The sequence below is a fragment of the Dermacentor andersoni genome, chromosome 8 (genome assembly GCF_023375885.2).
Source record: "Dermacentor andersoni chromosome 8, qqDerAnde1_hic_scaffold, whole genome shotgun sequence".
Lineage (NCBI taxonomy): Eukaryota > Metazoa > Arthropoda > Arachnida > Ixodida > Ixodidae > Dermacentor > Dermacentor andersoni.
The window spans coordinates 71,084,092-71,156,180 of record NC_092821.1 but is presented as its reverse complement, the minus strand read 5'-3'; the positions used below and the strand labels follow the sequence as shown (position 1 = coordinate 71,156,180).

Genomic DNA, 72,089 nt, shown 5'->3' with positions numbered 1-72,089 from the left:
GCACAGAGACGCGCGTTACCCTAAGATATCGACGCTCATCTGCTGTATGCATTAAATAATATAGAGAACTCCACCGCTTTTCCTAAATGAACTAGGATATATTAGATGCGACTATTCGCTCTGCAATCCATAACATCGTCCTCCAGTTCTTTTTATTTTAGTTGAGCCTAATAAATTGTTGTCATCATGGTCACGATCAGGTTACCGGTAATGGCTTGCGAACTGCTGGCAGATTCTACTCCAACAAAATTTTGTTCACTTCGAAATTCTCTTTTAGTCAATCTTGCTTTGATCACTAGACTTAAATCTACTGTTAAGCAGCTTTGAAAGGGTGATGACTTATCACGAGCTCTTGTTTCCGTGGCATTCTGTTCACCGTATTTCTGCTGTCGCGAAAGGCGACATAGGAAGGTTAGTTATGTTTCCAAGAATTGTCTATAGCCTGACTAAAGTCATGAATGTGATCAAACGCCGAACGTACTTTTCGAAGGCCAATCTGCTCGATGAACTCAGAGATGCCTACTGCGCTCCCTGGTCGACTTTTTACGATTTTAGTTAAAGCTAACGTAAGCTAAAGTTGTCTTCCTCACCATCTAAATGAAACGCGAAAGACAGTTTCGGAAACCTATTTCTATACTTTTATTTTGAGGCAAGGGGGCCGGGGGTGCTGTTTATGCAAAAACTTCGCCGAGTGACGACGGGTTTCACCCGGATGATCATCTGGAATATCAGCTGAGTACACCGCTCTGTGTTAGAGACTGTGGTGAAGAAAGCGGCAACAGTCTGAACGTGAGTTATGCGTAAAGGATAATGACACTTCATAATTTTCGTATATTCTTTCTTTCCAAGCGACCCGAGTTCACTTCGCTACATTCGCTATACACAAAACCAAATAGTGATATAACATCTGCTGCTTAGTAGCGCTGTGGCTATGAATCGGAAATTTGAGGGGAGTACTTCGCGTTTCAGATTTGTGTAGTTTGCATACTGCGTTTGTTGGAGGCCTTGCGCAATTAAGAAGCCTGACTGATTTCGGCTAGTTATTCTACGATTGGCTTTCTAACACTCTATTCTAATGTCTCACACTGGTGTTTGTAGGTGACAAATAAACCTTCGCTTTGATAAAAAAAAATTATGAAAGAAAAGTAGATGGCTGGTAGTGACGCCTTCCTAGGAGTCCTGTTGGCAAATTAGCCCGGTGAGCAGCTGCGTACGTTGGCCTGTCGCGCAGCTTGAACACTCCAGCGCAGCCTCTAGGGCAGGGACCTCTCTAAAGCATTACTTCCCTCTGTGTAAGCACACTGCCTGTGCCATTGAATACGATACACTGACGTCATCGTAGACACCTTAGTTGTGAATCATCACTGCGAGATGTGAGTCCCTGACGTCATGTGCCAGCTTGGCAGTTTCGCGTGAAGGGCAAAACAGTGACAGCGACAGCAATGTTTAGCTTTGCGCTTTAACTCCGCAAACAGCGCTCTAACCACAGTTTTAGCCATGCGCGGGGCCGACATGGCGACCAGGTGTCTCAGAACGCTGGCGTCAAGAGCGCCACCTGTGGCGTTGCAGAAGTCGCACCTCGTGGAATGGAAACAAACAGGAAGGGGAAGCGGTATTTTATTTATTTATTTATTTATTTATTTATTTATTTATTTATTTATTTATTTGAGTACCCTAAGGGCCCGTTAGGGCATTATATAGGGGGGGACGAAAAAGTTCAAGCATGAGTGAAATCTGTAGAATGTAAATATATGAAGGCATTAGGAACCATGAAAGAAAGAAAGAAAGAAAGAAAAGGGTAACGAAATTTATACAATGTTTAGTAGCGTGAAACACGCATAAGAACCTAAAATGTGATGCAAACAATCAGTACCCATCAGAACATGAGTTTAAGGATATAATCAAATAAACATTTAGGTAAACAGCCTACACAGATACACATCAGATGAAACGGGATGAATTTTACACAATGCCAAGCACTTGAAAACACTGTTTAAGTAAATATTCAAGAAAATGTGGGTTCTGACAGGTTGACAAACTCTAAAAAGGTTAGCAGTGCTGCATGAAATGATGACGATTCCGTAAGCGAGACAATGTTTGCAGGTAGCGAGTTCCATTCGGCAATAGATAAAACTAGAGGCGAATTTCGATAAGCGTTAGTCCTGGCAAATATAGGTTTTACTTTATGAACATGGTCTGTGCGGGTAGAGATGTGGGGAGCGGGAAGAATATGGGCTCGAGCGAATGCAATGTTGCTGTGGTAAAGGCTATGGAAGAAGGCCAACCGTGATAATTTCCTGCGCATGTCAAGTGAAGCGAGATTAAGTAATTTCTTTAAGGCGGACACACTTTGATATCGAGAGTATGAAGTTAAGATGAACCGCGCAGCTTTATTTTGAACTGATCCGCGTAGGTTCGTGAGATTAGAGTGATGGGGGTGCCAAATTATTGACGCATATTCTAAACAAGGCCTGATAAGAGAACGCGCGAAGTCTGGTATCTGTGTTAGCAAGGTGTAAGTGACGTTTCAGGTAACCAAGTTTTTTGCATGCTTTTGTGGTGATGTGTTCAATGTGAGCATTCCAGCTTAAATTGGAGGTAAACAGGACACCCAAGTTCTTGATTGAAGATACTGAGTCAACAGTAATACCGCGTATTGTATATTGGTCAGAGGTAGGTTGAGTTATCGAAGCAAATTTTATGTGTTTAGTTTTGGCTATGTTAATTTCCATCTGCCATGTGTCACACCAGTCAGTTAGTTTTGTTAAATCAGACTGCAACACAGAGATGTCGGCAGGGCAGCTTATTTCATTCTACAAGACGCAGTCATCTGCGAAGAGACGTATGTGTGAGGTAATATTAGTTGCGATGTCATTTATGTATATTAAAAATAGCAGTGGCCCAAGGACGGATCCTTGAGGAACTCCCGAAGTGACGTGAGTGCGGTTAGAAAAGCAGTTGTTGAGACTGATTACTTGAAATCGGTTCGTTAGGAACTCCTCAATCCATCGCGTCGTGTTGTATTCAAGCTGTAGGTTTCTAACTTTCAGTTTTAGTCGATTATGAGGTACTCGGTCGAAAGCTTTAGAAAAGTCAATAAAAATGGCGTCTGTACTAATCAATCTGTGCAAAGAAATGTGAATATCTGTTACAAGTTCATAAAGTTGCGCCTGACAAAAAATTACATCCGACAAACAACAGCTGAATCATTCCAAGGCAATGACGAAGTTCTATTTAAAGAAAGAAATCAACACGAAAGAGAACCAGGTGGAAGAGGAGCTGGTGCTGACACATTTCAACTGGAAGAAAGGCGAAGAGAAAATTCCTAAGCGCACAGCCACAGGGCGAGACGACGTTCCCGTTAGGCTGATTAGTGAACTAAAACCAAAAAGTAAGGAAGCTCTGGTGAAAACAATGGAAAAAACTTTAAAAGATAGACGAATACCAGACGATTGGCGACAAAGTAAAATGAATTTTATTCATAAAGGTAACGGGGAGAAAGACAGAATTCACTGTTTTCACCTAGGTAGGACTTTAGGCAGTATAATAGCAAGAGCTTGGTGACGCAACCCACCGCCCCATTCCAAAGGGGACGCTCATAACATCCATCCTCGTAGTATTCAATGCAATTGTACATGGTATTCAACGAATACAATGAACAGACAGTGTCAATACAGGGGCACGAAATACCTCGAGTAAAATAAAACAAACACCTTAGTGTGTGGATAAAGGCAATAAATAGATATATGGAAACAGATGAAGAAACAATAGTAGCAAAAGGGAATGGAAATGCGGTCATAATGAAACACAGAGCGCTGTTGGGATACAACAGCTAGTAGGTGGTCCGGGGTATTTGGAAAGCTGTAATTGTTATACGACTTACAATTGGAAAGTCGATTGTTTGCTTCAAGTCAGGACACAATCATGACACGGTGGCACCCACAGGTCACTGTAGCGCGTCGCATTGGTAATACACATCGGTAATATACGGGCTAGCAATGCAGGCAATCAAATTGAAGTTGCAAGCACGGGCAGAGAGTAATGGCATTTTGGAAGAACTTCAGAATGGCTTTAGAATAAGTAGGCGATTGGACGATAACTGATTTGTTCTTACAAAGTGTATTGAAATATCAAGAGTAGAAAGCAGAGCGTTATATGTGGCTTTTTTAGACATTAAAGGAGCGTATGACAACGTAGACCGCAACATTTTGCGGGATATTATGGAAGGGGAAGGCTTAGGTGAGGATTGTCTCCAGCTTTTGAGAGAGATTTCCCTAGAAAATACCGTTTGCGTTGAATGGGAAAGGATGAGGACCGAGGAGAAAGTTGATATCAACAAAGGACCGGGGCAGCGGTGCCCTTTATCCACATTGCTGTTTATGATGTAGATGGTGAGGATGGAGAGGGCGCTAGAAGGAAGTAATATCGAGTTTAATCTATCATACAGACAGGCGGCTAGAGTAGTAAAACAGCAGCTTCCAGGTTTATTTTATGCGGACAACATTGTGTTGCTAGCTAACAAGCAAAGGATTTAGGTTTGAAATCTAGTGTTAGAAAATCGGGTGTTGTGGTATTCAATGAAAACAGTGAACAGAGAGCGGCAACAGAGGGCCAGGAAATACCTTGAGTAGGAGAATATAGATACCTTGGTATATAGATAAACGAAGGCAATAGATATATAGAAACTCAGAAGAGAAGCAATAACAGTAAAAGGGAAGAGAAATACAGCCATAAGGAAACGCAGAGCGCTATGTGGATACAATTAGTGCGAGGTGCTCCGGGGTATGTTGAAAGGTGCAATGGTTCCAGCACTTACTTTTGGAAATGCGGTTGTTTGCTTTAAATCAGGGGTAAAATCAGGACTCGATGTGAACCAAAGGTCAGTGGGTCGCCTCGCATAGGCGCTCACGGGAAGACTACAAATGAAGCTGTGCAGGGTGATATGGGCTGGACTAGTTTTGAAGGGAGGGAAGCTCGCAGTAAAATTGAGTATGAAGAACGGCTGAGGAATATGGAAGAAAGTTAATGGGCTGGGAGAATGTTGAGGTACCTGTACAGGAAAAACATTGATTCACAGTGGAGAAAAGAACTAGGAAGCTTACCAGCAAGTATGCAGCCTGTATGGTGAGCAACACAGCAAAGAAGAACGTCAAGCGGAAAGTCAGAGAGGCTGAAATAATCTGATGGGTGGCGGCAATGGAAAAGAAACCTGCCATGAGTAATTACTTAAGACGAAAAAGCGAAATCAGGAAAGAAATAATTTATGATAACTCAAAGGCAAGCCCGTTACTTTCCAAGCGAGATCGGGATGCCTTAGAACATGCACCTATAAAGCGAGATATAAGAGGGAAGAAGAAGCATGTGCTTGCTGCGGTAATGCTAGAGAAACGATGGAGCATGTTTTATTATAATGTGAAAGCGTCTGCCCAGCGGTCGATTTAGGTAACACTGGCCTTGTTGAAGCCCTTGGGTTCAGCGAGAGCAGGGTAAAAGTAAACACGTCCGCAATAGAAATTAGTAAGAGGCGATTAGAATATTGTCACGTAGTGGTGACGGCAGTCGCAGGGACGATGAGAACGGACAAAAGTTCGTCGAAAGAAGACTGTATATTGGGCTGACTTGCGCCCACAATGCCCTGAGTTACCCGGCGGCGGCGAGGCGACCAGCGTGCTCGGCGGTCGTCGAACAGAATGCCCGCCGCTGTCGTCTGCGCTCAATTTAAAGCGCGTCTTGGCGCGTCTCAACTGGGAGCGTCTTGCGTCGCATGGCGGCAGCGCGTCTTGCGTTGCGTCGCGTGGCGGCAGACTTGAAGAGTGAGCAAGTACTGCATAGATTCGCGGCATTACTCCCCCCTCAAAGAGGCATCGACCCGATGCATAAAAAGAAATAATGCCACTAGCAACAAATAAAACGAACCGTGCGAAAATAAACGCAGAGTGTAAAAATGCAGCGTCCTTTAGCGCGTATAATAGGGCTTCAGGCGGACGACATGAACAACTTCTTGTCGTACGCGGCGTCGCTGGGATGCAGTCATGGCGTCAGGGATGACTTCATAATCCAGTTCACCTAGCCGACGAAGAACCTTGTATGGGCCGAAATAGCGGCTCAAAAGCTTTTCACTCAATCCACGGCGCCGAATGGGCGTCCAAACCCAGACTTGGTCTCCTGGCTTGTATTCCGCGTTGCGTCTTCGTAGGTTGTAGCGTCTGGTGTCGGTTCGTTGCTGGTCTTTGATTCGTAATCGGGTAAGCCTTCGAGCTTCTTCTGCGCGTTGAAGGTAGGCGGCGACATCGACGTTCTCTTCTTCTGTAACATTGGGCAGCATGGCGTCTAGCGTGGTCGTGGCCTCCCTTCCGTGGACGAGCCTAAAAGGCGTCATCTGGGTGGGCTCCTGCACTGCGGTGTTGTAGGCGAAGACGACGAATGGCAGGATGACGTCCCAGGTCTTGTGTTCGGCATCGACATACATGGCGAGCATATCGGCGATGGTTTTGTTCAGGCGCTCGGTCAGTCCGTTGGTCTGCGGATGGATGCAGTTGTCCTCCGTTGGGTGGTTTGGCTGTAACGCAGGATGGCTTGCGTTAGTTCCGCCGTGAATGCTGTTCCTCTGTCCGTGATGAACACATTGGGGGCGCCGTGTCGCAGAAGAATGCATTCGACGAAAAGTTTGGCGACTTCTGCTGCTGTTCCGTTCGGTAGGGCTTTTGCCTCGGCGTAGCGAGTCAGGTAGACCTTGAACGGTCGTCCGTACAGGTAGGGGCGGAATTTCGACGTAGCCCAGATGATGGCAAGGCACTCCCTCTCAGTCGTGGAATAGTTAGCCTCGGCCTTGGAAAGGGAGCGGCTAGCGTATGCGATGACGTTCTGCAGCCCATCGCTTTTTTGAACGAGGACGGCGCCTAGGCCCACACTGCTTGCGTCGGTATGCACCTCAGTATCAGCGTTTTCATCAAAATGCGCGAGGATCGGTGAAGACTGTAAACGGCGCTGGAGTTCTTTGAAGGCTTCTGCTTGCGGCGCTTCCCATTTAAATGGCACATTTGCCTTCGTTAGTTGGGTCAGTGGCTCGGCGATGCGCGAAAAGTTTTTCACAAATCGTCGGTAATAAGCGCACAGTCAGAGGAATCTGCGCACAGCTTTCTTATCGGCCGGCGGTGGGAACTGTTCAATAGCGGCTGTTTTCTGCGGGTCTGGGCGTACTCCCTCCCTGCTAACGATGTGGCCTAGAAACAGCAGCTCTGCATAAGCAAAGTGGCACTTCTCGGCTTTCAAGGTTAGGCCAGACGACTTGATGGCATCGAGCACTGTCCGAAGTGTTTTGAGGTGTTCTTGAAAGTTCGAGGCGAAGACAACGACGTCATCTAAATATACCAGACAAATTTGCCACTTTAGGCCTGCGAGCACTGTATCCATCACCCGCTGAAGCGTCGCTGTTGCGGAACAGAGACCAAATGGCATCACCTTGAACTCAAAGAGCCCATCAGGAGTGATGAATGCTGTCTTCTCGCGATCTCTTTCGTCGACCTCAATCTGCCAGTAGCCGGTCTTCAGATCGATCGATGAGAAATACTTGGCGTTCCAAAGCCGGTCCAGTGTGTCGTCGATGCGGGGGAGGGGATAAGACGTCCTTCTTTGTTATGTTGTTTAAGCGGCGGTAATCAACGCAAAATCGAAGTGCGCCGTCTTTCTCACTAGAACAACCGGTGCAACCCATGGGCTGTTTGATGGCTGGATGACGTCGTCGCGAAGCATTTCTCCACTTGGTTCCGGATGGCTTGTCGTTCTCGCGGCGACACACGGTAGGGCCTTTGACGGAGAGGTCGGGCGTGCTGGTCGGTTATGATGCGATGCTTGGCAATTGGCATTTGTCGGACCGTTGGCGATGACGAAAAACACTGGCTGTAACATTGAAGGAGATTGCGGATCTGGTCTTGTCTGTTCCGGGGCAGGGCTGGGTTGATGTCGAAAGTGGGCGAGTTCTCATGGTCAGACGAATCTTCTGCGGATGGGTCGGAGAGGGCGAAGGAATCCCGTACGTCGGATATTTCGTCGAAGAAAGCAATCGCCGTTCCTTTGTTAATGTGCCGGTATTCTTCGCTGAAGTTAGTCAGCAGTACTTCGGTCTGGCCGTTGCGGAAATGTTCGATGCCTCTTGCAATACCGATTCCTCGGTCGAGAAGCAACTGCCTGTTCCCCTCGATGATGCCTTCAGAGTTAATGGCTTTCATGGCACCTAAGGTCACAATAACGCTTGAACGGCGTGGGACGCTCACTTCTTCTTTCAGGATGCTCAGGGCAAAGTGATTTCCCAGAGTTCTCATCGAAGGGATGGCCTCGTTCGTCGAAAGCGTAATCAGCTTGGATCGCAGGTCGATGATCGCCTGATGCTCACTAAGGAAATCCAAGCTCAAGATCACTTCGCGGGAGCATTGCGGTAGCACAACAAAGGACGCAGGATATGTGTGTCCTTTGACAGTCACTCGCGCTGTGCATCGTCCTGATGGCGTAATGAGGTGGCCACCTGCGGTGCGAATTTGTGGGCCATCCCAAGCGGTCGTGACTTTCCTCAGCTGCGCAGCGAATGTTCCATTCATCAGAGTAATCGGCTCCTGTATCAACTAGAGCAGCGACTTTCCTACCGTCGATAGCCACTTCTAAGTCGGATGTCTTGGCTCTTGCATTGCACGTCACCCTCGGCGTCGGGATACGGCTTCGTCGCGTATTCGAGTCGCGGGTGGGGCGTATCGTCGAAGCGTTTCTGGGTGGAGGCGTCGTTTCGAAGGCAGTTCGTGCCGTGGTCGGGGTTGTCATTTTCTGCCGCGTCGGTGCAGCGAGCGGGGCTTCTTCATGCTGCGTAGCGGGTGTAGCGTCTTCATGGAGCGTTGTCGGTGGAGGATCTTCGGCGTTTAATTCGTGAGCAATCTCACCTCCAGAGGTTGCCGTCTTTAGTTTCCCCTATGGGGGCTCGGAGACCTTCCCCGTACCGCGGCTGCGTAGCTGCGGCGTGGCGACGCAAAGCGCGACGTTGACGGCGATGGTGAGCGCGAAAGGCGGTTCGGCGTGTACTCCTGTCGACGCAGGTACTCGTCGATTTCCTGCGGACGTTGGCCGAAGCGTGGTCGTGGGACGTCAACGGCAAATCCTCGAAGACTGATACGTCGGTACGGGCAGTGACGAAGAATATGGCCGGCCTCACCGCAATGGAAGCACAACGGCCGGTTGTCGGAAGTCCTCCAGGCGTCGCATTTCCTGGGGCTTGAGCGTTGCTCCTAGGCTGGGTGGGCGGGGGCAGGGAGGCGGTGTCCGAGAACAAGTTGTTCATGTCGGACAGGATGTAGTGGTTGTCGTTGGGGCTGAGGAGTGCGTACTATAGCGGCGTACGTCATGGCCTGGGGTTCTGTGGCCGTCGGGGTGCCAAGTGCCTGTTGCACTTCTTCCCGTACCACATCCATGAGAGTTGCTGCTTGCGGCTGTGCGGAAGATGGCAGGAATCGGCGTAGCTCCTCGCGAACAATTTCGCGGATCACTTCCCGCAAGTTGTCGCTGGTGGTGGTTGTCGTGTCCGGACGGATTGCACAAACAGAGAAAGGGCGGTTGTACTGCCGAGCCCGGAGGTCGAGGGTCTTCTCAATCGTGCTGGCTTCTTGCATGAATTCCTCGACTGTTTTTGGCGGCTGGAGGACGAGGCTGCCAAAGAGTTGTTCTTTTACGCCGCGCAATAAAAACTGAACTTTCTTTTCCTCGGTCATCTCGGGGTCGGCACGGCGAAATAGGCGCTTCATTTCTTCGACGTAACCACGGACGGGCTCATTTGGCAGCTGGATCCTGGACTCGAGGAGTCGTTCGGCTCTTTCTTTCCTCATGACACTGCCGAATACCTTCAATAGTTCCCTCTAGAATAGCTCCCATGTCGTTAGGGACGACTCCTGGTTTTCGTACCACGTGCGCGCGGAGCCATCCAATGAGAAAAATACCTGTCCAATTTTTGCCGCATCATCCCACTTGTTAGACGATGCCACGCGCTCAAATTGGTCCAACCATTCTTCGGGGTCTTCACCTAGGGATCCATTGAAGGTTGGCGGCCCCCGCGGCTGCTGCAGTATGATCGGTGTCGACATCTTCGGCGAGGTTGCGGTACTCGTAGCGGCGTCTTTTCGGTTTCTGGTGTGGTCCGGCAAGGTCCTGAACTCAGGATCCTCTCCCTGGAGACGTCGGCTGGCTCGCTGAACTGCTGGCTCGTCCTCGGGTGCAAAGCGCTGAGGGCTGGCTTCACGACTTGAAGGACGCGTCCGGAACATGGAAGGCTACCCCGCACCTCCACCAGATGTCACGTTGTGGTGACGGCAGTCGCAGGGACGATGAGAACGGACAAAAGTTCGTCGAAAGAAGACTGTATATTGGGCTGACTTGCGCCCACAATGCCCTGAGTTACCCGGCGGCGGCGAGGCGACCAGCGTGCTCGGCGGTCGTCGAACAGAATGCCCGCCGCTGTCGTCTGCGCTCAATTTAAAGCGCGTCTTGGCGCGTCTCAACTGGGCGCGTCTTGCGTCGCATGGCGGCAGCGCGTCTTGCGTTGCGTCGCGTGGCGGCAGACTTGAAGAGTGAGCAAGCACTGCATATATTCGCGGCAATATTATGGAAGAAAAGCACGGAAACGAGAAAAAACGGAGAAACACAATAGCAAAGTTCGCATTAGGGGGTCAGAATATTTGGTTGTGGGAGTTCGTAGTGTTTTTTTTTTCTTTCTTCTTTTTGAGCCTTGGTAGGGCTTTAGGCACTACAATAGCAACAGCTTGGTGACGCAACCCATCGCCCCATGCCAAAGGGGGACGCTCATAACATCCATCCATCCATCCATCCTCGTAGTATTCAATGCAATTATACATGGCATTCAACGAAAACAATGAACAGATAGTGTCAATAGAGGGCCACGAAATACCTCGGGTAAAAGAAAACAAACACCTTAATGTGTGGGGAAACGGAAGAAATAGATATAGAAACACGCGAAGAAACAATAATAGCAAAAGGGAAAGGAAATGCGGTCATAATGAAACACTGATGGCTATGGAGATACAACAGCTAGGAGGTAGTCCGGGGTATTCGGAAAGCTGTAATTGTTACAGGACTTACAATTGGGAAGTAGATTGTTTGCTTCAAGTCAGGGCACAATCATGACACGGTGGCGCCCAAAGGTCACTGTAACGCGTCGCATTGGGCGCTCACGGGAAGTCTACAAATGAATCTGTACAGGGTGACATAGGTGGAAACATTTCGAAGTGAGGGAAGCTCATACAGAATTGATCCCCAGTAACGACTGAGGAATATGAAAGAAAATAAGCGGGCTGAGAGAGCCTTCAAAGATTTATACAGGAAAGATATTCACTCACAGAGAAGGAAAAGAACTGCGAACCTTACCAGCAGGTATGCGACTGGTATAATAAGCAATATGGCAAGAAAGAACGTCAAACGCAGTCAGATGGGCCGCGAAGATCTCCTGGGTGGCGACGACTTAAAGCAAACCTGCTATGAGTGGCTACATGAGAGGCAAAAACCAAATCAGGATAGGAACAACTTATCAAAAATCAGTGGAAAGCTCTTTACTTTTCAAAGCTACCAGGATACCTTTAAACGCCTTTAAACGCGTAATTAAAAGCGAGGCAGCCTTGGTTTAATTTGTTGTTTTCCGTAATAGCGAGGGCAAAGTAAGGAAGTCCTCTGTAGAGCATTGTAAAAGACGATTAGACGTTTGGTGGCATTTAAGCACAGAGTCTGGAAACAGCAGAAGCGTACGAAAGCAATGTTTCTAATGGTGGTTAAGAAAGTTTAATGCTGGGAATTCGTTGCGCTCGTTTTTATAACAAAAAAGATATGCAAATCTTACGCGCCGTGGGAACCGATGTAAGAGAAGCTTTCCGTGCTGTATGCTTTCATTGACCATAATTAGCGGTGATGTTGAGCTCTAAAGCTTAATTTCTTCAATCTTTAGTCTAACACGAGGGTGGTGAGTTGATGTTAAACATTACCTTGCGTGCACCACTGCTGTTTGTCTGCGTAGTACACAGAACACACATGGAGAGGTGTTTGCTTGAGGTGGTGTTGTGCGCCATATTTTGTAACCCCTGAGAGGGTTGAACGATGTCATTTCCTCACATGGCACATCGCATTGTGGCAGAAGTGTTAAGCTTCAATGGGATTATGGGGCAGCACGTGTAAAAACCACACTCGGACTATGAAGCAAGCCGTAGTGGCGGACTCCGGATCAATTTTCATATCAATATGTTTTTTATGTGGCATCTAAGTGCACGTGCATTTTCTATTTCGCCCCCGTCGAAATGAGGCTGCCGCGATTGGGATCAAAGTCACGACCTCTAGCAATGCCATAGCCGGAAAGCTAACACGACGGGCACAGAAGTCTTAATTTGATAGTCGACCGCCTCCGTAGTGTCTTCTGGACTCTGCGGTGCGCTTTAATAATGCAGCTCTGCTTCTACACGCCATGCGTAAGTTGCACGCCAGGCATATTTGCATGGCGTTTATTTTTCAGAAATAGCAGCAACGTATTGCGCCGTATCCTGAAATTAAGCTTATCCAGTTTCCCCGCTACTGATGTCGTATAGTAGTGGGGTTTCCTTGCCTACTCACGTCAGCTCCTCCACCTCTCTTATATGGAACTGCCTCTTCTCCTCCCTCTCCTTCTCCTCTTCTTCTCTCTACAGTTCTATATGCTGTACGTGTTGAATTCTTAGTGCTTGCCGTTCATTCTTTTCCAGAGTCTTGTTAACACCCATCTGAATTGCATTGTGATGCACCTAGCCGAAATCTGTACGTGACGGCCTTATTTGAAGAACATATTTTGTTGAGTTTTGACAGTTCTGGCTCGGTCTTGGGACCACAACTGGCGTTCCCTGGCGCATTAGGAGGCCTCTTATTATTCGCCCGTGCTTTCGTGGGGCTGTTTTTAGAGGCTAAGTCGGCTTTGGAATTTGGCTCGCCGTTGGGGCCTGGTTCACGGGGTCTGTGACAATTAAGTAAACGCCAAAATGGATCTGGCCAAGTTTTATACCCTTAAAGAAATTCTTCACTTACTATAATTGACATATGCTGTGAACGAAGTGTTTAATTAGTGTTCTTTTTGCGGCGTTCTTGTTCTCCTATCAAAGAAGGAGAACAAGAACGCCGCAAAGCAGAAAGTGCAGAGACTTATACACAACCACCCGCGGAAAGAGGAAGACATCATCAAAGAAGTGAAGGAGAAGTTCCTCGGTACAGAGCGGAACATAACTGTAGATTCGCACTTTGACGAGTATCGCGGCAAACCAAATATAGAACTGGATCGGCCCTTCACAGAAGCAAAATAGAGAGGGCCTTGAGTAAGCTCACCCGCAACACGGCGCCGGGGTACGACAGAATAAACAACAAGACACTCCGGAACCTTGACGGACGCTCTATAAACGCCCTCTTAAAATACATCGAGTGCTGGGAACACGGTAAAGTACCACCGGAATGGAAACATGCCGAGGTAACCATGATACCTAAACCCAACAAGCCCATCAGCGTGCAGAACCTTCGACCTATATCCCTCCCCTCCTGTGCTGGTAAACTCTATGAGCGCATGGTGCACAACCGCATGATCGAACATCTCGAAGACAACGGACACGTCCTAAACACCATGTTCGGATTTAGAGCTCACCTGTCCGCGCAAGACGTGTTACTGCAGATCAAATAATAGTCATGCACAAACTGGACACGCACAGCAAAAGAGCTATCCTCGCACTTGAGGTGAAAGGGGCTTTCGACAACGCGTCACACGAAGCCATATTGCAACACCTCAACATATATAACTACGGTAAAAATATATATAATTACATCAAAGCTTTTCTGAAGAACGGACAGCGACAGTGGGGATAGGCAACTTGCGCTCTGAGAAATTCAACATACCGCGAAAGGGAACGCCACAAGGCTCTGTCATTTCGCCGATGCTATTCAATCTAGCGATGAGCTCGCTACCCAAACAACTGAAGCAAGAAGGGATTGGTCAAGCAATATGTGCTGACGACCTCAACATCTGGACTACGGGAGGGTCGACAGGCAAACAGCAAGACGCTCTGCAAGAACCGGTTGACACAACGGAGAGGTACCGGGAAGCTTGTGGACTGACGTGCGCACCAGAAAAGTCAGAGCTCTTGGTGCTAAGAAAGCGCACAAGAGGCCGACAACCGCAGCATATACCAGACCCGGAAGTAAAGGTGGGAGGCATCATGATTCCGCAGGTAACGAGGCTCCGCATCCTCGGACTCCTGATTGAAAAAGACGGGGCCGGGGGAGCAGAGTTGGAAAAAATTCAGAGAACAATGCAACAAATAAAACACCTTATCAAAAGAGTGACGAGCAAAAGGCACGGACTCAAGGACGAAGGCTGCACGAGAATAATACAAGCGCTGCTCACGAGCATCGTCACCTACGGGACCCCATACGTTGACATGAAGAACAGTCAACGAGACAAAGTAAACGCCCTCATCAGAAAATCCTACAAAATTGTGTTGGGCCTGTCCCCTTCCACATCCACAGTAAAACTACTCAAAATGGGAGTTCACAACACGTGGGTAGAGCTCGTGGAAGCTGACAACGTCAACCAACTGGAGCGACTAAAGCTAACAAAAACGGGAAGAGCTCTGCTCCAAGATCTGGGCTACCAAGTCGAGGATGAGAGGCACCTACCTCAGCGTATTCCCCACGAGATCAGAGACAAGCTACCCATAAGTTCCATTCCCAGAGACATGCATCCCGAGTACGACAAGGAAAGAAGACAGGCGAGAATACAGGCGCTCAAGCACATACTTGAACGCACCAACAGCAAAGAAGAAAATGTGAGATAGACGGACGCAGCTGCGTACAGAACAAACGACCGATTTGCAATCAGCGTGGTCGACGAGAAGGGCGAACAACTTACAGGCACATCCATACGTGCCAAGGACGCGAGTACAGCGGAGGAGCTGGGCATAGCCCTGGCCATCGCAACGTGCAAGAAGACCCTGGTTGCCGTGCTGACGGACTCGCAAGAAGCATGCAGGAGGTATGTGAACGGAAGGATCGGAAAGGCAGCACTTCAGGTCTTGACCAACACCGAGATAGAAACAGCACAAATCCTCTGGACGCCGGGACACGAGTCTCTCGCGGGGAACCAGGCGGCGCACGCCGCGGCTCGAGATCATGCACCCCGAGCCATCTCCGACGCGCAGAGAACACGGACCAACGACTGCGACGAGGAAGATGAACGGATATTCAAGAAGTACTCGGACATCCTGGCGCACTACAGGAAGCAGAGGCGTCGCTACCCACCCGCGCCTAAGACGATGAGTAGGGACCAAGCGGTAACCTGGAGAAGACTCCAGGCTGGAACCTACCCGCATGGAACACTGCTGCACGCCATGTATCCTGGCACCTACGGGCGAGACTGCAAGTTCTGCCCGTCGGACACGCCCAACACCTTGCGCTATATGGTGCTGGAGGGCAGAAATAACCGCGAGGTACCATCGTCATCATCACCACCAGGCCATTACATGCAGGAAGAAGCGGATATAGAGGATGAATCGGAAGACCAGTGGGAGGCTCTGCTGGTGACGCAAGGCCCTCACAGCCAGCTACGGTTGGTGAACAGGGCTCGGGCGGCGGCAGCGAGCCATGGCTACTTGGACTGAGGAGGCCACCCAACTTTAGGCTCAAGAAGCCTGGTCTAAGAATAAAGTTTATTTCTCTCTCTCTCTTGCTGGCAGTAATTATCAGAAGATCTCATAGAAAATTCATCTAAAACCATAAAACTTCGTCAGAAGCACATTTTGATTTCAAAAAATGGTAGGCGACCGCATTCTTTTACTTAGGTGTCTCTTAATGGCACACGCACCTCGGCGTGGGGTTCTTTAGGTTAATTTTAGGCGAACGCAACGCACGAACCGAACCCGGAGGAGCAATTCAGCGACTCCGAGTTCCTAAAGTCTACGATTCTATGCATTGGGGTGCGGTAGTCAGTGATCGAATGATTGGTGTCTTGATTAATGGGTTTCGTGCTTGAAACCCATACATTTCCAGCTGTACTATTTTTTTATTTTTTATGGTTTATTTTGAATTTCACCTTCGGTCGTCTGAGCAGGTAGTAATTTCTAATTAATTCTAATTATTGCAGACACTTCAGTAATTCAACTGGTAACTAAAGTTATGCTCTGATGTTGTATCTATAATGGATCTCATGAACTTTGTACAGTGCTCTTTTTATATTTTTTATGATTTATTTTGAATTTTGTCCTCGGTCGCCTCACGAGGTGGTGCTTTCTGTTAAATTGTAATTATTCCAGATATTTATTTTGCTCTGATGTCGTATCTATAATGAAGCCCATGAATATCTTAGCAAGGCGAAGGTGTAGGCCAGTTGTGAGACATTGTGAATAAAAGCCGTACAGACACAGGATGGAGGGAGACCGCCCTGTGTGGTCATCTCCCTGCGTCCTGTGTTTGTAGCGGTTTCATTCACAAGGCGTGTGAATATGTACTGTCTTGTATTTTCCTATTTATTTATTTATTTTTAATTTAGTCCCTGGTCACCTCAGTGATCTCTGATTAATTCTAATTTTTGCAACACTTCAGTAACTTAACTTGTAACTAAACTTATGCTCAGACATCATATCTATAATGAAACCCGGGAATTTGTCCTGCGCTATTTTTTTTTTTCTACTTTTGCTGACTTATTTGGAATTTCGGCCACGGTCGTCTCTGGAGGTGAACCGGAAGTGCTGCGCAAGAAACAAGAGTGTCGCTTGGTGCTCGTTCCATTAATAATGCAGCATCTTGCATAGCATATCGAAGCACCCACACGGGCCATAACTCCGATGCCGACACCGATAGTGGTGACGACTAGTGGAGGCCGGCATACTCCGAGAAGCAGTATTTATTCTACGTGTTAGCTAGAGATGGCCATAGTAAATATATGTGCTTGTTTTCCCACATACTGTTCATAGCTTTCGTGCATTGGATGACCTCAGGTAATAGCCTCGCCATTGCCAAAGGGACAATGATATCTCGACTGGGCCGCAGGTATATTAGAATGGGCGACTTTTTATTTATTATTTATTAACATACCTAGATTCGCCCTGAGGCATTGTTGTAGGGGGGTGTTATATATGAGTAAACGCAAAAAGTTACAAGCACTGCTAAAAAAAAAAACGTTGCATTCCTTGCGCGTGAGCTGCAGAGGGACGTTAATTTTCTACTCAACGATGCTGAATCGCCTGTGCTACGCCTTGTATTTTCGAAGACATGCACCTGCCCATCGCACAACCAAGTGCATTACAGAAAGGTATACGATATAAATTTCAGTCATAATACTCTAGATTTATGGAGGGAGAAAGAAGTGCTACGCCTTGTCAATCACAAAAGCACGGCATGTGACGTATAGCTTCACCAAGTAATGAGAAACACAATAGGTCGGTGCTCCGCCATAACATTTGTTCTGTAGGAAGTGGATGCAGCTGGATTCCCTGATCGATCCACTTATTTCCCGAGCAAGAATGCAGCTGTATCACTGGGGCCTCTGTGGTAGCTCACAAAGGTATAAATCGTAGAACGTGGCGAATATTTTCTGTGTGCAAGCTAAGCCCAGCCAGTGCCTGTAACACATAACTGTGTAACACGCCATCACTTTAGATAGTCGGGACGGTATCCTTAGGGTAAACGACGGAAGAAGCGCTAAAAGGCTACAGTAGCAGTCATCGTCTTCGCGGGTAAGTTGCATCTGAGCCTTTTTTTTATACCTCGTGCCATTTATTGTTCAAGTAAAATCTGACAGTGGCTTTACTTAGTTGTATGTTCACAATATGACAAAGGAGTGCCTTCCCACTGTTCATCGAAGAAACGCATTGATAGCAATATGATGAAATCTTCAGTGTTCTATAGAGTAGACACAGAGGGAAATTTACCATAGCGACAGGCCTCCCGCGGTATCGGGACAGTATTCGGCACGCCTCGACTTCAACTGACACATAGGACGGCGGATCAGAAAGTCTTTGCCCCTATTTTTGGTTGTACGAGCATCGAGTGACGCTCTCCTTTCTTGCACAGCATTTCCGGTTTACTTTCTGAGACGACGGGGGACTAAATTATAAACAAATCGGAAAACATTAAAATAAAAATAGTACAGCACAAAATTTGTGGATTTTGTTATAGATATCATATCAGAGCATTCCTTTAGATACAAGTTGAGTTGCTGAAGTACCCGGAATAATTATAATTAATTAGAAATCACAGATTACCGCACACCAAAGCACAGAATTGTGGACTCTAGAGACCCAGCACGTGAGCACGACTTTGGCGAAATTTCTGAAAACCCGGAAATAGAAAGCGGAAATAGTGATGTCACTAATAACGTCACACACAAGAAGGTGACATGCTATTTAATTGGCTAAATAAAGGAATTGCCTGGTATGGACTGAACATGTCAATGAGAGAGAGAGAGATTATTTAGTCGGATAGTTATGTAGGACTGGGGTACATGGCCCTACTAGATGGCCAGCAGGTCAAGCCTACTGGCGAACTCATAGGCGCACTTCAGGGTCCGGTCTTGGATGCCCGGGTCCGAGCTGCGCAGAAGGGTCTCCGAGCCATCTGGAAGCAGGATTTCCCCTAATTCTGGAGGTGGGGGATCATCTTTGCATCCCCAAAGTATATGGTTGGGCGTAGCTCTCTCATCGCACAGTATGCAATCAGGAGAAAATGGTGATGGTAACATATGGGAGAGAACAACCGAGTTAGGGAAGGAGTGTGTTTTCAGTCTCCTCCTGGTGATTTCATGCTCTTTATTGAGCTTACTATATGGGGGCGGGAACCTCCTTCGTTCAAGTCAGAGAAGGTGGGTTAGATCCTTAAATGAAATTAGGCTATCCTATCCTTGCTCTCCCCACTGCGGAGGTGGCGACCGCCCAGCCGACTAAAGCTCGGGAGGTCTGATAAGCTGCCTCGTTTCCAGGGTTGCCAGAAGGCGCCGCTACCCTAATTAATTCAATATCCCTATCTGGTGAGGTGATCTTACTAAGAATATTAAGTGTGGATTCAGCAATTCTGCCCCGGGCAAAATTGTGTATGGCCGTCTTGGAATCACTGAAGATAATGTCTGCCTGTGAATTTGTAACGCCAGAAGCGATGGCCACCTGCTCAACCATTGCGGATGTGCGTACACGGTTGGAGGCGGCAAGGACTGTGGCATGTGTACCCGTAATCGCTACCGCTGTGACTGATCTATTCAGAGCTAGATATTCAGCCGCATAGACGTAGATGACACCCGGTTGCTATTTTACATTCCTTATGGATTGCCAGAGCACTGGCAATCCTCCTACCCTTGTGGTGCACGGGATGCATATATTTGGGAAAATGTTTAATGGGGAGCCGTTTCCTGATTGGTGTGGGTAGGTCTCTTGGTTTATCCGTTTGTGGTTCTACGTTTCCGTCTAGTTTGGCGAGGATACTTCTGCCTGTTTAAGTTTTCGTAAGCCTCGCCATCTGTGTGGTGATGTGAGCGGCGCAGAGTTCTTTGAGTGTGTTATCAATGCCGAGTTGGAGAAATTTTTCTGTAGATGTAAAGCTCTACGCTGCAGAAAAGGCGAAGCTTCAGTGCCTTATCAGACAAGCTTTCAAAACGGCATGTGAGGGAAAAGCGGATGTGCCGTCTATCCCCTCTCTCTCGCTTCTCTCCCCGCGCGCACCTGCTTGCTCACCACAGCTGCGCGAGCGCGCTCGTTATATGCGCTCACGTCAGCACCGGAGATGGCACGTAAAGTGTTCTTCATGCGCCGCACACTAAGGGGCTACGCACCTCCATGTGTCTCGCGCTGCGCTTCCTCATCGCCCTCGCTCGCTTCTCGCCCGCATGTAGTGCCAGCGAAAAGACGCTCGCTCGGTTGATCCTCCGAGTTTGGTTCGTGCGTTGCGTCTGCCTCAGGTTAAGATAAAGAACACCAACGCCGAGGTGCGAGTGCCGCCAAGAGAGATCTAAGTCAAAGATTAGGGTAACCTAGAGTTTGTTATTAGCCAGAACAAGGCGCATACAGGTAATCACGAACATACTACTCTACGTACCTTACGATATTCTGCCACATAGTTCCCACACTGGTTCCGACATTTGTCCCATCGCAGCACTAAATTTGAGAGGCCCCTGTGGTAGAATTCGTCCAGCTGACTCTCAAACCACCGTCGGACCATCATCCTGGCTTCATCTTTGCACGTGAATCTGTGCCCTGCCAGGAACGTCTTCAGTGGAGCGAAAACGTGAAAATTACTAGAGGCGAGGTCTGGCATGTGTAGTGGGTGGTCTACACTCTCCCAGTGAAATGACCAGAGGAGGTCGGCGGTTAGAACTGCCCCATGTGCCCTCGCATTGTCGTGGAGGATAACCGCGTTGTGCGTATCGAGAATCCCTTGGCGTATTCGCCTGATGGCAGCCAGCAGACATGGCAGTGTGGAACAATAATTTCGGCATTGATGGTTGCACCTTGTGGCATGAAATGCAGCAGGAACAGTCCTCGGCGAGCCCCAGAAGACCGCTAATATCGCTTTCCCAATTGATGGCACTGAACGTAATTTGCTTGTCACAGGTGAACCAGGATGTTCCCACAGCGTATTCTGCTGCTTCGATTCTGGCGTGAAATGCAGTATGCAGGTTTCATCCCCAGTAAGAACGCTGTCCAGTTAACATTAACCCTCCTAGGCATATTGCTGCAGATAATTCACTGATGCAATCATTCGCTGGTCTTTCATCTAGTCATCTAACTGGTTAACGACCCAGCGACATGGAATATTCCGGTACCCTAAGGAACCGTCAACGATGTCATAAGCAATCCCATATGAAATGCCCAGCTCCATAGAATTGTCCTTGAGGTGCGTATGACGATCCGCTTTCATCATTGCATCCACGCAGGAAATGTCGTCAGTCAGCGAAATGCCCGGCCTACCTGAACAATCATTGTCATGCAAGTCTTCACGGCGCTTTCGCGAACTTGCAACATCACCACCTCACACTTCTTACCTTACAGCGAGACACCTTTTCCCATATGGGGGCTGCATTTCCATGTAAATTTCAATAGACGTTCGTCCCTTGCTCCATACAAAATGAATCACATTTTGTTGCTCGTACGCTGTGGACACGTGAAGCAGAACCGCCATCTTCAACAACTGACAGCAGCGCTGTGCCGAGTAGCTACCGGCAGATAAGGCCGGGCCAGTCCAAGAAAGGTCCACCGCTGGAAATGAGCATGCTGACTTCGTATTTACAGGCATAATTTCGCTTAAATATAGGTGCAATGACTCTGATTCGCCCTCGAACAAATATTTTTCTGCAGGATATACGGAGTATGCCGCTTAACTTCTAAGTGATTCAATGGCCATCAAATCGAGGTCGTTTATATCACATCCTTCTTGCGATTCTAAGTTGAAGAAAGAAGAATATTGACAATAAACTACGAATACTAGACAAGGTCCCTTTTACAATGCAAAAATTCCTTAGGCCCTATTCAGCGCGTCACCCGCAGCAAGAAGCAAACATATTCTAAAATACTTCTTAGTTGGGACGTGGTAAGATCAGTGTTTGCGATCAGTGGTCATGGCCAGTTATCAATGCAGTGGCGTATCTGTGATATGTAGTTTGGAGCGAACTTCAGCTGCTCTAGTGCTTGGACATACCATAGCACGTGAAGGACCGTTGCAGCAACAGATGATGGCTGAAAAGTGTATGAGGCATTGAGGTAGCGGCGCTGACAGGCAACACGTCGATTGACCTCTCCGTTGTTGCATCTTTCTCTTTCATATGATTATCAGCTTTGTCTTTCTTTCATTTCTTTACAGATTTGTATTATTATTAATTTACATATTGTTCTTGAGTAGTCGAGGCGATCTCACCTTCAAACTTTCTACAGGAGCCTAATGCATAAACCAACAAAGATTAGGTATCATTTGAGAAAAAGCGCATTGTCGAGGTACTCCACCTTAAAATAATATATGGACGCAAAATAAATAATAATGGTAGTTTCTTGACTGTGCTGTAATAACAAAAATTAATAGAGCCAGATGCTATAAAATCTTTAATTAAGCTTGCTTTCATTTCATGAGAAGTGTTCACATTAAAGGAAAGCTTATTTATCCGCAACAGCGCAAACAGAGTAGGAAGACAATGTGTAGCATGACGATTAACTGTCCAAATCATGAAGCACGCTGGTCGATTGGTATTCAAAATTTGGGCAGAAATTAAGTCCTAGTAGCCCTTGGTACACTTTGCGGGGAAAAAAGAAGGCTCTGCAACAGTGTTGCAAATGGTGAATTCCACCTTACATGGAACAGTCAGCCACAATAAAAGGCAAGAGATTACAATCACGAAATAGGAAATTGCCATTCATCTAAGTGCCATTGACCCATTTTCACCCACAGTCGGGTGAAGGAAATTTTTTTTTCCTTCACGAGCCTTCTTCCATTTCGCGGGCTGCCGCAGAACTGATTTGCGAATACATATTGCACTTTCCACATAGATTGAAATAAGAACCGAATGAAACAGTATTCTAGCGTACACAGACAATCAATGTTAAAAAACAACAAAACCAGGAATACATTTGGTTCCACAGTTTTGTGGTATCGCATGCTAGCAAAGCCAAAAGAACATCGCAAAACACCAAAGGGCACTTGTATAGATGCAAAAAAGATCTCTTGTCTGCAAAGCACAACTATAACAAAATAATTACAAAAACCAAAAAGTACATGCATCAGAACGTTGTTTTTCCATACACGCCTTAGAGACTCTAGTGCATAGCTCACCTCCTTTCTGTGGATTCAGGCTCAAGATTTCCTATTTCCCGCAATGATGGCTTACCGTGCTGCAATCTTTTCCATTTGTCGGCACTCTGGAAATTCCCCTATTGAACTGTCTGGCGCATCAAGTTTCACTAGTATTCTTTTGGGCAACTTTTTGGGTATTCCTAATTCTCGCTGAAAAAGCGCTGGGAAAATTTTAAGGGCTCTTGTGGGAAGCATTTGCGTTCCTTGTATTCAAATACCGCACTCCAGGTTTAAGCATTCTGCGTTTTTAGCTTGCAACGTAAGTGCGTACCAATATTCAATGCTGAGCCTACGCCTAGTTTACAGAACTTCTTTCACAACCCTGAGAAATGTAGTCTGTTTAATGGAACCTAAATGAACACCTATTATCCAGCGACTCACCCTTAGGATAGGCCGGTCAGCCACTGAAACCCTTACAAGGGCACCTAGCGCAAACTGCTATCAAGATTAGCCCACACACCCCCTAGAATACGTTATTTCCGGGACTATCCTGGCGTCGTAAACTGCAATAACATCCTTGCAAGAGATATGGTGCGTATGTATCACGATATATTCACGCACACCATTGATTACTCGGCCTCACAGGACCATGATTTGCGACTTCGCCTGCCACCTGGGCTCTCCCATAGTGAAATAGCTTTCGTGTGCTACCTGCAGTTGGGCGTCGCGTTCAGGAAAGCTTATGCATTCCTCATCGGAATGGCCAACGTCGCCGCATGCCCCTCATGCGGACGTGATCCAGCTATACAGCAAACTCCGTGACACTGTCCAACCTCCCATTCGCAACGGCAAGCTCTGCATACTAGATTTAGCCACTTGCACGACAGGCCCCTCTCGCTGACTGAGATCCTGGGACCTTGGCTGCAGACATAAAGTGTGTAGAAGGCCGTCAAAGTGCTTATGCACTTCTTGATTTAGGGGAGCGCTTGTGGCCGTATACGTGAATGGATCTTCATCTGATGGTTCGAGCACAATAAGTATTTTTCTTTCTTAGCTTTCTTTCCATTTTCTCATGCGCAGCGTAGCCAACCGCGCGCAACCTGAGTTAACATACCTACCTTTTATCTCACTTATCTCGCCTGCATTCGCGTTCCTAATTCTGCGTCCGCAAAAACAATAAAGGCTGGTGGCTTTCTTCCAAAATGCTACTGTATTGGGTTTCCTTCTAAGTATGTAAACTGCATCACGTGCAATTACTACGTAACGCCTACTACATCAGCTTTAGCCATCAGGCGCGAAGAGGCCGATGAGGCAGATGGCAACACTTCTGTCATCGCCTGTTGGCATCTCCTGCCTGAAGTTGCACAACCTTGCCCAAGTTATCACCGGAATATTCTACTTCATGGTATAACCAACTTCGGTGTGACGCGACCTGCACTAGAAACAACTACAGTCGAACCTCGATGTAACGAAGTGGTACTTGCAGCGAAAAACTGTGTTAAGTCACCAATTTCGGTAATTGGAGGTTTTAAAGTTTTCGCGTTAAAGGCAACTTCACAAATTCCCAGAGCATTCCGGATGGATAATATCTGCGTTGTCAGCATTTACAAAATATAGCAAGAACGTTGGGCCATAATAGAGCGGTTATGAGCACCAGTGTGCACGGTGCACATCGCACTGAGAGCAACGCATTAACGTGGATCACGGTGTCCGAGATTTGCATCGGTCGCGTCGCGCGGCGCTGCGAATCTAGGACGCCATAGCTGTCCGTGCTTAGCGCCAGCTGCCGGCACTCACAAATTAAAAAGGAAAAGTGTAAAAAAACACGGACCGATCATTCGCCAAAAGAAAAAAAGCCAGTTTCGGCTGAAAGGTGGAGACTGCACGAAGTAAGTTCGCGGTTTTATCGGTGTCACAGACCTCACTCCATGACAGATCATGTCATCTTCACAAATCTCACTCGATGACGACGAACTGGCAGTCCCAACGCGAGTGAGCGCTGCACACCGTGACTCGGAAAATTGAGCTTACGCGACCGCCAACACTGATCGCGCGAAAACAACGAAATGCGCGTGAAGGCACCATTCATTTCGACATGCCACGCATACATTACCTCCAAGATCGGTACCGCGCGTGGCGCGCGCACGGACGCACGCGCGGAGGAGAAGGCAGAGAGGCGCGCGTTCCTGCCCTCTCCTTGCCCCACCCGAACGACGTGCTTGATCATGTTATTGCGCGTCCCATTCCTCCCCATTCCTCTTCCCCAGAAGGGATCGCCAGCGCTGGTGTTTCTGCGAGTTGCTTAACAACGCCATGAATGGCGCCGCGGTGTTTCCTGCCGACTGCGTACCGATACGCGCGGTTTGACAGCGGTTTTGCCGCTCAAAAATTTCATGCAGCAAGACGCTTGTAATAGCTTTTACCTTGCTCGACATAGTCTTTTTTTTTATTTACGAGTCATACAGTCTCCAAGTACAGGATTGAAATGACCGAAAATTTCGTTAAGTTAAAACTGTGTTACATCGCGCATTTCGTTAAATTCATGTTCGTTATAGCGAGGTTTGACGGATTTCATTCCAACAAAATTTAAATTTATTGCGCGGCGTAACAGTTCGCATATTGATTAAGTTCATATTTATTCTTTGCTAAACGTTCACATAATCCAATCCCCTTTTAGGGATAAACGCACAACTTGCTATTTCAGCAGGTGTCCCTCTCAGCTGTATGGAGACGCCTTCCACGAACATGAGCGTTTGACGGCCATCACAAGACAGATATATTTATTATTATGGTGCTGAGAAATAGCGGGATGTTTGGATCGTACAAACAAGCATAGAATACTGAGCATTCTCACCTGCAAAACGCCGTAAGCTACTAAGGATAAATCTTTTGGAAGGCTATAATGCTGGCCAACGACAACCGCCCCTTCATGACCGCACCTCGAAGAAATCACTAGCGCGAAGCACGTAGAGAGATATATAAAAATGTTTTACATGTCCTTGGTTGGGTGAAGGTGGGCGGGGGTCGGGAGACTAGCCGCACCGGAGCTCCCCTTCCTCAGACGGTGGCCATACCTTGAGTCCAGCTGTCCGGCCACACCGCCAAGGACGTAGGTGCTCTGCCATGGCCTCCATCTAGGGAAGATAGTGTGTGTTATTAATAAAGGGGAAATGAGACATCCACCCAATCATGGCAATTGCTACAAAGGGTGGATACAGATCAACACGGAAGCATCGCACTTTACATCTGTGCCAATACACCCAGATTGACGTGAGTGCATAGCACTTATTCGCGGCAACATTACCGCCGTATTTCCAACGGAAGATTATTGGTCTGTCCATAAAAATATAAAAGCGAATTCATTTTTCCATAGGAACGTTGAACTTATCTTCAGATTTAAGAGGCGATATTTCTGGTTGTGAAACCGTATCAAGCCCAATGTGAAGGTAGACCTGGTGTCTGCGAGAACGCAAAGGCAAGGTGTGTGTCCACAGTGATCATGTTTAATAAAATCTCGATACGCACATAGTGAGAGCAGCTTAGCACCTGTACATCATGCACTGTTGACATCACAGCGCCTGACATCATGCAGTTCGTGATGTTTAGCTGTATGCTCAGTGACGCATGGTTCGTGCGGTTCTAAAATTCTTGTCCGAACTTCTCAGTATATTCCAGGCTCAAGTTGCCGACACCTTCCGGTAAAGGCGTTCAAAGGGTTTCCACGCGCGTGATGCTCCTGCAAGCAGCGCTTATTCTAGCTGTGTGCGGCGCTTTCGTTTGGGTGACACGGCGACGTCACCGGCATGGTCTATTTGAAAGGCATGGTGTACCGGGGCCGAAACCGGATCTCCTATGGGGCAACTGGAAACAACTCAAGAAAGATCGTATTCAGGTGAGCTCCTTTATGTCTTGCATGGGCGAGAAAGAGTCTAGACTACTTTCTCACTTTGCGCAGCCAATGTCTGAGAGCTATGGCCCCTCGGCGCGAGAAAACCGCAAGTTAGAGGGAGGGCGCCGTCACCATGACCATTTGCGGGTCATATAAATCCACCAATACTGGTTATGGGAGGAGTCAGTCTTAAGGACTTATGAATTGTGCGACCGACTTTGAAAGTTGTAGCGCGTAGCATGGTGTTATTGTTTGAATTTCTCACTTCATTTTTTTTTTGTTTCTTCTATCACGCTTCATTCCCTCTAAACCTTTCCCCAGCACCGGGTAGCCAGCCGGTACTTACACTGGCTAACTTCCCTGTCTTTACTTCCCTTTATACTCTCTCCCTCTCTTGTGTTTAAATAAAAGTTGCATTCTTATTGTGACGTGAACCAAACCCCTCGATATTTCCAACTGCAGGTAATGGATCAGTGGATTCAATACTATGGCAAGGTGTTTGGTATATATTTAGGCGACAAGCCCTTCATGGTTGTCACTGATGTCGGCCTCATCAAAGAATGCTTCATCAAGGCTACCAAGGTATTCCAGGACCGGCCAATGTATGCTGTCGAAGTGGAACCGCTTAAAACTGGATTGCTTTTATTACGAGGTTAGTACTGTCACTAGACACCCTCGTCTTATAGTAGCCTGTTCTTGTTCGTTTTTCGTCCTTTCCCAGACATTGTTTTGCCTTCAGATTGATAGCTCTTATGCTGGCGACGAGACACGAAACATTTGTTCTAACGGAGTGCTGTATTTGACCACTTGTAGAATCATTGTGTGCATCACTGGAGTTATTACGATATACCATAGGGTTCAGGGGGCGTCTCATCTTCTTATTGTTATTGCTGCCATAATAGTTTTGTTTTGTTCTGATGCCCCAAGGTGTTCCTAAAATACGCGAAATGTCCTTTGCTACGCAACCACCACTACCTCAATGTTGTGGATGTTTCATTCCAGAAATCACAGGTGACAACAAATTATTTCTGGGAGTTTATATATATATATATATATATATATATATATATATATATATATATATATAGCGAGAGAGAGAACATATTTTTCTGGTCCGGCCCACGTGCCAGCAACCTCATCTTCTTCTTCATCCCTCTGCCAAACCTCACGTTCATCCGTGTATTGATCGCTCCGTTAACATCGCCCTCTGGTGGCGGAGGCGCCGTCCTGGGGCTAGCTGCGAAGGTGAGGAGCTATCCGCCGTGGTTGCTCAGTGGCTATGGCGTTGGGCTCCTAAGCAAGAGGTTGCGGGATCGAATCCCGGCCATGGCGGCCGCATTTCGATGGGGGATGGAGGCGAAATGCGAAAACACCCGTGTACTTAGATTTAGGTGCACGTTAAAGATCCCCAGGTGGTCGAAATTTCCGGAGTCCTCCACTACGGCATGCCTCATAATCAGAAAGTGGTTTTGGCACGTAAAACCCCATAATTTATTTTTTAAGGTGAGGACTCAGAAGGGCAATAGGGCTTCAGCCAGAAAACGTGAACAACATCAATTGGTAGCGAAGAGGTCGAAGAAGCAAGGCTCATGAGTTTGTTCTCGTAATTGAGGTCACCGAGTTGTTGCAGCAGCTTGTAGGGTCCGGTGTAAGGTGGGAGGAGCTTCCCTGATAGGCTAACGCGGCAGCATGGCGACCATAGGCAGGACCAGAGAGCCATGCATTATGTCTACACTTCTGTGTCGTCTGTCGGAACTTTCGGGAATCCTGCCAAGCACACAGTCGGTCGCGGGCAAGTTGACGAGCTGCATGGGCACGTCCAAGGACGTCACTGGCGTATTCAGTAGGCGAGTGGAGCGCAGAAGGAAAGAGATTCTCGAATCGCAATGCAGCATCTCAGCCAAACAGTAAATAAAACGGAGAATATCCAGCGGTGTCATGCCGTGATTAATTGTACGCGAAGGTAACAAATAGTAACGTGCTGGCCCAGTCACAGTGATCCGGTGAAACATTTAAGGCCAGCATCTCAGTTAGCATTCGGTTCAGGAGCTCAGTGAGTCCATTCTTCTGTGGATGATAAGCGGTGACGAGCTTATGTTCTGTGGAACAAGCACGATGGAGGACATCTACCACTGATGAGAGGAAGTACCCGCGATCGTTGAGGAGCTGCTGAGGGGCGCTATGATATAGAATTAGGTGGCGAAGGAGAAACTCAGCGACGTCTGTGGAACAGCTTGGCGGCAATGCCCGGGTGATTGCGAAGCGCGTGGCGTAATCTGTCGCGACCGCAATCCATTTATTTCGGTAAGAGGACTTGAGGAAATTGTCTAGAAGGTCAAGGCCGGCGCGGTAGAATGGCTCTGCAGGGATATCAATTGGTCGTAGCTGGCCTGCAGGCAGCGCTTAAGGGCGTTTGCGCCGCTGGCAGCGTTCACAAGCAGTGACGTAACGGCACGCAGAACGGTACATGCCAGGCCAGAAAAACCGACGCCAGATGCGGGCGAGACACCTAGGTGACTGGCAGTTGGTACGTCGTGAAGCTGGGGAAGAACGCCAGGGCGTAGATGGCGAGGTAGGACAAGCAGGACCTCCAAGCCATCTGAGTTGAGATTACGACGACACAGAGCGCTGTGGTCTAGCACAAACAGGCGAACAGAATGGTCTGTTGATGGAGCAGTTAAACGGTCGATGAGGAGCCACAGAGGCGCGTTTCGTCACTGTTTGGTAGGGATATCATCAGAAGCAAGGACCAGAACGTTGGCGTCTGAGTCATCAGTACGCAGGCGTCTGAGTCAGGGTTAGTGAGGTCGGTAGCATCGACAGGGTGACGTGACAAGCAATCTGAGTCTTGGTGAAATCATCAAGATTTGTAGTGCACAACACCGAATGTTCCTGGAGCTTTAGTGCCCAGCGGCCAAGACGTCCGGACGGATCCTTCAGCGAAGAGCGCCGCCAAAGGGCATGATGGTCTCTAATCACAGAAAAAGTTAGGCCAATCAAGTAGAGTCTAAATTTGGGGACGGCACACACTAAAGCCAGGCACTAGCGTTCGCTGATGGAAAAGTTCCGCTCGGACGATAAAAGGCGTCTGGCGTACGCAATGACACGTTCCTTGCCATCCTGTTTTTGTAATAACTGTGTTGACGTCATTCTGGCTGACTTGGCGTTCATGATGGGATACGCGATATGGATGCAGGCGTATGGGGTTGGCGTCACCAGCGTTGATTCGATGAATCACGAAAGACATTTGGCCTTGAAGGCGACCGTCAAAATCAGCGATGGCACGATAGGACGCCAGAACGAGGTAGATATTTGAAGATTGCGCTTAGGTCAGATCGGGAGCGATTACCTTGTTAATGCCGAGAGAGGAAAGAGCGAAGGTAGCCGACCAAGAAGGTGGCAGAACGTCTGCACTCAAAGAGGCAATCTTGCAGGGATCAAGTGCAGAAATGGTGGCCAATGACATGCCTTGCGGGATAACCTTAGTAGTCACGCTGTCGTTGAGACGGGGAGTGATCACTGTATTATCAGCAATCGAAACAATGGTGTGAGTAAGGGCGACATCGCGGGCTAACAGAACGTCGGTAATCGGAGACAAGGCGTAGTCGTCATCGGGAATATCATGTGAAGACATCAAAATAACGTATGTAGCAGCTTAAAGCGACAAGCGAGTGTGATGGCGAGAGCATGATCGTGGTGGTATGTCGGCTGGAATATCGGGAAGATGGAGCAGTTCAAGCTGAACAACCCCGATCGCGCAGTAAATCAGGGTAGAATGACTGGACAAAAAAAAACTAAGCCAAATATGATGTCATAGGGGCACTTCTCAGTGACGCCAAATTGGAGCGAAGTGGGATGACCAGCAGTGCAGACGCGGGCGGTGCACACCTTAAGAACGGCAATGAGTGCCTCCATCAGCGACCCGGAAGATGCGGGAGGCGGCAGGCGTGAGCACTTTATGAAGGCGACGCCGAAGTTCTGCACTCATCACAGAGATGTGCGCCCCAGTGTCGGTGAGCGCAGAAATAGTGACACCATCAACATCAACGTCTAACAGGATTCGCCTCGTCGGCAGTGTCAGAAAATGATTTTTTGGGATAGTCGTTAATGTAGCGTCACCTCTGGACGCTGCACTGCTTAGTTTTTCTGATAGGGACGTGTAGGGCTAAATGAGAATGACCGGCGGTGACTCTTCTGTGAGCGAGACGACGGGCGACGACTTGGAGGCTACTGTGACTGGTGACCACGCAGCGACCGTGAGCGACTTTTACCCTTGTGGGAACATCGGCGTTGGGAAAGTACGACTGGGGTACGTCTAAGGTGGGAAGTGGTTTCTGTCCGAACGGCGGCAAGGGCTAGACTGAGTTCGAGGCGGCGTGGACCAGCGGGTGGCGCAGTAATGAGCGACGTGGCCGTTACGGTGACAAGTAAAGCATATCGATCGATCGTCAGGTGTTCTCCGCGCAGCAGGGTCGCGACATCGCGTAGCGAATCACTGCTTTCGATAGTATGATGGAGCACTCTACAACGCTTGTGTTTCGCAGGCCACGGTGCTCACCGAGTGAATGCCTATGTTGGCGAGCTCCTGCTGGACAATGGCTTGGACGAATGAAGTCGTAATCTAGCGCGAGTCACACGCGTGAACTGGGGCAGGGGTCATGACCTCAAGATCGCGGCGTACAATCCGTGTCACCTGATCTGGTGGAACTGATGGCTCTGCTGCCGTGTGGTCTTCGCAAGAGGACGTTGCCGCTGTGTTGGGAAGACAGGAAACGCGTGGCTAATGCGCCGGCTTGAAAGCACCGGCACTCCTTAGTAATAGCGTCGATTGTATATAAATTTGTGCACATTAAAATGTTGAAGGGGGAGACGTAGGTTCCCAAATCAATTTTGTTAATTTCGGTGTTGGCGATACCTTTCAAGATATGCCCAACCATGTCGTCCTCCCGCATCTCGGCATCGGCCTTTCAACATACACATAACACGACTTCAATGTACGAGACGTAAGATTCTGCAGACGTTTCCATACGTGACGGGAGCACCTTTTTCGCTGTGATCTGGCCAACCGGCTTCCAAAACAAGTCTCGTAGCTTTTCTTTGCAGGTGTCTGTGCTCCCTTCTCACCTTCGTTGTTATCGAACCATATTTTGCAGTGCCTTTGAGGCAGAAAATTATAGTTGCCAACATCAGGGTAGGGTCCCATCCTCACGCATCGACTATGGAGGTGACTGGGCGGGGATTCCGCGGCTCGAGCCCCCTCTGAGGTTTTCGGAAGGAGGCAGACCACCCCTCCCACCCCCCGGCAATGACGAAGCTTACTTCCCCCCTTCGCCCACACGCCTAAAATGTCATGACCACTTTTGTCACCCACATCATTTCAGGTTTTTTTTATGTGCATCAAACTTCTCACCTAAAATTTTATTGTGGCTTACCGCATCACTGTTGGCGAGGACGTACACAGCTTTTAATTCATGCATTCGCTTCACTTCTGCAAATCTTGACAATATGAGGGAAAGCGCATCAGATACACTATCGGCGGCTACCTCTTCCGTATTACTTCCGTATACAACTTCTACAATGTTTTAAATTTCCACTGTAAACACCATGCAGATATACAATATATATAAATGTACACACAGGACAAACTTTACTATATTTTTGAAAGAGAAGGCGGTAGCCAATTAAAAACTATTTCTAAAGGTATGGACAGCCTATTCCTAGAGTCTGAATACGTTTCTGTATGTTAGCCTCGCTTCAAATTGCTTTGTATGCTTTTTTGACCCTGAAAAAAACCTGCAGGCTTTATTGACCCTTTCGGCAGTCTTTTATCAACGGCGTGTCAAATGCACGTGAATGATGTGTCCCAGCGTTGCTTCCCTTTCTAGTGAGCAATGCTAACGACTTCTAAGAAATCATTTCTAATAATTTACTACATTTATAACGGATGGAAACATCGTCGCCTGCACGCAGACGTCATAAATATATACAGGGTGGCCCAATTACCAGCCATGCATCCAGGTTTAAAAAGAAAGAGCAATAGCCTTACTCAAAAAAAACCTACTGCGTATTGTCTCCGATGCAGTGGAGAAGATGCCAGTAATTTTTTCATTACTGAGAGTTAAGTAGGTAATTGTGAATAATTATCTAAGTCGAGACGTACTATCCTAATTGCCAAATGTCAATGGGACATTTATAGGCACAGCGAAGGGACATCTAATTGCGATATCTTCAGCGACATACTAATTGCGTACTAATTTTTTCCCGTCTGATAAATAAACCCCGCGTTATACGCAACATACCACGTGACTGCGCAACCACCCGGGTGAAAAAGCAGCGCCCTCGAACAAGCTCCCTCAGTTAGCCAGCAAAAAATATGGGAAATAAAGAAAGAAATCGGAATCGATTTGGTTCCCTATCTGCCGCGCTCCAGCTGAAGTAACACGCGCGCTTGACGTTAGTTGGTAACAAGCTGTGATAGCTCTTCGCTTAGCGTAACGTGCACGGATGGTTTTCGTCCTTCTTTTTTTTTTTTTTTTTGCCACGAAACCTATGACCACAAACGCGAATTGACAACATCAAAGCAAAAGTTGAAAGGCGCGTTTTGTTTTGTCCAAGTCGCCATGCCTCTATAATGAACAGAAGGTAAACATGATCATTGCCTTGAGAGCTGCAAATGGAAAACAAGAGGAAGGCCGGAAATAAATATCAGTCATGGAAGTGTGGTGGTAGACCCAACGCATCAACTACAATCAGAAATTATGAGAACCTGATACAAACCGCCAGCTTCCAGAAACAGTGACGGAGGACTCCATGTTTCAGTGCTAGCCTAAGCACGGATGTTCCAGCATTTATGGCCTCAAACCCTCATGCTAGCGTGCGGGACGTGGCTGCCCAGGTACGAATTTGCAATTCATCAGTTTGGAAGATTCTAAATGACTCGGCCTTTCATCCGTACCACCTTAATTTGCACCAATGCTTGAAAGATAGGAATCTGCGGAATCGTGTAGATTTGTCAAATTGTGTCCTCACAATAGCCGATGAGCCACTAGATTGTTTGAGCAACATTATGTGCACAGCTGAAACCAATTTTTGTAGAAACAGCCAGGTAAATTTGCATATTGCACACTATTGAAAGGACTCCAATCTACACTGGGTAAAGCGCAATCAGTCGAAGTAGTCGTTCAATGTGAGCTTCGGAATTTACGCCGGTGCTATAATCGGTCCCACCTTCTTCGATCACACACTAACTAGACAGCGTTACGTGGACGAAATCCTTGAAGGAGTGGTGGATAAGTTTCTCATCGAAGTCCCCCCTCTCGCGTCTTCCACTTCTGTGGCATCAGCAAGATTGGGTGCCAACAGCAGCAGCCGAGCACGACACTGGCAGGATGCGACTTTTTATGCGCAATAGATTGGAAGGCACGGGCCTCTAAATTGGCCGACTAGGGCACCTGACTTCTCTCCCCTCAATTTCTTTCGTTGGGATTATCTGAAATATCCTGTTCACATTATCAAGACGAACGTCAGGTAAGCTAAAGGCAAAGATAACGGATGTCTGCCGTAGAATTCCAGCATCGCCAATCAAGCAAGCCACAGAAGATGTGATAAAACGGACTAAGTACTGCGAAGCTGCAGAAGGAGACCTCTTCGAACGCGTCCTTTACGCAGCAGCTGGTGTTCAGCGGAGCTTACGAATGCATAGACAACAAGAGCACACTGATATCTGACGGTTTAAAAGGCGTGAGCATTTCTGTCCTTACCCAACGGAAAAACGGTCCCTCCGTCCGTCGCGTAAGACGATCGACTTCAACATAGCGCCCGCAGCAGCGAATGAATTCACCTCCGTGCTGCCTCTCGGTTCAACGCCAACAAAGCGGCGAGAACGCAGTGCTCGCGGAGCTCTCAGCACATGTCGCAATTTGCCGCTTTCGCAGATCGATATCGAGATACGCGCCACGCCGGCGTCGGAGCACGGTTGATCGCGGTTCATAATGGTTTCGCGTAGCTAGTTAATGTTGCATATATTTCCTTCATTTGCTACATCTCCCCGGTCATTCCATCCCAATTTTACATCCGCTACGGCGTGTTTATAACACCAGCGAACATTGCTTCTACTCACCTCTTCTACGTCGTCTCGTGCAGATATCAGTTAACCATTCGGTGTTGCAACCTTGCTTCTCTGTTTCACGGTTCTTTCGCAGTCGTTCTCGCAATTATACGAAACACTGCAGCATACTACCACGAAACACCACGTCAGTACTATGAAATGCTTGCGCTTCATTCAGATAAACCCCAGAGCAGATTCTGAGCGCATTCCTTTTCTTTTTTTTTTTTGGAGACGTGTTGATTGTAATTCGGCACATTTAGAGGTGGTACATTTACTTGCTTCAACGCATGGTTTTGCCTTTTCTCTATCCGTGGGTCTCTTTCTGGTCTGTTTATTTCGCTTTCATTTTTTGCCACAAAGGTGATTTTGCAGCACCTATACACTTTTATGAAAAATAAAACCGTCACGTTAGTTTGCCTTTTGTCCGAAGCAAGTTTCTGACGCGAAGTACGGATGCGCACACACTCTTTCGATGCAGTTCTAGCAGAGCCGGGATTTTGAAACATTCTATGCGTATTGCACTGTTTTCGCCCTTCGTGCGTGGTCAGAGCGGCGCTTCGGCCACTTTATCAAGAGGCTTTTGTTGTCAATGTGATCAGTCTGCCTTGAGAGAGATAATAAGGATGACGTAGAATCAGAGGAAGGTATAGCTGCGAAGCCGCAAAACCAGGTTTTGGTACTACTTCCCTACCAGTATAAAAGATGGGCTTTCTCTTCGGGTTTGCGACAGGCAACTGAGTGGCTTTCAATCAGCTTTTAAGGCGAAAGTTTTACTGGCCGCGAACTTGCGGTTTCGCCGTGGCGGTGCTCCGAGGAGGCAAATAACGTTACAACGCGCGCCTCGCCACGGATATTTCTCTCTCTCTCTCTCTCTCGCTCCCTAGTCACTACTGCGCATGTGCCACTAGTAGCACCGAGCGACAGGTGTTCTGCCGCTGCGCAGCGCCGCGCCTTTCCGCCGGCGCTGTTTGGTATGACGTCACATCACGTTCCTCGTCGTTGCGTTCGCCTCCGCTGGCTACCCTAGCTGCGTCGCATGCCTGATAACATGTCGCAGGATTGAAAAGGAGAGCTCGCGTGCGCCGCAACCGCAGTTGAGGCGGCAGTATGGATGGCGACAATCTGATAAGCAGGAGGAGGCCTGGAATCGACATCGGAACGAGATGAAGAGGGAACGAAACGCCCAGAAAACAGATGAACAGCGCGCCGAGCGACTGGCTAAACGCCCCAACATAGCTAGACAACCAGACTAACATGGATTTGCAATCAAGATTAACCAGTGCTAACCATGCTATGCCTTAGCTTTCGCTACGTATATCCTGGAATAGCCGAGCAAAGCCACTGTCAATTTTTTTGAGGGCGCTGCTTTGTGAAGCGGGTGGGAGTGCTGCCACGGCGTATTTTTCATTTCCCGTGGGGTTTCTTACCAGGTGGAAAAAAATTTTACGCAATTAGTACGTCGCTCAAAACGCCGCAGTTAGATCTCATTTGGGGGTGCCTACAAATGCCTGATTGACACTTTGATCATCACAACAGCACTTCTCGAGTTAGACAACTATTTATAATCACCGAGTTAAATCTCAGTAGCGAAATAATTAATGGTGGCTACTCCACTGTACTGCAAACAATGCGCGCTAGTTTTTCTTAAGTAACGTAATTGCTCTCTTTTTTAAGTCTTGGTGCATGATAGCTGGACACCCTGTTTAATTCACTCAGAAACCGAAATGATGCCAAGCCGGATTCACTCGAAACCAGAATCAACAGTAGTAATTCGTAGCAGACAAAAAAAATTGACCACTCTTCCATTAATGTGAAGAGGAATGCAAGCGAAGTTCAGGATCCGCCGCTCTTCTTTGTCGTAACGCCTCGGCTTCGCGCTCTCTCAAGGTCAGGTCAGCCCGTCGGCTACAAGCCCTTTCTCGAGCGAGTTCCCAGTGGCGTTCATCAAACGCCACCTGTTCTTCGACCGAATGCGCGGCGCGCTCCCGCTGCCATACCCTCAACGGAGCCTGCTCATCGGCAGAACGAACAAAACGCTGCCTCCCACCCCTGAGTGCCGGGCCGCGACATTACAATTGCTAGTAAGTACAGCGAAGCGTGGCACTTGCGGAGGTGCCGGACGTTTGCGCGCATGGGAGAGTAAAAGCGGGTGCGAGAGAGAAAATGTGGGGGCTTTTGCTTTTTGTATATATGGCTCTGCCTAGGCACTACGGAGTTTTTTATCGCGTGTTCTATGCGTTTGTCCTTAGGCGTGCCGGTATTGCGGAGTGGGGTCGAGTTTCTTTCCGCTCTGACGCTGGCACTTGCGGAGACGACGAACATTTACGCTCATGGGCGAGTAAGAGCGGGTGCGAGAGAGGAGATGAGAAGGCTTTTGTTCCTTCAGAATACGACTCTGCCTAGGTACTACGGAGGAGTTCCTTGGTGCGCGTTGTATGCGCTTGTCCCGAGGTGTGCCGGCAGAAGTCGCGGGCGCAGTGGTGCTGAACTTAGCATCGCAAGTTGGTGGTTCGACGCAATTATATTTATTCAATCATGTTTTACTAATGAAAACAACGTGTCAGTATTTCTCATTATTGGCGGCGCCTCCGGGACACCAAAGCGGCAACGGGGACATCAACATCAAAGCTAGAAGCCGGACTGGTCCGTGGGTTGGGGCTCGCAGAGGCTTGGGCGTTCCAGAGGAGTATAAGATCGGCTGTCCGCTATCGCGGGCAGTAAATTTTTTAAGCGAACACCCCCTGGCACGCTTCGACCTCCGCGGCCCCAACTCATGGGCCGCCCGGCTTCCAGCTTTGATCCCCTCACTACCGCTTGGGTGGCCCGGAGTTCCTGCGCCGCCTGCTTTTATATAACCTCAGGAGCTCTCCCGAGGCCTCCGTTTACCGGTTACATGTGCTGTCCTGGAGCAGTGCTTGTAAAAAATCCGATCTATGAAAAAAGCGACCCGCGACTTATACAACACCACTCAGAAAATTGCCCCTTCAGACACAACGATTACCAAGCGGCGTCCGCGCCCCCTGCCTCACCGCCTGGGCAACCAGCCGCGGAGCGTATAAACTAACCCGACCGTACTCCGCAATGCCAGTATGTCTAGAGGACAAACGAATACAACGCGCGCCATGAAACCTCCTCCGTAGTGCCTAGGCTGAGTCATATATTCAAGGAGCAAAATCCCCCAGATTTTCTCTCTCGCGCCCGCCCTTACTCGCGCCTGCGCAGAAACGTCGAGCGCTGTCAAAAGCGCAACGCCCCGCTGTACCTACTAGCAATTGTAAAAACGCGACCCGGCCTTTACTGCGGCCGCTTTTGCGCGCCCTGGAAAATCAGTGCTCTTTTTTTAGATACAGTGCCGTAAGAACAGCGACGGGAAGAGACATATTGCAAAGATCGCGGGCGTCGTGAGCGCCTTAAGCGACTAACGGCACGGGTGACCTGATACGTGGTGACGCGCAACTCCACCAGGGGAAAGAGTGGCGCTGGTATCTGTAAGCCAACTTAACGTTGGTGTCCTTTTCGGATTAAAAGAATTTGGCCATGCAAATACGAGCATACACTCTCAGCCAAAAATTGACAGAATGAGAGTAACTGCCGCTTTCATTGCTCGCCACGAACATTTAGTGCCTAGAGAGACTAACTAGAACAAGAAGGCTGCCATGTCCAAAATGAAAGGACTGAGTGTTTAATCACCGGTTTGAAAGGGAAACGAAAGGACGAACGGAAACGCTTTTTCTCGTCACACAACCGTTGCTCTCCCGCAAAACGCCGCAGCCAAATGTGCAAGCGCCCACGTGTGTATTCCCGCGCCAGATTTTCTGCTTGGCTGGCATAAGGCGAGTGCGTGTTGCAAAGTGGACAGCACACAAGTATGCATGCACACAAATGAAAGGACACGGTTGCACCAGTACGCCAGCGCCTGAATCTGCATTCACTATGAGTCAGATAGCGCATCTGCGAACAACCTGGGACAAAAATGCCCCGTGAACATCGGAATCAAATGAGAAGCTAAATGGGACCCCGTACAACGTCGCCAGAAACATACGATAGCGAAAACTATGGTTCGGACTATGTGTACAACCAGTGCTTAAAGTAAAGTTTGCGTATAGTATATATACCATACGCATCCTGAATGCAACCTATACACAATCTATATGCCAGCAGCAACCTATACATTGCTGCGGGGCTCACGCTAACCTACCACAAGAACAACCGATGTGATAGCGAGTTCACGCCGCTGTATTAGCGCACTCGCGTCCAGGGGTTTGCCTTTCTGCTCAACCTTACGCATTCAGGGACACTATAAATTAAAACTATTCCAAACTTTTCTATTCCAATTCTGCAACCAGCCCTCCGGGATTGGTGTAAAACTTTTTTGGACCACCCCCACTTAACCTGTCTGTCACGCGACGTCACTAAAACCGTGATACCTACCCATCTGATACGACGTATACACGCTCGTTATGCGTGATTTGATCGAACAAAAGAAAAATAGTTATTTCTGATTCGAACCCTTTTCGCCATTAGCCCTCGACTATTGGTGAAAAGTTTTCGGGCTGCACCCACTTCCCCTGCCTGTCACGCGACGTAACAAAACCGCAAAACCTCACCGCCTCAAACTGACGTGTATGTGATAAAGATGCATTAATATGCCGAACAAATCTGATTTTTTTCGGAATAGCTGCAGGCTGCCCCTTTCCGAAAGAAATAAAAGATGGCTATGTTACTCACTCAGGCACTGGTGACTCGCACCTACCGGAGAGCATGGGTTTAATTGCGTATAACAAGACTTTCTGCGTGGCCGTGTGACGTTTTCGAGCACTTTTGGCATGTTTAGCACCTCGTTCTGCCAACTCTTCTTTGCTGAGCATCCGTTTCAGCGTCATTCTTAAGCTTCCGTCGCATGCCGCCGCGATTTTCGACGAGCCACCGCAAGCTAAGTAAGGAAAATCGGACGAACCGTAGACGCCGGCACCATCCTCTTGATCCGCTTATCCATTTTCAGTGCAGTGGTTCGGCCCCATCGAATCCTTGTCCACTTGAGCGTGCTCCTCGCCTCTTGCAAGCCAATTAGATATGACAAGCCGCTCAGCGTAGGCAATGTTATTCGCTTTTCAAGCAAACAAAAGTGACCTCCTATAAACGATGAGAGCCTTTGATTGGCCTATTCAGACGACCCTGCGGCTGATCGCCCGATCCTTGCTACGGCGGTTGCCCAAATTTACGTCAGGAGATTGGAATAAAAACATATTGGAATAGTTTTACGTTATCTGGCCCCAGGCAAGTTTTCCGCGAAGAACCACACCTCATGCAAGAAAAGAAAATAATATAAAACAACCGTGTTTCGCACCTATGTGCGTAGATAGGTCTCTCGATCGCGTGCGGCATTGTAGCGCTTCGCCATGTCATTTATCCCCTTCGTGAGCATCCGCTGATCACAAACTCAGCGGTGGCTGACCACATACTATGCAGCGACCCCGAAAGCATTTTTACAATTGCCAGTAGGTACAGCGGGGCGGGGCGCTTTTTGAGGCGCTCGATGTTTCTGCGCAGACGCGAGTATGAGCGGGTATGAGAGGGCAAATCTGGGGGCCTTCGCTCCTTGTATATGTGACTTTGCCTACGCACTACGGAGGAGGTCTCTTAGCGCGCGTTGTATTCGTTTGTCCCCTAGACATGCCGGCTTTGCGGAGTACGGTCGAGTTAGTTTATAAGCTCCACCTCTGGTTGCCCGGCGGTGAGGCAGTGGGCGCGGACGCCACTTGGTAATCGTTATGTCTCAATGGGCAATATTCTGACTGGTGTTGTGTAAGTCGCGGGTCGCTTTTTTCGTCGTGACGATAGATCGGATTTTTTACAAGCACTGCTCCAGGAGGGCACATGCAACCGGCATACGGAGGCCTCAGGAGAGCACATGAGGTTATATTAAAGCAGGCGGCGCAGGATCTCCGGGGCACCCAAGCGGTAGCGGGGTGATCAAAGCTGGAAGCCGGGCGGCCCGTGAGTTCGGGCCGCGGAGGCCGAAGCCTGGAATTCTCTAGGAGCGAGCGTAAGAAGCCTCTCCAAACTCTGGTGGTGGTGGTGGTGGTGGTGGTGGTGGTGGTGGTGGTGGTGGTGGTGGTGGTTGTGGTGGTGGTGGTGGTGGTGATGTTGAAGCAGGCGGGGTTAGCCTGGCATACATAGCCGGCAATTGTTCCGCCTTATCCTCCTTCGAGTTGAGATCAGGGGAGTGTCGCCAGGTGTCGATGAGCCCCGTGTCTCGCAGGAAGGCTATCAGCAGTCGTTGCGCTCTCTTCCTCAATGCCGCGGGCCCTGCGGGGAAAACAACGTCTTCAAAGGTCCAGTGCGTGAGACCGCTTTTTTGTAGGTTGTCGACCATCGCTTTTCTTTCTGTGTCAAACTGCGGGCATAGCCAAATGAAATGTTCGATGTCGCCAATGTCACCACAGAAAACACAGAGTGGGGAAGCGCGAAGCCCAGTCTTAAATAACCAAGCTGGGATGTACGCGGAGTCGGTCCTGATGCGGTATAAAAGCGTCGCTTGTTCGCGTGTAAATCCATGAGTTACACAGGATTCGTGTGGATTCTTGTGCATCTCTATAAAGTGAAGGCGGATTGCACCCTTAGGGTTTTGAAAAGCTTTTGGAGCTTTCACTTTTGGGACACATGTCAGCGCTAGGCGTGCAAGGGCGTCAGCTTTCTCGTTTCCATCAATTCCTACGTGTGATGGAATCCATTGAAACCTTATGTTAAATCCTTTGCTCGTTAGGTCGGTAATCAGTGCCAGAGACTGCCTTGTAAATTTCTCTAGAGGTAGGCCCCGATGTAATCTCTGTAATGCTGACTTGGAATCCGTCAGCACCACGACATCCCGTGCAGAAAAGGCCCGTAGTTTCCGCAAAGCCGCGGTGATTGCGGCGCTTTCTACTGTTGTAGAGGAAACTACGCGATCCAGCCGGCCAGACCATGACACATCAAGGGATGGTATGCAGAATGCCGCTGCACAGCTGTCTGTCTGTGCGCACACCGCACCGTCTGTGTACACTTGTAGATGGCTTTGAAACACAGTGCTCAAGTTGTCCAGCACAATAAACTTTGCTTCGGCAGTTGAAATGGTGCGTTTCCTCAGTAGGTGGGGTACATTGAGGTTGCAGGTAACGTCCAAAAAGGACCATGGCGGGTCAAGGCGACTTCGTTTAGGCCATTCCAGCCCTAAAAATCGGAAGGTGTTCAGCGCCGCATGGAAATGTGAGCGAGTTCTTGCTCTTAGCCGCCGGAGAAGCGCCGTGCCTGCGCGTGACTCACGCAGCCTTAATAGCTGCGTCAGCAAGGCCTGAGATGCCAAGAGGCGGAGTGGAAGAGACTCTGCCTCATTAGTGACTTTCATGTTTGAAGCCGCCATTGGAACTTCCATCGCCAAGCGAAGTTCCTTTCTGTGCACTGCCTCCAAGCGCTCGAATTGACTCGATGACGGTGATATCAGAGGGAGCTGATAGAGAATGCGGCTTGTTATCAGTGCAGCGTTCAGTTTAAGCATGGATATAGGATTGTTTCCCCAACGTACACCTGCCAATCGACGAAGCGCATTGACTCTTTGCACTGATGCAGCTACAACACTTTCGACCGCACCACGCCATAGTAGCTTGTTGTCGATGGTGACGCCCAGGAATCGAACACGAGTTGCACGAAGAATTGAATGCCCTCTGATATTCAGCGTCAGACGTGTTGACTTGCGTCTCACTCCAGGGAAAAGCATGAAGGCAGATTTTTCTGCTGATAAAGATAGGCCAAACGTCGATAAGTTGCGATCGATAGTGGAGATTGCGGCCAGGGCTATCCGGGCCAAACGTTTGTGCTGGTACCCCGAGATCCAAATGCAGATGTCATGTGCGTAGATGGACATTTTAACTGCCGTCCGACCTGTTTTCAGGGCATCTGGAAGGCTGGGCATGGCAACGTTAAAAAGCAAGGGAGATAGGACGCTTCCTTGTGGAACGCCGAGGGAAATTCGTCGCTTGTCACTCATTATACTTCCGAGCTTAACTTGGACACATCGATCGCTGAGAAATTCATGGACGAATCGAAGAGCATTTCGCGAGACGCCCATGGCTTGGAGTCCGTTGATGATGCCTGTGTGAAGCACACAGTCGTATGCCTTGGCAACGTCCATAAAGATGGCGAGTGCGGAAAGGCCGTCGGCGCGATGATGCTCGATATGGCTTAGTAGATCCAAGACACTGACCTGGGCACTCAACCGTGGACGAAATCCGGTCATACATGATGGCAGTCTATTTCCTTGCTCAAGATACCATGTTAACCTCGTACATATTAGTCTTTCCATGAACTTTGATACGCATGATGTTAGCGATATTGGCCGATATGGGGTGAGGTTTGCAGGATCCTTTCCGGACTTGAGCACTGGCACCACACATGCTGTCTTCCACGCGTCTGGGATCTCTCCTGTGCTCCAGACATGATTAAATATGTCCAGAAGGGCTCATTTTCGTTCATATGGCAGATTTGTCAGCATTTGATTGCTGATCGAATCGGGACCCACAGCACAGCGTCTTCTTAATTTGCTAAGCGCCAAATCCAACTCACGAAAGGTGAACGGCGTAACCATGGTATGGAATGCTTCAAACAACAGAGGGTTCGATACGCCTGGTGATCTGCCAGATGTGTATACGTCTGCAAACTCTTCTGCAAGGGTTTGCAAATCTTTTCCTTGCTTTAAAGCAAGTGCTTCGAATGGCCCTTGTAGGCGAATCTTTCCGGATAGGCTATTCATTACGCCCCATATCCTTGCCATGGGAGGAAAGGCCGATAAGCTCTCACAGAAAGCAGCCCATTGAACTCGTCTTAATCTTTTTGTGTGACGACGGATGACAGCGTTTATCGTGTTGTATTCAGTTTTCGCAGATGGACTTCCCGTTTTTCTCATTAGTTTTCGCTACGCTTTCCTACGCGCTGCGCAGAGGTTCTTTAGTTTCAAATCAGGAGTAGGGAAATGATCTGGCAGTTTCAACATTGAGGTAGCCACTCTTTTGCTCTGCAGCATATCTGCGAACAGCTCACCAGGGGATCCATCCAACGCTTCTCTGTATGTGTCCCAGCGTGTCACAGCACAGAATTGTCGCCCAGCAGTGTGAAATCCGGTGATGTTGGTGAAGATCGGAAAGTGGTCACTGCCCATCCTGTCTGGGGCCGTTGTTGACGATAAGACAAGGTCTGTAGAATGGATCACGAGGTCTATGGCACTCCATGAATCTGGTGGTCTGAAGAAAGTCGGTTTGCCATCGTTCGCGATACATAAGTCAGCAGCATCCGCGGCTGCGACAAGTTCCTTGCCTCGGGAATCTTCAGTCTTATCTCCCCAAAGCGAATGACGTGCGTTAAAGTCGCCACAGATTATTCTAGGAGAGGGGCAACGAATGCAAAGGTCCTTTATAAACGCCTCCATGGAGACCTTCCTGCGCGGACTTATATACGCCGACACCACACTGAGTTTTCGTTTTCCTAGGCACACTTGCACCAAGGAGGTAGAACAAAGGTCTTGCACTGGTAAGGTGACGTGAGGTATTTCTCGCCTGATGTATACCATCGCACTTCCATTTGCAAATGACGGTATACTCGGATTTCCATGTCTGATGTACCCTGGGATCGTCCTTCCATTTGAGAGACCGGCCTCCGAGAGGGCTAGAATCGGTATACGTATGTCTCGAAGGAAAAGGCTGAGTTCAGAAAGACGCTGTAGAATACCGGCGCAGTTCCATTGCATTATTAAGGGCACTTTTGGACGACGGAATGGACCAAGTGGGCGAGAAATTGCCATTATGCTACTGAGGGTATGTGGAAGTAGAGCAGAGTATTACTGACTCAAGAGCCAGCACTGCTTCCAGCATATCCTTCGTTGAACTAGCTGGCATCTTCGCAACGTGGGAACGTAGTGCCGTGAACAAAGCGCGTATAACATGCTGGCAGTTTTCCTGCTGACTGTTTCCAAGTGGTACTTGAGGTCGGTTTACTGCGGCCGCATAGGTGCGTTTTTCGTACTCTTTTCGAACAGGTTTCTCAGTGGCTGTGACCGTTTGCGTTGGCTCAATAACTTCGTTTATCGGTGTGAGACGCGGGAAATGAGATGCGTACTCTGTTTCCAAACCAGTTAGTTGTGGCGCTCTGGACGTCTTCTTCGTGTTCGATGGTGCGCTTGCACTCTTTGGGCCCAGAACAAACAACTTATTTCTTCGCTGAGCAGCTGTCCGCGCAGGACATCGACCGTAGCTAGCAGGATGGACACCGCCGCAATTTCCACACACAAAGTTGTCTTTACTTGCACACGTCTTAAAGTCATGAGGTCCCCCACAGCGCTTGCACCTCTGTTCCCCATGACAGTACTTAGCGATATGTCCGAAGCGCTGACACTTAAAACAGCGTGGTGGTGTCTCCACGTAGTCGACAAGCTCGTGTCTGGTGAAACCAAGGTTCATCTTCTCCGGGCGTTCAGAATTTGGAGCAAATGTGAGAACCACCGAGTTAGTGCGCCTTGACTCCCATTCAGATGATGAGGTTTGGACCCGACGGATGATTCTTCTTGCATGGAACACTCCCTGAGGTCTCAGGTAGGTGAGCAGCTCTTCATCCGAGTACCATTTAGGGACTCCTCTAACAATGCACGTATTTTTCATATAACTGTGTGGGACACGGGCAGATATGACTATGCCGCCGATATTCTTGGTCTCTAGAAGGACGTTGGCTTGTCCTTCTGTCTCTACATCTAAGAGCAATGCTCCCTGTGCTGTGAAGTGGCTCTTTACTGGTGCTCCACCGAGAATCCTTTCAAGATCAGAATACAGGACAATCGGGTTTACTTGCCTTAAATAATCTCTTTCGGATGCTGCAGTGATTAACACTGGAATGCCCTCCGCCCTGTCTTTACGATGGCGCACAATTCGGAAACCAACCTCGTCCATGTCCAGGTCTGAAGGGTTCGCCACGTTGTCGTCCTCGATGATAGTTGACTCGTCTTCAGATTCACCAGTGTCTTGTCGCTTGCAGTCAGGCTGGCTTGTACAAACCAGCTGGCGTTTCTGACCCGGTGTCAGCCCTTGGGAGGTCATGGCGGGGTGCTCGTCGGTGCCAGCTTGGTTCCTTCTAGCACCTTGTGAGGCGGCGGGTGGCGCAGCACCCGTCGGTCTCCGATACGGAAGGTACCTTTTCGAGTCGACAGACGTCTTGAACCGTTCTGACCAGTAATATTAACAGAAAATAACGAAAATAACGATAAATGTAGGCAGAGCTACTCAGACAGGCTAGCAGCAGGTTCGTCGTCTTGTTCTTCTCTCTCCAAACTCTGCGTCAGCTGCTGGACAGTCGACCCCGAGCGAGAGCTGTTGGAGCAGCGTGCGTTGCGAGCATTCTGTCGCAGCGCCGAACGTGTCTGGTATTCCGGTAACCACAGGCGAGCTGGGCGTTTCGACAGATGGCTGGAGGCATAAACTCAAGCTGATGAAGGAACATTAGCGTAGACGTACGTGAGCGGCCTAACCAGTCTGCACGGTCCATTGACTTGGCGCAGAGCTTCACCAGCCAAACCAAGTGCTAGTATTGCTCTAACCAGCTGTAAAAGATTTTAAACATTTACAAAAACACCATGTTGATGATTACACTCCTGCGAAAAATTTGCACCAGCAGCAAACAAGAATACATTTCGTTACTGCTATTGTGTACGGTTGAGCTCTGTGCCACCAGGTGGCTGCACCGTGCAGACCATTCACATTTGCGCTTCTGCTCATCCAGTTAAACGGCATGGTCAAATGGCCAGGCCCTGTTCCCTTGCACTTGCATTTACCCGAATAACGGACTCGTGAAACGCTATTGCAGTAGTAATAATATACGGTTATGATGGGCAGCGTGCCATAATGTTTATAACTGCAGTGAGGAACACAAAGGCAGGGGAAGAATCCACGCAGAAACCAGCACAGGATAATGACCAGTGGGGTTAAAATGCAAACTAAATACTGATCCCACGAATGAGCTCTGATTTGGGAACCAAAGTGAATACTTTCCTGCTTCTCCTAAAAGCATCGGAATTGCAGGGCATTGTTGTAAATGTGCAAACTTCTCTTGTTTAGTTTTCCTGCATTTTAAGATTGTTAACGTCCTTGATGTCCATGTGCTACACACTGCCGAATCCGTCTCTGACCCTGAAATCAAGCCTGCAAAATCATTAGCTTGTCAAGCATTTTAAGAATCGGAACCAAGTTGGGAAATGGCTCTTTCATGACCTCTGCCCATACACCCTGTCAGCCTCCTACGCATGACATTAGCTTGTTTATTACATTTAAGGCTCGTTCCTTTGATAACTCTTACTGCTCGTACAGTAATGCTGCTTAATGTTGCCCGTAGTATTTGTGTGTAGTGGATACTTAAGGTCCCTGCACATGCTTTGTGGCTATCGATTACACGTGCAGCTCTCCTGAAGCTCACAATTCCAGAAAAAGGCTGTGCCCTTATGTGTGCGCAGACTTGCTGTAAAAGAAGATAGTGAATATGTGCACACTGGCAGCATGTTCCAAACTTACTTTGCTCAGTTATGCTTATATTTCTTATGCAGCATGCTACAAATAAATGTTCTGCAGTGCCTAAACATCTGATGTTGTAGCACGGTTTGAAGCAAATTATCAGTTTTGACTTTTGCAGTATGCTCATACAGTTCTACCTTGATTTTGTTACATAATGGTCGCTGTGTCAATCGACTTCTTTAATTTCTGCTTCTGTCGGCTAATGCCCAGTCTGTTCCACCTACTGTTTTCAGCATTAAAAAAAAAGGTGCACCCTTTGGCATTCAAAATATTGAACAGGCATGTCCTTAGAAACCAGTCACTCAGAGGATACTGCTTAGATTGTGTCTTCCAATAAGTTTTCAAGCTTGCATATGTTCTCTTACTTCTTTCTTAAGGCTGTTGCTTTCATAATGTGTCCGAGAAACAAAGGATGGAATGGTAACATTTTTACAAGCCAGTGTAACTAGTCATTGTCGTGCTGCTGAGTTGTACAGATTGGTTGTCTGTTCAATTGTAGTTTACCTGCTTTAGCTGTATCACAGCGTATAAATCAAATTGATTCTTACAAATTGTGTGTGGGTTACATGGCAGACTCCACACAGAATCGAAACGTTTGACTCAACACTTTTTGCATCAGCACGATAAAGAACCCCAAATGGTCTGGTAATACAGAGTCCGCCCCTACGGCGTGCCTCATAATCATAACTTGGGTTTGGCATGTAAAACCCCTTAATTTATTTTCTTTTTTGCAGCACCCGGATGCCTCACCTGGTGTCTAAAGTGTTATTCAAGGGTACTATACTGCTGGAAACAAAAGCCCTCCATGTGCCGCTTGAGCCGACTACAATCGACGAAGATAGCTTTTTTTCTGCCCTGCCAATGCCGATTTCCTTGTACTGGGCATTTCACATTGTTTTTGCGGCGAAGGAAGAGAGAATATTTGATTTAATAGGTGGCATGGTTTGTTTTCACAGCTTTGAGAGGCCAAATTCACTTGTGCTTGTGGCACACATGTTGCTGCCGTGAAAAAAAGTGTCCCTTTGTTTCAGTTTTGTTGATATCTTGTGTCGCAAGCACCCAAGCAGCTGTGGTCGTGTGTCGAGCGTCTGAAAAGCCCGTTCGACATAAAAAATGTAACCCCATAAGGAGTAACTACAGATATCGAGGGCTGAACAGTTCGTCCCCTGTGGAGTAACGGAAAGGATGAACAGTTGGTCTTCGGAGAGTAACTGCAAACACCAGCAGCTAATTCTCAGTCAGAAACTGGGGAGACTAACATTTCTTACTCCAGGGAGTAACTGGAGGGACTAGGGGTTCATCTCCAGGAGAGTAACTGCTAGGAGGCTAAGAGTTCGTCGTCTTGCCGTCGCTCCCTAAAGGTGTAATCGTTGTGGCAGCGCAGTCAGTCCCTCAAAGGACTAACCCCTATACCCCCGTTAGTCTATTTTAGGTTGGAGTGTAAGATCATCGCTGAAAATTGATAGGATAACCTAATAGGGTAGTGAACTGCGCTAGTTGGTACGTCGTGTTTACTGTGTAGAATGGAAGCGCGATGTAAAGGGACACCGAACAACGAGAAAGCGTTCTTGTCTGTGGATGCTTGTGTCTGATATTCCATTATTCTCACTACCATAGCTACCATATTCCATTGCTTCCAGCTACCATGCAGAGGTGACAACGCAAGAGATTAATTCCAGGCTGTTGTGCCAAAACCACAGCCTGTTCATGAGGCATGCCGTAGCGGGCATCGTTGGATTAATTTTGGCCACTGTGGAGTTTGTTCACTTGCCTCTAAATCTAAGTGCATTAGCGTTTTCTAATTTCGTCTTCATAAATGGGACTGCCGCCGCCGGGATTGAACCCGTGACCTGGAATTGGGCAGGTTAACACAGTAGTCACTGGTTTACTGGGGCAAGAAATATCGATGCTCTTATCCTTAGGTACATGAAGTTATCTCGGTAGCACCCATATCAGGCATAAATTAGAAATGCAGTGCTAAGCTACGACTGCAGTCGTGATGTGACCTGAATGAATGTCAGTCTGCTTCTTGCAGGAGACAAGTGGCGGAAAGTACGCTCAGTGTTCAACGCCTGTTTCTCCGCTGGAAAAGTAAAGGAATTATTTGGTATTATCAACGGCAGCATAACGGGCCTTGTCCAGAAATTCGACGAAGCTGCCCTTTATGGCGACATTGTCGACGCCCATGAAGCAAGCCGTGGCATGGTATTGGAGATGATCACAAAGACTGTGCTTGGACGGGAGGTTGGTCACGAATGGCGTTGTATATATATAATATCGCCACATGAAAGCTGACAAAGCATGCTCGCAAATAACCACAGGGCTACAACTGCTGGGGCATTCTCTGGCATTATATCTCGGAGATTGAGGAAACGGTGGCAGGCCAAGAAGACCGCCTGCTCCGTTTAAGTTAAACAAACCAACCAACGCTGATAATGCGTAGGCAATTTTTGGCGAGTATCCCAGCAAAAACTGTCACGTAAAAAATGTAACGCCTTTTATCAGCACAATAGTGCGTAATTTGCAAAGTTAAGATATTTCATCGGTATAATATTGTAAATGTCCCGCGCAACACGTACAAACCACGTCTAACTGATCGTAGACGTGTTTGCTGTAGGTTAAAGGAGCCATCGTACAAGAGCTGTCCAAGCATATAGAAAGGCCTCTTTCAAGGTTGCCTGGTTTACGCGCGGCTCAGAACCAGACTGTTCTGGCGGCCCATCGCGAATAATTCAAGCTTGTTTTCAGGAATGTAGGATCCTCTGGTCTGGAATCCTCCGACATAAGGTGGCCTCACAGCGTGCAGGGTTATCTCAGTGAGGTAGCTTGGAAGCTTGTTTGCCATAGCCACAACTTTGAATTTTCTTCTTTTGTTTTAAATTTGAAGGTGGGAAGGTCGAATTCGCCTCCTCCAGGGCACTGCATCTCCAGGCTTGGAGTGGGGCCTGACACCGGCAATAATGCCAAGAGACAGTGGGGCTACATTAACCCAGATATATCCAAATTAGGAATACCCACTAAGCTTCAACAAAAGACTCTCTCACCAGAACAAGAATTGGCCTCCCTGGTACAGCAATCGGTCACTCCCTCTCAAATGACTCATTAGATTAACCAACGGCCGTCATTCCCCGGCAGCTGCAGAACACCTGACCAAGGCGATGGTCAGGCCTACAAACCAGCAGAGGGTGCTAGGAATATCTGAACCCGGACAGGCCGCCACTTTAAACTGACATTGGGAACTTTTAACACCCAAACTCTCTCGAGTGAAGCTAGCCTAGCAGGACTATTTGAGGCATTGATTGCGATATCATTGGTCTTAGAGAGTTGAGAAGAATTACTGAGGCTTATACAGTGCTGACAAATGGTCACGTCCTCTGCTATAGAGGCCTCGATAAGAAGCCGTACGGAGTAGGATTGCTAATCCATAAGGAGATAGCGGGCAACATTGACGAATTCTACACGATGATTGACAGGATAGCAGTAGTCGCGAAAAAACTTAATAAGAGCAATAGATTAAACGCACTACAAGCCTACACTCCTACCTCCAGTGATGGTGATGATCAAATAGATGAGTTTTATGAAGATGTTGACTTAGCGATGAGAAAAGTACAGACTCTGTATACTGTAGTAATGGGGGGCTTCAATGCGAAATTGAGGAAACTCAGGCCGGTGAACAAGTAATTGGCAACTACGGCGTCCACTCTAGGAACACTCGAGAGGAGGTGTTGCTGGAACTCCCGGAAAGGAATAAGCTGCGAATAATGAAGACCTTCGGGAAGCGTACGAGCAAAAAATGGACGTCAAAAAGCCCTAATGTTGAAACAAGAAATGAAATTCATTTGCTACTTTCTGCCGATCCCAGCATATTGTAGTATGTAGAAGTGTTAGGTAGGCTAAAGTGCAGTGATCATGAGATAGTAAGGTCTAGGATTTACCTCAATTTGAAGAGAGAAAGAGGAAAAGTGGTCAAGAAGAAACAGGCCAACCTAGACGTTGTAAAGGTAAAAGCAGACCAATTCAGGATGGTACGAACAAATATCAGGCCTAGAACACAGAGATGAAGATGGCATATAGGTAATGAATGAAACCGTCACTAGGCTGGCTTCAGAAGCAGCAATTGAAGTGGGAGGTAAGGCACCAAGGCAACCAGTAGGTAAGCTCTCCCAAGTAAAAAAGACCTAATAAAGAAACGACAAAGAATGAAATTGTTCAACTCAAAAGATCAGATAGAATTCGCGGAACTGGCAAACTGATCAACAACGAGAAAATAAACGTTATTCCCAATTACAGTGTGACAAATACTGAGAAAGCAGTAAAAAAATTAACGCAGCAAGAAATCAGTGCGAAGGAAGATTGGCATAGGACAAAGGAAGTTGTATGCACTGAAAAATAAGCAATGCAATACCAGCAATCTCGAACATATAGTAAAAGCAGCGGAATAATTTTATATTGGCCTGTACAGTACCGAGAGCAGCCACGCTACCTCCATTCGAAATGCTAATGAAAAGGTTATAGGCGCACCTTCTATAACTAGCCACGAAGATTGAAGGGCCTTGCAAGACATGAAACGGGCGAAAAGAGGCAGGAGAAAATAGAGTAACAGTCGAGTTAATCAAGATGTAGGAAACCAGATGCTTGAAAAACTGGCAGCCCTTTATACGAACTGTCTATCGACTTCAAAGGCCCATGAGAACTGGAAGAATGTGAACATAATACTAATCAGCAAAAAGGGAGACGTTAAAGAATGAAAAAGATGTAGGCTCATTAGCCTGCTACTATTATAATATAAAACATTCACGAAGATAATCTTCGATGTAATAAAGGCAACACTGGACTTAAAGTCAACCAAGTGAACAGGCTGGTTTCAAGAAGGGATACCCTACTATAGATGACATCCATGTCATCAGTCGGGCAGTCTAGAAATCCACAGAGTACAATCTGCCTCTCTGTATGGCTTTCATAGATTAAGAAATGCATTTGACTGTAGTAGAGATACGAGCAGTCGTAGAGGCGTTACCTAATGAAGGAGTACAGGAAGCTTACGTAAATATCTTGGAAAATATTTACAGAAATTTCACAGCTACCTTAATTCGCTATAAATGTAGGAGGCTAACCATAAAGCAAGGGGTCAGACAAGGAGGCACAATCTCTCCATGCTATTCACTGCGTGCTTGGAAGAAGGGTTCAAGCTATTAAAATGGGAAGGCTTAAGAGTGATCATGAACGGCGAATATCTCAGCAACCTTCGATTCGCAGATGACGTTGTAGTGTTCAGCAACACTGCGGACAAGTTCCAACAAATGACTGAGGACCTTAACCGAGAGAGTGCAAGAGTGGGGTTGAAGATTAATGTGCAGAAAACAACGATAATGATCTATAGAGCCAGGCTAGGGAAAGAGAGTTCAGGATGGCCAGTCGGCCTCTAGAGTATGTGAAGGAGTGCGTTTAGCTAGGTCAATTACTCACAGGGGACCCTGATCCTGAAAAAGAAATTTACACGAGAAAAAGAACTAATTGGAGAACATAAGGCATACATTGTCGCATCCTTTATCATTAAAAAGAAAAGTGTAGAATTAGTGCATTCTAACGGTGCTCACATGTGTGGCAGAAACCTGGAGACTGACAAAGAAGCTCGAAAACAAGTTAAGCACCACGCAAAGAGCGATGGAACAAAGAGGGTTAGGCGTAACGTTAAGAGACAGGAAGAGAGCGGTGTGGATCAGAGAGCAAAGGGGGATAGCGGATATTCGAATTAATATGAAGACAAGAAATGCAGCTGAGCAGGTCATGTAATGCGTAGGTTAGATAACCGATGGACCATTAGGGTTACAGAATGGGTGCCAAGAGAAGAGCAGCGCAGTGGAGGACGGCAGAAGTCTTGGTGGGGCGATGGAATTAAGAAATTCGCAGGCGCTAGTCGGAATCGCTTGGCGCAGGACAGGGTTAATAGGACATACCAGGGAGAGACCTTCGTCCTGCAGTGGACATAAAATAGGCTGGTGCTGCTGCTGATGATGGTGAAATGTAGATGATTGTTAACTTTATAAGCGGTAAGGAGCAATTGAAACAAAAAACAATGATCAGAGAGAATTGCCATGTGATCAGATTTATTCATAACCATAGGGATACATAGGACTTCATGGAAAATACGTCGGGAACTTTATAGTATGGATGAGCCAACTTGAAACTTGGAGGTCGACCAACTTGAAATTTAGGGTTTGGTAAACTTGCAGTTTAGGGGTGGCCCAACTAAAAATTTGGGGTGGGCCAACATTAACTTTGGGGTCGGACCAACATGAAATGTGGGGGTGGGTCAAGTTACAAGAAATGGCTTGGTGGGCTAGTTGGTAAAGCATCGTAATGGGTTTAGCACTGTGTCCTGTTCTCGATATCGCCATCCGCGGGCGCTGTTAACCCTTTATGGTCAGCTTAAAATTTGGGGCGGACCGATTTGAAATTTGGGAGTGGGACAACTTGAAAGTTAGGTGTGGCTCAACGGAAAATTTGAGGTGGCCAACTTGAAACTTGGGGTTAGACTAACTCGAAGTTTGCGAGTTGGGCAACTTAAATTTGGGGGCGGGCAAACTTGAACCTTGAGGATGGGCTAGCGAAATTTTGTTGGTATGCTTATGCATATTTTAAAAAATTCTGTAATGTTTCTGCATACTTTTTTGATGGAAATGGCCGTTATCGAGTGTGTTCTAGAGAGTACGCGGTAGCCAGTTGCCGAAAGAATTAAGCATTAAATTTGTAGTTTCTTCATACTACCCCCAGAATGAGCTTCACGTTATTTGCCTGTGTATTCCACTGGATACAACAATTGAATTGATCGTTTGAAGGTCGTTCTAATCGGAATTCACACCTCTCAGGGTCTGATCGTTTCATCTTGTCAGAAAATGAACAAAAAGAGTGCCTGTCTTTCGTGCGCCTGACGGACACGGCATAGGGAAATGTACTCATGGGAGACCCGTGATATATTCGTTTTGACACCAATGCCAAAACTGGTCGGTCATCTTTTGACCGTAGTGCCAGCGACGAGTGAGTTGACAAGGTGGCTGAGCCGCGCCTCTAGTGGAACTGCTGCTAGAAAGAGTGGTCAATCGCTTTCCTAGAAGAAAGTGAGATGGCCTTACAGATTCGAATTCGTTCACATCCGCGTAGACGTAGGTCAGGGGTGGACAGTTGGTGACAGGCCAAAATATTGTTATTATTATTGTGTGCTTTTAGAAGTTCACGTAACGGTGTCCCAAGACCTGTTTTAATGATTTGACAGGATCAATCATCCGTACAAAAAAAAAATGAATTATGCGGTTTTCCGGAACAGAACTACGATTTGACTTAAGGCACGCCGTAGTGGGAGACTGCGGAACAATTTGGACCACTAGGGAACCTTTAACGTGCAACTCAGTCTAAGTACACGCGTGTTTTCGTATTTCGCCCCCATCGAAGCCTTTCTTTCCCACAAACCGTCCAAGCGAGCGGCCTCCTCAGTTTTATACTTCAAGCGAATCAGGTCGCTTGCAAAGAAGCTCAAAATGTCTTCTTTTATTATTGGCCACAGCCTCCTTAGGTACTCATAAGCGCGCTGAGATGCCATGACGTTGTTAGAAAAGATGGCTTGATGGACTCCTCTTCCACAATGTACTTTACCTCAACAGGAAGCTTGTGGTCGACTTGTTAGTCAGCTGTTCAATGTGAATTGCGTGCGTAACTGCACACTTGAAATGGCCGATATATTATTTCCGTGGTCCAGACAAGCCTGCACCTGTAGCATCAAAATATGGTGCTTGTGTTACCTTCTCACCAGGCAGATGACCTCTTGGCTCAGTGGTCGCAGGGCTGTTTATGCTATTACGCGTCGCACATCTTTTTCAGCACCTTTTTCACCATTTACATTCTTCGCAGAATGCAGTACTGCTTCTTTAGATCGATAAGAATGTCATATGAACCAGTATTCAGGAGATGATGGTGGCTTGGGCTAATTATTGCTTGTGTATAATGTCCGGCAGTTCAGAAATGGTGACGCACGGTGTCTGCGAGTTCAAAGAGACACCTTGTCGAACCGAAAGGCGCCCATGTCATTTTACAAATTTCTGTGGGAAGGTCAAGGTATTGAGTCACTGGGAGGAATTCACATCATATTTGGAGGGCATCCCAGTCTATCAGTTGAACCGAAATTCGCAAGAATACGGTCTCAATGTCCACACTTATTTCAAGATCGTTCATTTTTAAAATTTAGAAACGCCTGGAGTACGTCTGGGTTCAAGTTTAGTTTTGGTTCCAGAGCTTCGTTGAGAAACGTACATCCTGAATCACAGAGAAGAGGCGTCAAACAGGGCTCTAAGTCTGGTCGAAAGCCTTTCACTCTTAACGACAGCATGATGAGATATCTACAGTAATACACTCCGCATGCATCGGTGTTGATTTCTTCCCATGGAACTCATTCTGCGAACCCTTGTTCCAGTCAGGAGTTTCGTAGCGACAGCTCTGTTATCAACGAGCATAAATTTCAGTGCTTTCCAGGGTACTGCTACAGCATAGAGGGATAGAACTGCTCTTAAACACTTTGGTCTTTGTAAACAAAATGCCAGCGCGCGCCCCAAAAGGGAAAAACACTCAATCGCACGATTTACCGATGATCCCTGTCGGAAAATCTGCATTAGCCGCATGCGCCTGCTTGAAGCAGGTAGGCTAAGGTAGAGTCAACAAGCACCTTAAGTGGTGAGAGACTACCAGGGCGCGAACGCTACCAGCATATTTATTTTTACTTCCATTAGTTGATTTCATCATTGTGTCGGAGCCACGTTTCTGAGTTGATGCTCCTTACGCGAATAAGCACACATTGCAACAGTTCACAATTGCAGCTTAACTTCGTGCCACTACCGCTGTGCATAATCGAAAGCGGCAGCGCAGCGGGACCGTGTTTACGACTTCTTGCACGCAATGTACACATTCAGCGGAGCACGTTCCTTCTTTCGCGAAGGAACGAATGCTACGAAGCCTCCCACGCACGATATTCTTCAAAATTTCTAATGCAGCGCCGCTCAGACAAGCCGATACATTGCGGCGCCTTGCATTCAACAGTAGCGCGTTGCGTTTTATAACGCGAAACCAATAGACACAACGTGGAGGCTGTTTCTGGCAGGCATTTCCGCAGCGATGCCTGGACAGCATACCACTCCTATAAGTAGTGTCATTGATTGCAGAACGTGCATATAGTAATATTTTCTTCTTTTTTGTTACAGACAGACCGCCGAAAGAAGAGTGATGACCCCGTACACAAATCATTCGAGGTTATATTCCAAGAAGCGGACAATGCGTTGTTTGAGAGCGCCTTTGCCTATCCCGGCCTCCGTAGCATTCTTCAGTGCCTCTATCCGTTTACATCTTTCTGTAAAGCAGTGCAGAAGGTAATGGAGCATACGCTGATTATTATAAACAAGCGAAGGAGCGGAGAGAATGAGCGAAAAGTTGATGTGCTCCAGCACATTCTCGATGCTCAAGAAGGCGTTTCTAATTTTCCGCTCACATCAAGCACTAACGCCCGTTTTATGGATGACCACACCTTGTTATGTAACATCGCAGTGCATATTATAGCTGGCTTCGACACAACTTCTGCCTCTCTCGGTTTTCTGCTGTACCTTCTCGCCAAGCACCCAGAAGAGCAGCAGAAAGTACGAGCTGAAATTGAGAGACGGCTGCGTGGTCACACAAACTCTGAAGTGGAATGTGACATAAGCAATTTTGAAGAAAAGCGGGAACTCGAACAGAAGCGATGTCAGCCAAGAGATAACGTTCCCGGCTCTTCACCCTCCCATAGCTCGGATAACCCGAAAAATGCGAGTCAGAATTCCGAGTACGAATCTTTGGAGACAAAACTTGCCGAGCGAACAGATCTGCCAAAGGCCTTGTCACATCAGCGAAGCGAAAAAAGCGACCTCGATGAAGACGAAGTCATGCTGCTCGAGCGCCTCGACATGGTCGTTCGAGAGGGGATGCGCTTGTACCCGGCAATTCCGATCACCGTAATGCGAGAGTGTGTCGAGGACACCACCATAATGGGCCGATTCATTCCAGCGGGAACGAGCATTTTTGCGCCACCATGGCACGTCCACAGGAACCCAGAGATCTGGCCTGAGCCAAACCGGTTCTTACCTGACCGCTTCTCGCCAACGCAGCGAGACAGTGTGGCCTGTAGCTACTTCCCCTTCGGCCTTGGGCCCAGGATGTGTGTAGCACACAGGCTAGCAATGGTGACGCTGAAGACAGCGCTGTATAGATTAATAAGGAATTTCGAGATTTCACTCGCCGGAGACATCCCGGACCCGCTCCCGGTATTTGTGGATCATGTGATTCTTAATCCAGCAGTGCCTATAAAACTACGGGTTAAGAGGATAAAGTTGGAATGAACTCGCGAGTAGTTATGTGCCGCGTTTATGCCACTTGAAATAATATTTGGATATTGTAACATTACATGCAGTGATTGCTTGCATTCGCAGCTTGTATTCAGAAATGTGTTTTATTTTTCTGCTTCCCGTAGCACAATGTATTGTTTAACCATTGAATCAGTATAGATGCCTCAATATACCTTCCATAAGAGACTGTTCCCAAATTTTTCCCTATTTACTAATACCTCACGCGTAAGAGACGACATTCCAATTTAACATCTGGTTACTAATTGTTACTCCTCCACATTATGGAGTTTGGTAATGGCCTAGCGTTTATACATTAGTCCAACAGAGAAGAAAGGACATAGTAGGAAGAGTAAAAGCGCCATTACGAAACATACCTTCCAATTTTTTGACGGAAAGAATTTCTCAATTTCGCGAGCGCCACGTAGCGCAATTCGGTGACGTGTAAGAATTACTGGAGGAGATGGGAACCCCTTGTTGGGAAACTACGATGTTAGCTTAATTACTATACCTTGTTTACTTAAGTAACTCCGGAAAAAAAGTTTTCTTTAATTTACTTGCGTTAACTGCCCGTTCATAGCTATAATTAATTGAAGTAACTTCATTTAAGATCAATTTCTGGGCACTAAGAGCACAAGTTTAGGAATCTCGCTCTGTAACTGAACTACTAAGAGGGCATTCGAATTATCAATGCTTTTTAACAAATTCTTTCTTTCGCACGCTGGCACTGCAGCACTAAGAACGGCAGCGTCGAACATGCGTGACCAGTAAGAAGCTTACTGGGGCTCTACCTGACCGTAGTAACTATTTCCTTCATTATCGCCTACACTGAGGCAAACAGGCACAGTTTACTGGCTGCAGCACTTTCAACAAAAAGTAGAGGCTTTCCATGTCGCTTCTACCAATTATCTACTTGTCCGCCGTTATCGTTCGTCCTTATTCTCGGCAACTTAATCGCTTCACCAACCAAGCTGGCAGGCGTTTCTTTCTGCATTACGTGATTCTGCGAAATGCGTGTCCATAGAGATTCATCGCTTTCAACCCTAATGGGTCTCTATGGTTAACCAGACTGCGTTTACTCATGACTCAACAACATACAAAGTGCAACCACCTTCAGCCTTTACAAAAGGCCCCACGTATTGTACACCGGCAAGAGCTCGGTGGCAACCGCTCGACATAACTGCTGTGTCACACGCGTGCTCTTCGCAGCTCTCGAGCGACTTATCTCCGACAGTACCTTCTCATTGATGTTCTTCTACAGCAAATTAAGTCGGCTTTGTCTGACACCCTCTCCAAGGCAACGGTCCTCTCGCTTAAAGCTCTACACTTGTTAACATCAAGGAAACATGGAAGCCCTTATGACACCCGCCCGGCGATCGAACTCATTCATTAAATAGCGGCAGTATTAGTACTGGGGAACATAAGCGAATGCTAAAAGAGTATGAAATCGGGTGGAGAAAGCCAGTCTTCCTTGCTCACCCACCGGCGAGCAGACTTCTCAATTTCCCAGTCCAGCAGCAGCAACTGCTTCTTCATGCCCAGTGTGTTCAAGTTTCACCCTCCTCAAGTAGGAAGACTGCAACACTTTCCTAGGACACGATATACCTCGGAGATTTCGTCGCCTTAAACTCACATAGTGCTGTGCAAAAATAAAGATTAATAAAATGCAGGTGCTAGCATTGCGAGTCTTGTATCTGCAGCCATGGACACGATAGGGCGACTTGTTGGCATACACACTTTCCTTATCATATCGCAATCATGCTCCACACAATTTCATCTCGCAGAAACCCACTGTACTCCGGCCGTGGCTCAGGTTATTTTACACAGTCCTGCGGCTGGCTCAACAACAAGCACAACGAATATTCACGATGACCAGTGGTTGCCCTGTACAGTGTCATGTTTCACAATTTAACCACTCTTGCCCCACCAGCTCCGTGAAAGTGTTCACGAGTGCCATGAACGTTTATCCAGGGAAAACACGGGGAAGGCGGGAGGTGGAAATTCAAGACGATGAGTCCACTTCTCGAAATATTGGCTCCTGCTTTCACCTTCTTGTCGTTTTGCTCATCGTCATGAACGCTTATGACACAGTCGTGTTCTTTGGGACCATCATGTCAGCTCTAGTTGAAACTCCCGTACTGGCGTGGTATTCCGACACCACCTAGCTTGATGCCCGCCTAGCCGCAGCGCCACCCAAAACCAAGTGCCCGTCTGTTACCAAAAGGGACACTAAAAATAAACACAAAATCGGAATACGGGGTGATCATTTTTAATTTTACTGAACTGTCAAAAAACGTAGCGGGTAGCATCATTATAGTCCTTGAGATCGTCACAAGGTGCAGGAGAAATGAAAACATAATAAAAATTAACTAAGTGACTGCTCAATTAATTATGTTACTGCACATGTTGCAATTTCCGAATTGCCTTCAGTTTAGAGATACTCGCCATCAACCTCGCTGTAAAAATGCACGATTGTTCTACTTACTTCTTCCGTAAAACGTTCTTTCATGTATTGAAGCAGCAAAACAACCGGTCCGCCTGTGTATTTGGTCCCACACTTTCGCAAATAACATTTTAAACTTGTGTTGCCCTAGAAATTCCCTTCAAGTTCTTACGTCTTCCAAGCTCACCGAAATTGCAACATCTGCGGTAAAGTAATTAGTGGAGAAGATTATTTGTGCCTTTTTGTTAATTATTTCAATACCTGTGTGTGTTTCGATTTATCGTGCTAGATGATGTCCACCTCTTCAAATAACCCATTTGAAAGACTGTAATTATGCTATAGAAGTTTATTAGTGCCTTTTAGTTAATTAGTTGAATATCTGTATGTGTTTCAATTTATCGTGCTAGATGACGTCCATCTCTTCAAATAACCATTTGAAATACTATAATTATGCTATAGAAGTTTATTAGTACCTTTTAGCTAATTAGTTGAATATCTGTATGTGTTTGGATTTATCGTGCTAGTGATTTCCACCTCTTCGAATAACCCATTTGAAAGACTATAATTATGCTACAGAAGTTTATTAGTGCCTTTGAACTAATTAGTTGAATATCTGTATGTGTTTCGATTTATCGTGCTAGTGATGTTCACATCTTCTAATAACCCAGTTGAAAGACTATAATCATGCTATAGAAGTTTATTAGTGCCTTTTAGTTAATTAGTTGAATATCTGTATGGGTTTCGATTTATCGTGCTAGTGATGTCCACCTCTTCGAATAACCCAGTTGAAATAATGTAATTATGCTATCGTCCACAGGCGATTGTTAAAAGACCGTAAAACATAAAATATATCGACCAATATTACGATAGAATATGCCTTCCATCGTATTTTTACAATTTAGTGGTAAGAGTGGCGGTATTATAGAATAATAGACGCCAAATTGCATTTTTTTTATTTTGTGTCGACACCCCAGCGATAGTACGTCTGGTATTGCAAAGATGGTTCAGGTGTTCGAGCCAGCTACGATAAAGCAAATTGTCTTGAAACTTGCCAACTTCACTTTTTGGCGCCTTTCGAACGGTGCGTACCTGCCCGAGCAGAGGCCTTCAAATTCCGTGACGTCACAGCGAGTTGGTGCAGCAATTTCAGCGCGCCGTCGCCAAAAGCATTTTGTGCTCACGTCTTTCTTCTTTACCAAGGCTCTTTTTTCGGAAAGATGCACCTTTTGGCGTTCCAGAAAGGTCAATATTTAATATAGTTCACATATCTTTTCTGTTTAGTGTTGCTTTAACTATATGCTCTTCCGTTTATTGTCTTTGTCTTTAAATATCATACCACAGCGTTACCGCTGCCGAGCTTTCGAATGCGTTACACATGCGTTTAGCGGCGATAGGTCTCACTTGACTTGACCTGTACTGAGGTAATGTACATACTCAATTTTTCTTCATACTCTTAACACGTGCCGCTCTTCCGCAATCTGTGTTTACTAAATCCACAAAGCAAGTTTGCCCGCTTTATGTTCAACTGGAAGGTTCTGAAATTTAACATTAGCCATGTCATAAATTACTCTGCTCATGAGTACAGCGAGTCTATTTTTAGGGATCACTGGATACTGAAAATTCAGGCTATTTATTTGCATGGTCATAACTAAAACAATTAAACGAAATTTCGGGACGAATAGTTTCAGCCCGTGGGAAATCACATGGAGGTGATAACTCAACCGTTCTTATCTCTTCTAATTGGCGATCGGAATGCACGCGCGGCTACTTCACTTGTTTATTTTAACGCTTAAATGGTACAAGACTCTTCGACGTGTTCCTGAAACCTTAGTAAACATGAATGCTTTATCCCTATCCGTACACTCGATACTACAATCAAAACGCATCTGTGCACTGGAATTTAAAGAGTGGATAGCTGCATAGAAGAGCATGTGATGACAGGATAAAAAGCTTGCACTTGCACTTGTGTGTTCCTTTAATCATCTTCCTATCTAATACGAAACATTGATGCATGCCGCACGAATAAGTGGCCCTAATAGGCATATCATTTGAGATTATTGGCAATGACTCCACCATTTAGAACAGGAGGTAAGTCTTTTTTTCCACTTTAACTCTGCACGGGTAAGATGTGTCAGTGTCGTTAAAACTTAATCGATGCAGTGAGCAGTGAGAAACGTTACTTTCAAACTGTTTCCGATAGAGATAAGCAAAGAAGGGCGGGGAGGTCTTACAGACCCACGCTCGGTTCACTGTACTGGAGTGAGGGAAGGGGCATAAAGGGGTAAAAATGGAGAAAGAAAGAGAGAGAGTTACGCACAAGCTTTAACTTGCGCACTAAGCACTAAGTCTCTTAATGGCCACAGACATCTGACGACTTCATTTGCGGCAGCGAAGCACAAAGCCATGGTCCAAGGAGCTTCGGTTCTAGAGTCTTGAGCCCAGCCAGTCTATTTCGGCCCGGAACAGATGTAGCTGCACGTCATAATGAGAATAAAATTGATTATCCATTTCACTCTGTGAAGGTTGATGACCGGCAAAGCTCTGGGGCATCACACAGAGTTAGACACCTATTTATTTTCATCATTTGGTAATAATGGTAGTGATGATAGCCTCGTGATTACTGTAATATGCACTGATCGGCTCGTTTACAACCTTAAACAGATTCTTGGCCAAAGTTAAATCTATGCACGACCGTTGTTCAGTAGTTGAATAACTTTTATTTGTGTGTCACATCAAACGAAACACTTCTAGCATAAGCTGAGTGAACCATTTCTTGTCTGGTTTTCAAATTCCCACACTGATGTAGTCTCTAACGATGATCACGGGGGTACTTTCATCACGGCTAACCCAGGCAAACTGCGTGGTCATGAACTTCTCGATAACACACTTGGGTGTCCCTGGAGATATATGCACAATGGATATCACAATTCCGTCTTTCCTTCGTACGGCACAGATATCTCCAGAGTCGGTGGCATTGTCCTCTTGCGAATCAAGGGTGTCATCATCATCATCATCATCAGCCTGGCTACGCCCACTGCAGGGCAAAGGCCTCTCCCATATTTCTCCAACTGCCCCGGTCATGTACTAATTGTGGCCATGTTGACCCTCAAGGGTGTATGGTTGTTCATACATTTTGTCGATTCCATATATGGCAATGCCTGCCACTCGTGAGTCCATGTGCTGTTGACAAACAATTCCAGTATACCCACCGAGTTGAAACAAGGCGTTTCGATTGATTTCTTTTATTTATTAGTAGGCGCGGAGTGCTTGAGGCCGGCTTCACATCAGCTGCGCGACGGCATGGTATTGCACTATCTCCGGGATCAGCCTATGCTCACTTTTTTAACAGCGGAGCTGTTCAAGCTTGAGTTCCAGGCGCGCCCGGCGACCGCACAAAACTCAGCGCTCCGATGCGAAGGGAAGTGTACAGAAGGAAAGGCTACGCGAGATATTGGCCTCGAGCTCCACCACAGGAAAAGCTGGCGCCACCGTCGGCGTGACGTCCAGATCACATGGACATAGCGGCCGCGTCGGCTGCTTCGGGAGCGACGAAGCGAGCTGAAAACGAGAGTTTAAATTCCCTCGTACGCTGCGGTCCTCATTTAGTGGCGAGATTTTCCCGCTTCGAGTGTCTCCTTTAGAATGCTTGAAAGAACTTCAATAGGTAGTGGCTGCCTTTCAAGGCGCGCAACATTGTAGGCTATTGCTCGGTGCTGCCGTGCCGGACTTAAGCAACGGAGCCCGGTGTCAGCCTTATTCACACGTAGCCGCAGGACAAGAAGCTGCGTGAAGCTTGGCTCGCGAAGCATAAAACCGGCAAACAGTCATCGGCTACAACTCGGGTATGCAGCAAGCACAGACGCGAGGAAGATTTCTGCTACGGCGCCGGGTCTGCGATGTTCGGAAAACGCGCACTGAGACGCTCGCCCGAGTCCGCTGCCCTACTATTGTCATGACGGTTTGGTCTATGAACGTGTCGATGCTATAGATACTGGCAAGTTCACTGGAGTGGAAAGGGAGTGGTAAGAAGCACATTAAAAAAAGCATGGCATATGGTCATGTTTGTGTTATGGATTAATGCACTGGATTACCAAAAAAGAAGCAGCGGGAAATCGCACGCTGAGAACACCGATAAACATACAGTGCGGCGCAACTCGAGAAATAATATTGAAACGTTCAAGAATTTAGAAGAAAAAAAAACATTGAATCGTCGCGACGGCACATCACAGTCCCCGTAGGCGTCGAAGCCTCTACAATGAAATTATTTTTGAATAGCTCTGATAGCGCCCACGCAACAATGGTTGCTTGTATACTGTCGAATGCTCATATTCGGTGGCCTAAAGCACATGGCACGGCGCGAAAACGCGCACGCGGTGAAAGCGAAACAGTACGCGGACAAACATGCAGACGCGCAGTCGGTCGCTGCGAATCTTTGCGATCGCTGCATTGAGGCTTCATTCTATTACGCTCCATTTATTCATAAAAACAGTATAAGAACATATTTCACATAGTTTTCTCTCAGCGTTTACCTACCTTTCACGCAAGAAGGCGGTTCGGGAGACTCCATCACGGCGACCGAGCGCAGTGGCGTTCACTGTACGTATTCGGTAAAGAGACACAGCGTCTATAAACGATTCTCTGCTTTCAGTTTGCCCAAGATTATCACTTAGACAGTAAAAAACTTCTCTCGTTTCGAAAGTACTTACAGAAATATCCGGGTGAGCTCGGGCGTGGTGTTTTCAGTGAGCGCTGACAGCAAAACCTATGAGGAGTGCGCCACGTGATCCCTCATACTGCGCCAGCGAGGCGCTTCCGATAGATGGCGACTCTGTAACTCCTCGCCGCCAATAGCGAGACAACAGCAAGGAGCGCGCGTCGCGGCGCAGGTGTTTGGGTGAGGAGGCGCGCAGTGAGGGATTGGCTGCGCCTAGCGATGACCTATGCTCTGCCGTGGACGTGCGCTCCTAGGTGAGAGACGCGACGTGCGCCGACGGGATCAATGTCCGATCTACCGATAAGATGGGCAGAGCAAGGAAGGTGCTCTCTCCCGAAGAAGAGGAGAGAAGGTGGAGGAGAAGAAGGTGGGAGGGAGAAGGCGACCAATGGGAGAACGTGTTTCTTTGTGCCGCGCCATTTCGAATGATGGAATCCGCTTGTCCCGAGCGCCAGTGGAAGCTTGTACGAGAATGCGGTCAAGGAATAGGAGGCGGCGCCGATGGCCGCCTCCCCCGCCGCCTCTGCTTGCGCTACATGGCGGCGGCGGCTGCTGCTGCCTCAGCGACACAGCTGCTTGCAGACGTTCACGTCCGTCACTCTATATATGTATGTCTACACGTCTGTTACCCCGTGTGTCCTCCAAGTGTAGTTCGCAGTCAGTGTTCTTCGATTTGTCATCGCGAACTGGCTCAGGACTGTCCGAGTAGCTGCGTACACCAAAGCTCATTGGCTATTTTTACTGTTTTCTTGACCGTCACTAGCACGTTACAATAGTGCGCTACCGGGCCGACCCACATGGAGGTGAAGCAGGCTGTAAGCACTTACGTGGGCCGCTTCCGAATACAGTGCAATACGGTGCCGACCCGCGGCGGAGGTGCAGTTTGCCATTAAGGGGCCCACATAAACAGCTTCACTGCTCATCTTTCTTCATAGAGCGGAAGAGTACTGAGTTTTTTTTTTATTCTTGACACACAAACAGGAAACATACATGGTGCCCTAGCCATGTACAGCTTCGGTGTGAAACGCGCACGCCCAACGCAATCACAGTGACGGGATCAAAGCGGACAGTCACGAAATGACACACAACGATAGTATCGCACGTGCGTTCTTTCGGCACCGGGAACATTTTTTTCACGTTGAGGCAGGAAGATAATGAACGTTTTCAAATCATTGTTTTCGGGTGCATGCCGCATTATATGCCCTGTTTGCAGCTCTCATAGACACTAGCTACTCAGTTCCCTGACCACTTGCATGAAATTCTATGGCAAAATCTGTGCACGTGTGCCCCTTCTGCGTAAGACATCGCAGTCCATAAGCTGTTCACGCAAGTATCAGTATTTGCGCTGTCGCCATCGGCATGGTCGTGATGACCCTCTATCGACAGTGGTAAGCTTAAGACAGGATTTCGTAAATCCTGCCGTATGCACTCCAACGCAATTTTATTATGCTGCAAATTTACTTCTCGTGATCAAGGTCTCCTGTGAGTAATTGACCTAGATAAATGTGCTCCTGCACCGAATCCGGAGGCTGATTGGCTATCATAAATTCTTGTTTCCCTGCCAGGCTATTGAGCATTACCTCTGTCTTCTGCATAGTAATATTTAACCCACTCTTACACTTTCTCGGTTGAGGTCCTCAAGCCTTTGACGCACATTCCAGCAGTGGAGGTCACAGCGCTGCCCTGTCTCCACCAGAGGCGATTGAGCGAAGCATGAAAGTGCGTCCACTTGGCGTCGCTTAATTATGGTGTCAAGCGCACTTCACGTTTCTGGAGGCCATCTAATCCCACAGGCTTGGGCCACGCATACGTCGTCGATGCAGAGACAGCATGACCACGCCAACGGCGGCGCCGACGGTGACAGCGCAAACGTGGGTCTAGCGTCTACATATTTGCTGTCGCAGTATTCCTGTCATACTGCACTTGCGTGAAACGTTTATGGACCGCAATGTCTCACGTAGAGGAACACGTGCACAACTTTTACCATAGAGTTTAACACAAATGTTATAATCGCGGATAACTTTCTGCGGCTACGAGGCGACAGCTACGGAGGCAAAGTGGGCACAAGTGAGAATGTTTCTGAAAAGAAAAAAAGTACACGTCAATTTAGTCTGAGGAAGAGAGAACAGAAGCACCTTATTATTAACAGTAAAATAAAACAACACACACCACTGAGTGTTAAACTTTACTTATTTTGTAGCTTTTCCCTTCCGCGTCTGGACAAACACAAAGCCGTCATACGTGGAAGCTGCATCGATTCAGCGTCTGTTCCGAGCCACTAAAAGCACTGTCAAACGCTGCGGACTACTTGGCGCGCTAGCACATCTGCAGCAGCCATGTGCCCGTAGCTTTCCTTTCATAGCCACAGATGACTGTCCGCGAGTGTAGAGGGAACTGTGGGGCTAGTATCTACGGGAGCTGCAAGCAGGGTAGTTCAGCGAGCATGGAAATGATGGTTAGCACACGGCTTTGCCTAACAGTTCGTGCTTCTGGCTTTTAGGTGCTTTCGTGGCTTTGCAGCTTACTCTTCTTTAAGAGAGTACTGAGTATAAATGATAAAGCAAACATAATTAAAATTGTCCGCCGGCAGGATTCGAACACAGGACCTCTACCACAGAAGCCTGCTATTGAAAACATTACGCCACGGACGCATAACCCACCGGAAGCACCTTAATTACCAGCAATTATGCGTGCTTGCAGAGCCTACCTACGGCATTAAGAAAAGCATAAACTTCTTTAAAACTTCGGATAATTCAGGCCCAGATAAAGAGTAATAAATAATGCCACAAGAACTTCTAAAGCCCCAAGCACGAAGATCAGACACATACCTATACTATCCGTCACTCCCATGGTGGCCGAACGAGCGCAGCGCCAGAGTTCCGTCTAGCAATTGTACGAAACTCTACGCTTTTTACTTATAACTTCGGGCGCCTGCCTAGTATTTTCGCGCCTAAAATGATACATCGATGGCGCACCAATGCCTGTTGAACGCACTCTACATGTAACCGCAATCACATTCTAAAAAATGTCTTCTGAGCACTTGGTAACAAATCCAAGTCGTTCTTTTCCTAGGTTTTGATGACAGCCTGGGATGACATTAGAGCTCTAAAGACGCGTTTGTCGTTGTTTAGTGCCTTGACGCACCTGCCTGTTGTGGTGATACGATTGTGCGCACGCGCGACCCGGGTGCTGTCGCGGGTGCGACTCCGCGTGCAGAGCCCTCGCACCGTATCTTGGAAGTCAGGTGATCTGGGGCGGGTGCGAAGGTGCGAGCGTTATCGAGGAAAGAACCATGGTGCATCTATGTGCGATGTATTCCCTCGGAGCCAGAAGTGACGCGATGTGCTGATTTTCGGAGGCGTGGCACGGTTTAAGCCGCAGAAGTTTGCCGGAACACGGAACATTATTTTCGTAACAAGAACACGCGCTTTCTGCTGCCGTCGCTCCTCATCACAGCAGCGTTGTCACAGCGAGCGTTCACGGTAACTGATTTATAGCCATGTAGCGTGGGTATATTGAAGGCCCTTTGAACCAAATATCTTCCACTTCAAAAAATTGGCAGTGGCTTAGCTCGGCTATGCCAGGATATACGTAGCGAAAGCTAAGGCGTAGCATGGCTAGCCTTGGTTAATCTTGATTGCAAGTCCAGGTTTTTCTGGTTGTCTGGCTATGTTGCGGCGTTTAGCAGTCGTTCGGCACGTGGTTCGTCTGTTTCCCGGGCGATTCGTTTCCACTTCATCTTGTTACGATGTAGATTCCAGGCCTCCTCCTGATTATCAGAATTGTCGCCGTCCATAATGCCGCCTCCACTGTGGTTGCGGCACACGCGAGCTCTCCTTTTCAATCCTCCGACATGTTATCAGGCATGCGACGCAGCTGATAAGCATGCGCATTTCAGTGCATTGTGTTTGCTTTCTTTCTTTTCTTTTTTATACTGGCATGGCCTAATTTGATTCCTTGTGTTACATAGGTCATTCGGTCTGTTCATTCGCCGAAAGACAGCATTCCTTGATGGGACATTCCCGCAGGAAGTGCGCGGTGCTTAAGGCGAAGGCACGACAGTGCGTTTCGTTACAGGCGGTAACTGCGAATGGGAGCAAAAATCCCAGTCGCTAGCGAACGCGAATAAATGAAGGCAAATTCAAGAACACAATTTAACCACCAACCGCGGTTGGCTAGCCTGCAATAAGAAAAGGAGACGAGAATATAAATATAGGACAGAAGAGCAGGAGAAGAAATTTCCCATGCATTAAGTAAGCACAATGCGACTATACTATTTTATTATGTATTAACGACTTACCCCTTAATGTGTCATCAAAAATGCGCCTCTCCGCCGATGATTGCATTCTATACGGCCCTATTACAAACTCGTCCGATATGTATATCCTCGAGAATGATCTTCATCACGTAGAAGAGTATTGTAAAACTTGCTTAATGTCTGCCAACATTAATAAAACTACTAATTTCATTTCGCCGTCGTCGCAACTTTCGAACTTGTGAATATACCATTAACAATTGTCCTATAATTCCCGGTGACTGGTTCAAGTACCTCGGTGTTCCGACATGGGAATCACGATCAGCTCACGTGCGAAATCGCGGAACTTGTCCATCACTTAGGAGAAAAAGGCCATGATATCTCTTTTCAGTGGATACCAGGTCATTGCGGTATCATTGGTAATGATGACGCCGATAAGGCAGCTCGGACGTCAAACCAAGAAGACCGCTGCGTCCCCATTCCGCTCTCAAGGACCGACGCCGCGAGACAACTTGGTATTCTGGCACGCACGATCTCCTTAGCAGAGTGGAATACCGTACATACAAGGCGCACAAGACTGCACCGACTAAACCCATCACTTCAACTCAGACCTCCAGCCGGTGTGCACCGGCGTGAAGCGTCTCTTCTGTGTCGGTTATGGCTTGGAGTGGCCTTCACGAATGCCTACTCAGCACTAATTGGAATGGCTGATAGTGCTGCATGTGATGTTGGCGCATGCGAGGAGAACATTGACCACATATTGTGCCATTGTCCTCAATTTCAAGCACAAAGACAGTATTTGTCCGACACATTGAGGAAACTAGACCATCGTCCTCTGAGTGAACAGACAATATTAGAGCACCGTCCCGACCGATCATCGGCTCAGAAGGCAGTGAAGGCACTTTTGTGTTTTCTCAGAACTTCTGGTTTGCTCGAGCGACTTTAACTGAAGTGCTGTCCGTACACGTACTTACAGCTTCTCTCTCCCTTCTTTCTCTTCCCCTTCTCCCTTCCCCCAGTGTAGGGTAGCCAACCAGACTATGGACTGGTTAACATCCCTGCCTTCCTGTATTCTTCTCTCTCTCTCTCTCTCTCTCTCGGTGTTCATATCTCCCACGACCTAACTTGGACCAATGAGGTTAATCAAGTTACTAATCTTGCAATTGTGTCTTGGGCTACATCCATCGCAATCTCAACATTGCTCCTTTATTATCAATCTCTTGGTATACAACACACTAGTCCGTTCAAAACTTGATTATGCTAGGGCAATATATGAAACTTTCCAATTAAAGTTAATTAAAACACTCGAAGCAGTCCAAAACCAAGCGGCTAGATTCATCTTGAGTGATTACTCTTGCAAATCTAGCATCACAGCACTAAAACCACAAATTGATCTGCCTGCCCTGGCTCATCGCCGCAGAAATTCTCGACTAAATCTTTATCACAAGTCCTTTCACTGTTTGCAGCCTAAAAATAAAAATAAGAGTCAGGAACTCGTCGTTCCTGTCTATCGCATGTCACGCAACACCCATGGCAACGCCGTCGTCCCTCCACGTGGCCACACCTCAACATTTCATCTGTCATTTTATTGCGAAAGCAATACTGCTCGCACTTTCGCCCATCGGTGGTCGTGGCGCCTCCTTACACAGCTGCGTGTCACGTGACCGTGTGACGTCACGCCAGACCGAGAGACGGGGCCCCAGCTCGCGGCATCGATGGTGGAGGCGAAGCCTTGCGCGCCGCTGCTGCGACGCTACCGAGAGAGGGCGCTCGCTGGTGTGACGTCACGCTAGGAGGATAAATGGGGCTGCAGCTCGGCTCTTCGCAGTGGTCGGCGCGCTGCCTTGCGCTATGTCGGATGATCTATAGCCATAAGTTTAACAACGGGCAACCATGTCCACACCATCAGCCGAACCAAGGCGCCGCCAAGGGTATTGCTTTCGCAATCTTCCAGGCTTAACCAAGCTAAGCCTTCAGCCATTTTTTTTATTTGTACTGCGCTTCATTGGAATTGGCTTGCCGGCATATCGTTACAATCACCGAGCCTGCAGAATTGAAATCTACCGTCGAACAAATAACACACATTCACGTTAACCCATAGGATTATACTGTATACTCTTACGCATCCTTATTATTTTGTTTATCACGCCTTGTATTTACTAACTTACTTGTATTATTTTGACCTGTATACATCACTTTTTACTGAAAGTATGGTATATTCCTTGTACCCACCCCTCATGTAATGTCCCTTATGGGAACCTTCAGGTATAATAAATTAAAAAAATTAAAATAAAGAATAAGATATAGATAGGCTCAAAACGACTACATGGTCAAATAATGCTGTTCACAATTAAAAGAAGCCATGATTTGAGATTATGTGTCATGGGATGACGTTCTACTTTTGAACAACTATTGTAGTGCAGCAAAAATGTCTGGGGGTGAAAACATCTTTATTTACAAATATTATGTCAAAGTCTTTAAAGAATGGGGCAATGTATCGCACGCCTCGTGTATGGTGGTCTAAAGTGACAAAATGAAAGTTTTTCGCGAGTAGCAGTTTCAAGGTCGAAAATTATGCTAGAAAAGCAATCTTCGTATCATGCTACCGCCCATTCCGGTTACTTTGCGGTCGCAGTCACAGGTATACATAGATTGTTGGTCTAACTGAAGAGAGAAAAATAACTGCTCTGCTCTCATTTGATGGTTTGTACCCCACGTCCCATCGTTGGCGTCAAGAAAATTGACATGTGTTTCTTTTTTCTTTTTTTTCTTTTTTTTTGCTGTGTGCCGATCATTAGGCGGAACACGTGTCACGTTGATTTTGGGATTTGTTTCTGCGCTAAATCTGGGATGACTGTAGGAAGCGTGCGTAAATATAGCGGCAACCAGTG

At 47.4% G+C, this 72,089-nt stretch overlaps 1 protein-coding gene across 1 annotated transcript; it reads left to right on the top strand.

Moving 5' to 3' along the window:
• The first annotated feature begins 17,560 nt into the window (after positions 1–17,560).
• LOC126538859 (cytochrome P450 3A29-like) lies at positions 17,561–59,446 on the top strand. The gene is made up of 5 exons (XM_050185584.2): positions 17,561–17,771; positions 26,466–26,692; positions 27,152–27,341; positions 49,410–49,618; positions 56,620–59,446. Exons 2-5 carry the CDS (start codon positions 26,531–26,533, stop codon positions 57,781–57,783), a joined length of 1,725 nt encoding a protein of 574 aa, XP_050041541.1. The 5' UTR covers positions 17,561–17,771; positions 26,466–26,530; the 3' UTR covers positions 57,784–59,446.
• Positions 59,447–72,089: the final 12,643 nt, after the last annotated feature.

Coding starts and splice junctions, on each gene's coding strand:
- LOC126538859 (XM_050185584.2), top strand. CDS start 26,531: ATGCTCCTGCAAGCAGCGCTTATTCTAGCTGTGTGCGGCGCTTTCGTT. Junction 27,342..49,409: donor TGGATTGCTTTTATTACGAG/GTTAGTACTGTC, acceptor TGCTTCTTGCAG/GAGACAAGTGGCGGAAAGTA. Junction 49,619..56,619: donor AGACTGTGCTTGGACGGGAG/GTTGGTCACGAA, acceptor TTTTTGTTACAG/ACAGACCGCCGAAAGAAGAG.